The 70,315-nt window shown below is 35.0% G+C and overlaps 1 protein-coding gene and 1 pseudogene across 1 annotated transcript; both read right to left on the bottom strand.

The window, feature by feature from the left end:
* Positions 1–9,694: 9,694 nt before the first annotated feature.
* LOC145265558 (U6 spliceosomal RNA) lies at positions 9,695–9,779 on the bottom strand (annotated as a pseudogene).
* Positions 9,780–33,993: 24,214 nt separating this feature from the next.
* On the bottom strand, positions 33,994–34,407 carry LOC145263107 (uncharacterized). The gene has a single exon (XM_080120041.1). The coding sequence runs from the start codon at positions 34,405–34,407 to the stop codon at positions 33,994–33,996; it is 414 nt and encodes a 137-aa protein (XP_079976167.1).
* Positions 34,408–70,315: the final 35,908 nt, after the last annotated feature.

The following is a 70,315-nucleotide window of genomic DNA, read 5'->3' as shown; positions in this document are numbered from 1 at the left end:
GTTTTCAAAACTACTTATTTTTAACATAATGAATTTGTGATGTAAATCATTCACGTATGCGCATTCGTAAAACAGTTAACAAACAGATAAAAATCCGACAACCCCCACATAACAACTTTTTCAATTTTAACTCCTTAGCAACCCGTTCTTCTGGATGGAAACCGATTAACAAGTTTTTCACATTGTCTGAATATGCTATATACAAAATTTCAAGTCTGTAGATCAAAAATTCGTTGAGTATATAGGTTGAAAAGTATTCTCATTAACATATTCTCACTTATATATATATGTGTGTGTGTGTGTGTGTGTGTGTGTGTGTGTGTGTGTGTGTGTGTGTGTACTAGCTATACATACCTTGTGTTGTCCAAGACTGTTATTTTGCATTTTTGTTTGCCAACTTCGACTTGACGAAAAGATATAATTTTGCAAATTGAATCGTAAAACTCGCAAGCCACACAAAAAAAAGAAACAAAAAAGAAAAAAAAAACAGTTTCATTTAGTAAATACGGCAATTTTCTGATGGATGAAATACCAATGAAGATGGATGCACTCATGAGGAAGTAAAAAAATGTTTAACTAATCTGAAACTCTTTCTACTTTTAGTAATTTAGGTGACTAAAATAGGAATTAATCTGTAATATTTTAGTTTTAAAAATAATATGAAAAACTTCACATGTTTTTAATTCTAATGATTTCGGTTCATTGAAAATGCATTCTTTTGGTGCCATAACCGCACCACATCTTTTTGAATTCTAGCGACTGTTTCGTTTTAAAAGAATAAAAATAGACAAAACAAAAAAAAAACATTTTTACGTAAGAAACCCACGACATATTTTCAAATATTGTACTTTAGTGTTATTTGTTCGAATCAATCCTCTTTAGAAAGTTTTAAAATAAAGGCAAAAACATTGATGAATATATAGTTTTGTCTTTCTTCATATTTAAATTTTCCTTATACTCGCTTATTGAATTAGCTTGCTTAATTTAATCGTTTTGTTTTTGTTTTTTTTTGTATTTTAAATTAAAAAAAAATCTCCCATTGCCCTTTATTTTCACATTAATATTATTTTTCATTGGATGCTGATGAGATAGGAGTCGAAAGAGCTCTGGAGGTGTCCGCTAATATTCAAATGTGTTTATAAATTTTTGTACCTCCAATATATATATATATATATATATATATATATATATATATATATATATATATATATATATGAGAGTGAGAGATAAAAATGAATGAGTGAAGGGGGAAAAATGAATATTGAGAAAAGGGAACAGACCAAAACAATAGAATCAAACTGACTTATATTTCATCTTCATTGTGCAGAGAATTCCTCAATAATAATAGTTTGAGTTTTATCTGTATAACAACATACAGGATAAGAAAAAGACAAAAAGAAATGTAAAAGTGCAAGTTACTTTCAAACCAACAAGGTAATAAATATAGTTTTTTTTTTTGTTATTAATAATTATTATTATTAATAACAACAACAAAAACAACTATATTTATTACCTTGTTGGTTTGAAAAGAAAAAAGAAAAGAAAAAGGAGAAAGAAGAAAACAGAGGGAAAAAAGGGATAGAATTTTACGCACACAGGGATGGGCGAAGGAAGGGGATATATGGAAAGGTATCAGGCGGGCTATAAAAATCAAATCGTTACTTTTTATTTGCTAAGATAACCGGAAGTAATAAAGCAAGTGACACTAAAATAGATTTGTGTACATACATATCGATGTTTTCTAAAATAAAATTAAAAAGGTTTCCCTTGAATGTCTCCATAATAATTTCTTTCTTTTCTTTTCTTTTTTTTTTGTTTTTTTTTTGTTTGCCGGTCTCACTAATTTATTAACACAAATATATTTAATAAATTGTATTCTTGTTGTAAGGCTCAAACGAATGCCGAATTCCACTCGATAGATGCCACTTTCATACACGGTCTGTAATCGGCCTCGAAGAGGTTAGAGAGATTCGGAATAGAAAGCAAGTAGAATGCTGTTAATGTGAAGAATATTTATTATCGCTATGCCTAAGGATTTATATATCTATATATCTATAAAAGTGAAAGTGTCCGTGTGTGGGTCTGTCTGTCTGTCTGTGTATATTTCCGTACGCAATAACTGTCAATTTTCAGTCTACAGACTAGAAATGTTATATACAGGGTACTGAGATTTGGGAAAATCTTTGTAATTCATTTGCGGCCGGAAATTTGGCTGTTAAGGGTTCAAAGTTCAACGATTTGACCTTTGCGACCTCTACGAAACTCCTCCGAGAATTTTGGGTCTAAACACTTGAAATTTTAGATATAAGTTCCTTGGACATGAATCTAACTTAATAACTCGATTTGAGCCCAAAACAATAAATATTAAAGGGTCATAATAGGGGACAAAGTTTAAATAATTGACCGTTTTTTTTTTTTTATTTTGCTCAGCATACACCTCCAAACACCCGGGAAACTTTGGGCACCCATGCTAGTATATCTATAAAAGTGAACGTGTCTGTGCGTCTGTGTACATTTCCCTACACAATAACTCTGTAAATTTTTAGTCTACAGACTCGAAATTTGATATACAGGGTACGGAGATTTGGGAAAATCTATGTGATTGGTTTCAGCCAGAAATTTAACTGTTAATGGATCAAAGTTCAACGATTTGACCTTTGAGAACTCTACCAAACTCCTCCGACAATTTGGGGTCTAAACACTTGAAATTTTAGATATAGGTTCCTTGGACATGGATATAACCTAATAACTATATTTGAGCCCAAAACAATAAATGTTAAGGGGTCATAATAGAGGTTAAAGTTTAAAAAATTTACCGCTTTTTTTCTTTTTTTGCTCAGCATACACCTCAAAACACCCGGGCAAGGCCTGGCTGAAATGCTAGTATATATATATATATATATATATATATATATATATATATATATATATATAATGACACTGTATAAGTTCTAGTACTGAAAGATAGGAGAAAGGGAAATAGTTTGAATATGATTGTATCCCGTCCCTAACAATTTAGATGCCTGGAGCGACTGCATATCGCCCTCTAGACGCCACTGTTTTGAAAGTTCTAATGTAGTGTAGAGCTGTTAAGTAATTACCCTAAACAATTCCCTTTAACACTCTTACATGTTTTTTTTATCATTTCAACAAATAAGTTCTTGTTTTTCGCTATGGTTGGACTGCACCTCCCCTTTTCATTGTGATGTCAATACATCCTTGATCAAAACTTTCTTCTAGCTTTTGTAGGAATGTCATCATATTCCGAGAGTAGTCCAGCCAAAGTATCTTCTTTCTACATCATCAACAGATCAATGTCTGTGTTCCCTGGCAAATATGGAACATACCTGGATGGTTGCACAACCCGGGTTTGTATTACTGTACACATAGATTCGAAAAAGTTATCAAAAAACAAATATATAACAAATAAATGTTATCAAAGGCAAGATAAGTTACTTTTCTACCAAACTGGATATATTTTTCGTGTTTTTATTTATTGTAACATGTTTATTCAGCTCGAAAAACATGCAGTGTTTACCGATGTATTGGAAAATTAAAAATGGCGCCCAACTCTCACTTTAACACGGTAAGTTTGAGAAAAAGGTGATATAAATAATAAACTAGACAAAATACTGTTAGAAATTCGCTCAATATATGTTACCATGACATAAGTTGACATATATTCGGTGGGTTTTTAATAGTATTTTGTCTAGTTTATTATTTATAACACCTTTTCCCAAACTTGTTTTTCGAGCTGAATAAACATGTTACATTGAATAAAAACAAAAAAAATATATCCACTTAGGTAGAAAAATAACGTGTCTTGCCTTTGATAACATTTATTTGTTATATATTTGTTTTTTGACAACTTTTTCGAATCTATGTGTACAGTAATACAAACCCATAATGATTTTTTTACAGGCTATTCTTCCTTTTCAGCCTGTCGATCATTAGGTTATGACCATTGTGGGAGGCTTTCTCAGATACTCTTATACAAACGTTCATCTCTGTTGGAAATCAACCGTTATCTTTTTCTATACGTAATACTTTACATATTGAGGTGTCTAACATCTAATACGGCAAAATCACGTTGACATAACTGTTCTCGCCAGATCATCGAAGTTAAGCAACGTTGAGCCTGGCCAGTACTAGATGGGTGACCATTTAGGAAGGCAAGGTGCTGTATGTACCACAAGGTAAAATACCATGTTGAGAAATTCGTGCGGTCTATCCTTCTCTTGAAGATAGATGGGACTCTCTTAAGCCGTGGTAGGCACCATCGAAATCGGTAAAATCGCCCATATTTTAATCAGTTCGATTGAATGCCTGCTCTAGTTAGGGAACTCCCTCTCCGCCGCAGTGTACCGGAAGGAAGCTTCAAATCCCTCCCCACAATAACTTAGTCCACAATACACTGTAGTCTACATTGCACAGTAGAAAATGTACTGTTGATTTTCTAAAATTATCTGTGAATAATGGCTTAAAATTTAAAATGCAAAGTCAAGTGTCATAGTTTAATTGTGCTCTAAAAAGGAACATACATTCTGAACGCGCCCCATCTTATAAAAGAACCAACTGTTAATTGTATGAAATTATTTTTACATAATCACTTGAATTTAAGTTAAACGTATAAAACCAAGTATCATGGTTCAATTGTGCTAAAAAAAATATTCGTTTTGAATGCACCCAAGTTTGTAAAAGAATCTATAGTTGATTTTATATGCTGTATCTTTCTGTTTGTGCAATGATAAAACTTCTTAAATTGACTTGTGATGTTAGGTTGTAGAAAATTGTTAACTTTGGTCAAAATCGGACCTATTCCTTTAATCGGAATTTTTGATTATCGATTTTCGATACGCATTAGACACATTCAGATACAAAACATACGTAAGAACACTTACAAACACATCAAGTATCTTCGTGTAAAATTTGAAAAATTTCGACCCAGCCGTTTCCGTGTCCATAGGAAACGAACCAACACAGACACATAGAAAGATTTTTTTTCTATAATAGTTGAGATAGAGCTTACATTCCATGCAATTCTCTTTATTTTCTGACGCATTGACCTGAGTATATATTAATCAGGATTTGGTGATATTTCTGAATATTTTAGATGCGGATCGTAATTTATTATGAAATATGATAACGTTATGAAAATGACACTCAAGCTGAAAACAAGAGTCGAAATAATCCAAATAATATGAATCCCTCTCCAAAGTTTTACAATTAAGTAACTTCTGCTTCGGAAAATAACCAACAACGAATCGACATTAAAGATGGCTGCCATATCCACGTTTATTAATTGCTCTATACATCTTATGCAGCATCAGTAGTCGCTACATTTAGACTAAATGTCTACTGGCACTTTTGAGAAGGTCAAGTTATTTCACTTAAACCACTAGTTTAAACTTCCTGTCTTCAGAAGCATCAATTGCAGCAGGTGTTTGCTGTCTTATTCAGGAACCAAAGTGATTACTTGCGTGTGTCCCTGCAATTTTGGGAGTGGATGAATGTATTGGTTTTATGTATGCGTTCGCATCCTGCAGTCATGATAATAATTATGGGATGGTAAAGTGCGAGCAATACACCCAAAGCCAATTTATCTGTTATTGGAAATCAAACGACCTAGAATGTGTCAAATGATTGGCGGTCGTTTCCGCGTTCTTTACTTCCCATCTACGCAGAAATCTTGAAGAGTGCCGATGCGCTAATTAGTAAGCTTAACCGTCTAGCAATTCTAAATAAAAAAAAAAAAAAAAAAAACAGCACACCTGCCACTTCTGTTAGCAAATGATAAGGCCTTGAGCAAGTTCCTACTTCGTCGAATATATATATATATATATATATATATATATATATATATATATATATATATACAAAGACACACATATATACATGCATATATATATACACATACATACATATACACACACACATATATATATACAAAGACACACACATATATATACATGCATATATATACACATACATACATATATATATGCACATACACACATATATATATACACATACACACATATATATATACATAAACACATATACATATATATATACATAAACACATATACATATATATATACATAAACACATATACATATATATATACATACATATATATATATACATACACACACATATACATATATATACACATACACACATATACATACATACATATATAGATAGATAGATGAGAGAGAGATGACTGTGTGTACGTGAATAAACGACGAAACAAACATCTATAACTACTCTGGGAATCAACCATCTCACACTGTTATGTCATTTAAAAGATCACATTTATTATCTAAATATTAAGTTACTTGCCTGTACGTCCAGTGTCATAACCCCCATCAGCATCGCAAACATTAATTACTGAGAAACGAATTATCTCCCTTTATAGTTGCTCTTTATTAGTTAAAAAAAATTATTAAAACTATTTCCTCTCCCAAAGTTTTCAAAAAAGACAATAACCGTGGAATTTCCATGGGTTTGCTAGTTTTTATTATTTTTAACATTTTTCATTTTTGAGATGAGGATTGATGATCCATATTATCTGGATTATACGGACTACTGTTCTCATCTTGAGTGATTTTTGCACAACGTTTCAAATGATGTGACCTCCGACCTTTTTCAGGTGGATCTTGTTGAACTCGGAATCAAACAGAACACTTTATGTAATCGAAAGGGGTAGCATGCTCTTTATTTCTTCAATCATATCTGGAGAGAAGTCTTAAATAATTCGCAATTGTATTCTGAGAACCTTCAACCTCCTGACATGGTCCACTTTCAACTAAATTTCACCAAGTACTTTACCCGTTACGCCACGGTTCTCTGCAGACAATTTTAATTTTCGAAGCTTTAAATATATTCTTGTTTTAAATGTCCAATCATAATAGTGAAGAAGGTTGGAGGTTATACTGCCTGAAACGTTGCGAAAATAACACTCAAGATAAAAACGGTGATCCGAATAATCCAAATGAGACCATTTTTCCCCAGATTTTTTATTCACGGCTGTCATTCAATGAAAATACTATTTTGTATAAACATTAATTATTTCAATTCCATTTCCATTAATTTCAGATTAACTCTATAGAGACGTCTAACAATTATATTAGTTTCTATTAGAGCGCTTGAAATATATTTTCATTGTTACAAATACTTGACCGATATTTACAGACCTAACAAGTCATATCGCCACTTGGACGTAAGGGGCCACTATTTAGGACTATGCCTAGAAAAGATTACGTTATATTTAAACTTCGGCAGTTCATCAGAGCACATTCCATTCCACAATTTGAGTTTTTTGGTGTGCGTTAAAAATGTATACAATAAAAAATTTTCAGGAAATATGAACTGGAATAGATACATTGAGAGCATTGCCAAGGCTGCTGCAAGGAAGGTTGGCTCCCTCAACCGTGCTAGAAAACTACTTACGTCTGACAGTATCCTATACCTCTATAAGGCAACCATTCGCCCATGTATGGAGTACTGTTGTCACATCTGGGCTGGTGCATCTGCTGCTTGTCTCTCGCTCCTGGACAGGGTTCAAAAGAGAGTTGCCAACCTGATAGGTCCTGAACTGTCATCTAGGCTTCAGCCTCTGTCCCATCGACGACATGTTGCATCCCTCTGCCTGCTCTACAAATACTTTAATGGTGAATGCTCTGACGAACTGCAAACACTTGTACCCCCCCCGACAAACCCGACAAGCTACTAAGTCTCATCCCTTTACAGTAGAGATCCCTAGGTGCAAGAAAGCTTTTTTCTCCAATAGTTTCTTTCCCAGAACTGCGGGTCTTTGGAACTCCCTTCCAGGATTCTGCTTTCCCAACTGCACTGATATGCAGAAGTTCAAGTGTAATGTTAACAAACATCTTTATACTCATCTCCCTTCATAATGACCTCGCTAATTAAGTCCCTGATAGTAGTCCCCTGCTTCAAAGTGGCACTGTGCCTTGTTTGGGGTGAAAATTGAAAAAAAAAAAAAAAAAAAAAAAAAAAAAAAATCAAAATTTTTATTCTGTACATAGACACTTCCATCCTGTCACGCCTGTCACGCTCGTAATAAATATGTTTATGTAATCATATTCTACTTTTAATTTATGAAGCTCACTTCAGAGCATATATAAATAAATGACAAAAGTCTATATTCCAAATTTCAAGATGTTGCTCATCGTACCGTTTATTTCTTTAAGTATCTTGAAAGGTACAATTCTTGACTGCACCTGTTTCACAGTGCAGAATCGTTGATGTAATTATTATGCCAGATTTTTTAATTTATTCCCCCCTTAAGAAGAAAAATAACTCATCAACTTTAAAAGAAAAAGAAAAATTGGCATGATTACAAAATCCGAAAGTGAAAGATGAGTTGCAATTAAGACCATTCATTGATTTAATTGCTCTGTTTTTTTCTTTAATATTTTTTAAAACTCCCTTAACACTGTGACAATTATTGGTATTACAGTAAATTTCTAGTGCCATATATATATATATAGTAGAAATTTCCGGTGCCATATATAATATATAGTAGAAATCTCTTCAGACAAGGTATGAAGCCACTTGATATAAAGAGCTAACAAGAACAAAAGATGATCTTTGCAAAAAACATGAACTGCTTACCGATCTTAGCCTTGAAATATCGAAGCTCTGTGTAGGAGGAAAACAGTCAGTAAGAATACATTTTCACAGGTCTGCAGTTCGTGGAAAAAAGCTACCGGAATATACTGTATTACAATGATGAATGGGTGAAGACTACTAAATAAATGAATCAAACGAGCTGGAACAAAAGAAGCAAGGACTAGATCAAACAATTTTGAAGTACACATACCATAATGCCAAGTTACATTTATTTGCTTATTATTTATTTATTTTTGTTTGTTAATTTTTTGTTAATCTTTCACCCTGTGAACTGCTGGGATGGCCAAATCCACTTTATGGCATGATGTTCCTTTCTTACTGATTATAATCACCTCAGGTCTCCTTGCTGTACTTCTATGCCTCACATAATTCTTCACGCTTGGCTATTGTTTGTGTCTGCACCATTTTTTTCATAAATGCTGATGTTGAACGGTCCTATTCACGGAGTTGTGCCTGTTTTTTTCTTTTCTATCTAATTTTTGCATTCACTTATGTGATACGAGTTTACTGTTTTGTCTCTTTGTCCAGAGAGACTATATTTACTGCTTTCATTTATCTTAGTTTCTTCTGAACACATTTTTTGTGTGACCGTAACTTATGATTACATTTCTCTGTTCAAGTGTTCTTTTTATAGCTATGCATATGTGTGATTATTATTATTATACTCACTAAGAGTTCTTACACAGGCTAACATGAGAGATTACTCACTGACAACAACTATTAATGTTCTCTGGAATATGGATGACAACAAGTCTCCCCAAATTTCCATTAGTCTCTGTGTCTTGCAAATGACTTTGCATTGTTGCAAAACCCGTTTGCCATTGACTTCTTGCTGGTAACGATCATTGGTTTTTACTGAGATTTGGATAGCTAAGGTCTGTTTATTGATTTATGCTTTCGGTCCTTCCACCCTTCTTGGTCCTTCATGCCTATTTTGTGTAATATCAGCCGAGGTTGATGCCCTTTTTGCAAGGGAGGGGGTAGTTTATATGATTTTATGCAGTTTCAGTTGTCTTGGGTTTAAGTGATGTTCTTTAAAAATATGAAATGCTTCACAAATTTACACGTCATTCTTGCGCAGAGGTCATCTCTGTAGCATTCCAATTTAAGTATATATATATCATTCCGAAAGAACTTTGTAAAGAAAAACGTGTAATGTATTATTCTGTTAGATAGAAACGTTAAGTATGTATAAAGATCCGTTTACATAAAGTGGGAAATTGACCTTAAGTTTACTTTAACCAGCCTCGTAATTCTGACTTTCCTTGTTTTGTCCTTTAGTTCTCGCATTCTGTGAGCGATGCTTCTGACAAAAGAGGAAGAATTGATGTATCTAATCCTTACCATTGGCTAATTTTTTTACCTTGAAGTAGTATTTTCCTTTCCTTAATTCCTTACATCAAGTGGCTTCATACCATGCCGAGCAATTTTCATTAAAAAATTTTCTTTTAAAGAGTAATCCATAAATAAATTAATAAAATATAAAATATTTCAGACCAAATTATTTGGATTTCTTTTTTCTCACAAGTGTTCCCGCTACCATTCACATAAATTAATATCCAAAGAAGATTGCGTCATTGGCCTCAAAAAGTAATAATAAAGTACATAAGTACCAAATAAGTACATACGCAACCATAATAACCATTTGATTTAAATAGGTACAGATTAATCCGCCATAAAATACAGTTTACCAGCGCAAATTAATCATAATGGTCTACTTTGTTCTATACATTTTTATTCTAGCCATAAATATATTTCTATCCACCAATCTTGTCACACGTTTTTTTTTATGACTATACTAGCAGGGATACCCGACGTTGCTGGGGATTGAATGAAGATCAACGAACATTCCACACCGTGCTTTTATTGTCACTGAAATCGGTGAAATTATCCATTTTTCAATTAAATCGAGTATCGCATTATGATTGGGAACCCATTGCTTCGCACTAGGTAGAAACTTCCCATGCCTTCCCGCAGTGACTTAATCCATAATACATTGTACCCTACATTGCACTATAGGGAACATACGGTTGATTTTATTAAATCATTTGTATATAATGGCGTGAATTAAAGTTTAAAATGCAAAAGTTAAGTATCATAGGGCAATTGTGCTCTAAACAGAAACATTCATTTCGAACGCGCCCTTATCTTATCAAAGAACCGACTGTTGATTGGATACACCAACTCCCTCTGTTTGTACAGTGATAAAACTTTTCAAATGGACTTGGGATGTTCGGATGCATAAGGTGTTAACTTCGGTCAAAATCGAACAGTTCTTTCTTTAATCAGATTTTTTGGTTATCGATTAACGATTTTTCATATTTATCAGAGGCATTTTAATAGAAAAGCTATTTAAGAAGATGCCCACACACATAAACTATATTTGTGTTAAATTTCATAAAAATAAGCCGAACCGTTTCGGAGTTCACGGGAATGAACTCTCTTTCTCTCTCTCTCTCTCACACACACACACACACAGTCTTTTATATCCAAGTTGGGATATTTACATAAAAAAAAGGTTTATCCAAAGATATTCTGTTTCAGAATTTTTGTGATGAGGATGTTTATTTGGATAATTTTGAGTATCAGTCTCATCTTTGCTATTTTTCACAACGTTTCGGTCAGGGTAATTTTCAACCTATTTTTTAGGTGCAGGTTTTGAACTTGGGAATCTTTTTGTCAAATACAAAAGCCTACACGGAACCTTGAACTGAAATCTTCATGTCGTCAAAAGATGAGTATAGATTGTTTCATTCTGTCAGACATGAATGAACAGAAGCGCTGATCATATCTATAAAATAATCTCATTTCTCCCCTACACTACAGTTTCAATAGGAAACGCGAACAATTCAAAAACAAATCATTTTCTCTTACCACTTACAGCTCTTCGTGTTTTGCAAAACTATGCATACATTTTAGCCCTGCTTAAAAAATGATTACATTTGTTCTGAAAAAACTACATCTCTAGAGTACATATTCCCACTAGGACGATGGCAAACGCTTTTTCTCCCCATTAAATTATCACACTCGCCTCAGGTCACCGTCAGAATATTTGTAAGATATATAATGATTTGTAAAGCACTGTTTCTTCTCAGATTATGCCAACTATTCTGTACTGATCTCCTCAAAATCTCTTTTGCCAGCAAACACCAAGACACGTAAAGCATGTACAAAATGCTATTCTAAGGTGGCTGTCATAAGGATTTGACCTTAAACCTTTAGAAGACCGTAATTCAAAACTGATTGTTAATCAATACTTGTATCCATTGCACCATGTGTCCATGCAAACAACTCCAAACTGCAACACCACCATTCATTACTATACGAGCAAGATTCTGCTCCCTTACGTTGGATAATTTTTTTTTTTTTTTTTTTACACAGTGATCACCACTTATCAAGGCCCGGAAGCCACTCAGGGATAAGGGTTATTGCAAGTACATTACGTTAGTGTGGAGATTTGATTAAGTGTTTACTTAAGGGGGCGGTTCATTAGGAATTTCTTAACGTTGGACTTGAACACATCAAAGTTGTAGTCCGGTGGGAAGCAGGCAAACGGAACAGAGTTCCACAGGCGTGCAGTTCTAAGAAAGAAGCTTTGTTTATGGAATCCACGTTTTGATTTAGGCACAGATAAAGAGTGGGGGAAATTTTTCACAGTGGATTCAGCTAGACGGGTGTTTTTCGTGAAAGATTGGCGAGGGGGGACCAGAGATTGGAGTTCAGACGAGCACCTGCCATGGAAATAACGATAAAACAAGGATAGGCTCGCAACGTCTCTTCTCTGGGAGAGAGGTTGCAGGGTAGAGAAAAGGGCACCCCCCACTAAGCCACGAAGTCTATTTTGTACTCTGTCAAGGCAGGATAGGCTGTTTTTAGCAGCTCCTGCCCAGATATGGCAACAGTATTCCATCCTTGGACGTACTTGGCTTTTATATAGATAGAGAATTTCATCAGTAGTGAGATATCTTCTGGAGCGGTAGAAGGATCCCACCATCTTTCCAGTGACCTTGGCAACAGACTTGATGTACGTGTTCCATTTCAGATCAGGAGTAAAGGTCAAACCCAGAAGCTTGTCAAAACACAGGACCTCACCCAGACGAGAGCCATCCATCACAATTGATGCCAGATGGGGATCAGAGCGTTGATGATGTAAGGATAGGAGTTTGGTTTTGGATGCATTAAAGGTAACCAGCCACGTCTTCCCCCACTGAACCATGCACTCAAGATCAGAGGAGAGAGAATCAGAGAGAACTTTGTCATTTACAGCCTTTGATGTGTTGCCGTAGATGGTCGTGTCATTAGCATAGATGTCAACGAATGATTTAAGTATGTGTTTAGGGAGGTCATTGATGTAGATCAGGAAGAGAGTTGGGCCCAGGATTGACCCCTGAGGGACTCCAGCATTTACATTGCAGGCCTCCGATTTTTGTCCATCTACCACTACTCTTATGAGCCTATCAGAGAGAAATGATTTAATGATTGAGAAAACATTTCCAGTTATACCGTAGCTGGAAATCTTGTGAAGTAGACCCTTATGCCATACCTTGTCGAAGGCCTTTGATATGTCAAGAGCAATTGCTCTAGAAAGGTAGCCTTTGTCAAGAGATTCACTAATCCTGTGGGATATAACCGTCAGCACATCTGCGGTAAATCTTGCAGAGCGGAAACCATATTGTTTTTATTTTTGTTATATAAGTGTTGAGTTAAGTTATGGACAACCGATTGCGTCTGTATCTCGTTGACATATGCTACTTCCTCTAGGATTACGTTTGCAAGAATGGTCTTATGACTTCATAAGAGATACAACATTGCTCTCCTACAAAAAGGCGTAAACTTTAAGTATTTACTTCAACAGTGCTCTATACGTAGGTAGTGCTATATATATAGATATATATATATACACACATACACATATGATGAAAAAGATCCTTTGTCCAATTTAAATATCTGAAAAGATGTAAAAAACGAAATTGAAACTTCAGTATTTTGTTTTGTTTGCAATTGTTTGGCAAGAAAAAAAAACAATGTTGTGACCCTAGAGAAAATTGGGAAAATGCTTCGATTAAATTTATTTTCCCATTTTATTTTGAACATTTTATCCCACGCCCCATCATTATTGCAAATAAAAATATGCTTACAAAAAATAAAATAAAATAAAAAATGATAATAATGGTACAAATGCTCACAAAATAAATAAATAATAATGATAATATGAGAAAAAAATGATTCTAACAAGGATATCTTTATTTTCTAACAATTGTCTAGACAATCAAGCTTTTGAAACATGATTTGAATTTTTAAGGAGAATGATTCACCAGAAAACTATCCAAAGGATTCTCTTCGAATTTTACCTGTCCTGAGACGGGAATTCCTCTAATGTGTTTTTATGTGTGAGATCATATATATATATATATATATATATATATATATATATATATATACACACCAGACGGCCGCTTAAATAATAGAAAAAGGGCGCAACAGCAAAGATGTTAGGTTTTTTTCTTTCCCGTTTATTGCCTCCTTCACGTTATAGGTTCGAGCCTGCTTGCCTACTACCATTTTTTTCTTTCTTTCTTTTTTTTTTTTTTTTTTGTTCAACACACACACCTCCAAACACTTAGGAAACTCCGAGCACCCAGAATAGTATTATAATAAATACGAAATCTGTATTGATCAAAATATCATATTTAAGCATATTTTACGACCGGGTAATGCCGGGCGACCTGATAGTATATATATAATTCCAGGTTAATATTTTCTAGAGGTAAAATAACCAATGAAGTTTTAACGAGTTTGACAAGAATGCTCCATGTTGAAGTAGGTCAAGATGTACTTTTATTTGTTTTACATAAACATTAATATGTTGCTACACATTCATGATCATGTTTTGATCAGCCAGTCACTAGTAACTAGAGACCTCTTTAGGGGATATTGCTTATATAAAAGCTTAGTCTGTACCACCCATAGCAATGGCCAACGACTCTTTATCTGAGAGTCCATCTTTCAAACTCCTTGGCCTAACGTTCACAGGAAACATGAGTTGGAACAATTACATTGAAGGCATTGCCAGGGCCGCTGCAAGAAAGGTGGGCTCTCTCTACCGTGCTCGAAAACTACTAACACCCGAAAGTATCCTGTACCTCTATAAGGCCACCATTCGCCCATGTATAGAGTATTGCTGCCACATCTGGGCTGGTGCATCTGCTACTAGTCTCTCGCTCCTTGACAAGGTTCAAAAGAGAGTCGCAAACCTGATAGGTCCTGAACTGGCATCTAAGCTTCAGCCTCTGTCCCATCGACGAAATGTTGCATCCCTCTGCCTTTTCTACAAGTATTTTAGTGGTGAATGCTCTGACGAACTGCAATCACTTGTGCCTCCACGACGTGAGCATCCTCGACAAACCCGACAGGCTGCTAAATCCCACCCCCACACTGTAGAGATCCCTAGATGTAAAAGATCTTTTTACTCCAATAGTTTCTTCCCCAGAACCGCTAGACTCTGGAATTCCATTTCAGGTCCCTGCTTCCCCAACAGTACTGACGTGCAGAAGTTCAAGTGTATCGTGAACCGACACCTTGCTGCCCAAATCCCTACATAGTACCCCAGTAGTGTTGCCCCTGATAGTAGCCCCCTACACCAAAGTGGCAATTTGCCTTGTTTGGGGTGAAAATGTAATAAAAAAAAAAGAAAAGGTCGTAGTTTACGGACTAAGCTTTTGTATAAGCAATATCGTCTGAAGAATCTCAATAATTTTGTTAGGTCTACATAATAAAAAAATCTGTTTTGCTATCATAAAATGTTAAGAAAAGAATTAGCTCATTAGTTATGCGAAAGGATGTTACTAGCCACTATGGTTCAGTGAATACGTCTAGTTAAGAATAGCATGGTCAATAGATGACCAAAAGACCCGCATTCGTGGACTGATGCTTAATCAGTTTTCTTGATTTATATATATATATATATATATATATATATATATATATATATATATATATTACGTATATTGGCAGGATCACACCGAAATAATGAAAGTTGGTGAAATCCACTGTCAAAAACACCTGTCCATTTCTGAGGGTCGTCTTTTCAAAACTCTTTCATTCTCTTCAAGGTGACATTTCAAATGTTTATCGTTTTGCAAACTGACCACATGCCAATAACTAACATTTCTGTAATGCAAGAGCGAGTTACGAGAGTTTGTTAGAAAAAACAAATTTCGATAATATATAAGTTTAATAATAATAATAATAATAATAATAATAATAATAATAATAATAATAATACAATGGTTAATATGCTCGCTAAGGGGTTCAATACACGGTTGAGATCTACCAAGTCTAAAAAAAAACAATGTCTGTGTGCTAAGCATTCAACATTATAATGCAAGAAACAAAGCCAAGTAAAGAAATACTTGGAAAGATACTAAGAAATATATATTTATATATACACTAGCATGGGTGCAAGGCGTTGCCCGGGTGTTCAGAGGTGTATGTTAAGCAAAAAAAAAAAAAAAAAAAAAAGAGTGGTAGTAGGAAAGCAGGTTTGAAAAAGTGGTAGTAGGAAGGCAGGTTGAACCCGGCAGGTTTGAACCCGGCAAAGGAGGGAAAGAACAGAAAAAACCTGGCGTCTTTGCTGTTACGACCACCGCGAAACCGGAAGTGACGTAGGTTTTAATTAAGACTTGGCACTCGAAAGGAGGGAATGACTTTCGAAAATATCGGCGAAAAAATCGACCCCTCCTGTAGAAAAGTGCTCAGTTGCAGGTGAAGATATTAATGTTTTAACCAATTTTTCGATATTTGTCGTCTGAAAGGTCGAACTTCAAAACGCTACTGATCTTGTAAAAATCTCTCTCCTCTGTCGAAAGTTTTAGGCAGAATGCAAACATACATACATACACACATTTATATATTGGTAACTACAAATTTTCGACCCAAACCGATTAAAAAGCTTACCCTATATCTGAATACCCTTCATGTAAAATTTCAAATGTTTAGACCAGAAATTTTCTGAGTAATTTGGTAGAGACCGAAGCGGTCAATTTTTTTTTTAATTTTACCCCTATTATGACCCCTTAACATTTATTGTTTTGGGCTCGAATCAAGTTATTAAGTTAGATGCATGTCCAAGAAACCTATATTTAAAATTTCAAGTGTTTAGACAGAAAATTGTCGGAGGAGTTTGGTAGAGTTCTCAATGATCAAATCGTTGAACTGACTCTTTAAATGCCAAATTTCTGGCCGAAAACCGATCATATAGATTTTCCCAAATCTCAGTACCCTGTTTATCAAATTTCGAGTCTGTAGACTGAAAATTGACAGAGTTATTGTGTAGGGAAATGTACACAGACAGACAGACACTTTCCCTTTTATAGATATACTAGCATTTCAGCCCGGTGTTGCCCGGTTGTTTCGAGGTGTATGCTGAGCAAAAAAAACAGCGGTCAATTTTTTTAAACTTTGACCCCTATTACCCTATTAGGACCCCTTAACATTTATTGTTTTGGGCTCTAATCAAGTTATTAAGCTAGATCCATGTCCAAGGAACCTATATCTAAAATTTCAATTGCTTATACCCAAAATTGTCGGAGGAGTTTAGTAGAGTTCTCAAAGGTCAAATCGTTGAACTTTGACCCCTTAACAGCCAAATTTCTGGTCGAAAACCGATCACAAAGATCACAGTTATTGCGCAGGAAAATATACACACACAGACACGTTCACTTTTATAGATTAAGCAAAAATATATACGTATACATAAATATCTATGGAAACAATTTTGTGGTTACTGTAAACTTTTTATGCAAATATTATGCAAGTATAAATCATGTATGAATATAATTACATGTAATAGTTAACTAAAGATTATCATCCCATAAGAAAACCGAAAAAAACTAAAAGGGAATTAATTAAAATGAATGTTTAGAGAATATGCAAATTAGCTAGATCTTTTGCTAGTGATTGCAATTCCACAACCCATATATAAGAAAATTGTATTTTCTTTTTAAATAAATAGAAAGAGGGTTTTTAATATGAATATCAATACACACAAAAGAAAAACGGATTTATAGGAGTATAGATAGATACATTCGTAATCCAGTTTGTTTTTTTTTGTTTTGTTTTTTACACAGTGATCACCACTTATCAAGGCCCGGAAGCCACTCAGGGATAAGGGTTATTGCAAGTACATTACGTTAGTGTGGAGATCTGATGAAGTGTTTACTTAAGGGGGTTGTTTATTAGGAATTTGTTAACATTGGACTTGAAGACATCCAAGTTGTAGTCCGGAGGGAAGCAGGCAGACGGAACAGAGTTCCATAGGCGTGCAGTTCTAAGAAAGAAGATTTGTTCATGGAATCCGCATTTTGATTTAGGCACAGATATAGAGTGGGGGAAATTTTTCACAGTGGATTCAGCTAGACGGGTGTTTTTCGTGAAAGATTGGCGAGGGGGGACCAGAGATTGGAGTTTGTTTTTTGTTTGATTGTTCACAATTTGATTAATATATACAAAAGTTTCCTTACTTTACTCTTTCATTTATTTCTATATATAGTATGGTTCTTGCCAAATATACAATTAAGAGATCATGTCATTTGAATATTACATTAAGAAAAATCGATTTTATTAAATCTCGGTATCTTAATTAATGTTTCTAACGAGAGAATTATTTTAAGTGTTCTATTTAAAATTGTTATTTGAGAAATTTTAAACAATAATTATATTAATGACGTATTTAATTTAATTTATTTGGAATTATTCCAATATCGATTTTGTAAAAAAAATTTTTTGAGTTATTTGCCCTTAGAAATTTCCAAACATTTCATTTGTTTGTTTTTAATATTCTGTAAACGGTTATACAGAAATCGGTAAACTTTTACGATATGACCCACGTCGTTTAACACCTAAAAATAAAAATAAAATGAAGATTAACTGCCCCTAAATTCCACAATTTACACTTTTCTTTTTTCATGTTAATCTCATCGATTACAAACTTAAATTTCTAATTAAAAAAGGTACATTTTACGACATGACCCAGCATCGTTTAACTCCTTTTAGAATGGGGGATGACTTTTCTATATAAATTTTACATAAAATAAGCACCCACTTTTTGGCCACAAAGCGTTCAATAAAACATGTTATCTAGCATTTTTTTCAAGTTGTGCGATAGAGAGGGGGGGGGCAAAACATGACAAATGCAATTTGTTCTTTTTTTGAGTGGTGGGGATGGGAAGGGCGGGAATTACATTTGAAACATACAATAACAATAAATTTAATTTTTATGAGACCATTCTGTACTTTCACTTAACAATTTATAAAGAAAACTAACCCTAAAATAAGAGAAATTCAATATTTTTTGGAGGAGGGATAATTACATTAGAAACATGAAATGACGAAAAATTTCATTTAATTGTTTTTTTAATTAATTTTTGGCATATCTTCATTTCTTTTTAGGGTTCTGCCTACTTGGCTAATTTTTTTTTTTGCGATTGAACGGGCATTCGCTGCTATTTTTTTTATTGAAACAAAAGTTGTAATGATTTTTTTTTTTTTAATTAATTTTTGGAGGTGGGGGGGGGTCTTTCCAATGCTCAATATCTGGAGAATAGTTTCTTCTCTTTGTATCCCTTCTGCCAAAATATCTAAGGGAGAGGGTATCACGTACTTTTTTTTTGGGGGGGGGCGATTACATTTACATGATTTTATCTGTTCTTTTATTTTTGGAATTGTTGTGGGTGTATCCACATTGCCCATGATGAAAATGATTAGTATAGCAGGTGTGCCGTGCAAACAATCTCATGATTGTTTGATAGTGGAGGAGTTGTTGATTGCCCATTATTTACTACACTGTTGTAAATTTTCCAAAAACCACGGGCTCCTAATTTCTGTGCTTCAATACGTTTTCTGGTGGTTTCAGTATATTCTCTCTTAGCTGTCGCTATTTCTCACCTATGACGCACTAGAACTAGTAGATAATTTAATACAATATGGGAACCATTAATTCTAAATAGTATATAAAGTCCCCATATATAACTGTGCTTATATATAAAGGCACTTTGTGTGTGAGTTCTTTTCTTATAGACTCCAAAACAGTTTGGCCTACTATGTTTGAAAATTCACACAAATGTACTTCATGTGTCTGGAAGTGTATTGAGATAGGTTTTGTATCGAAATGCCTCTGATAACTATCAGAAACTGATACTTGAAAAAATCAGATGAAAGAAGGAACTGTTCGATTTTGACCAAGATTAATACTCTGATGCAGCCTAACATCACAAGTGCAATTTAGAAATTTTATCACTGTACAAGCGAAAGTGCCTGCCATATAAAATCTACAGTAGATTCTTTCATTCGAAATGAATGTTTCTGTTTAGGAGAAAACTGAACCCTGATATTTAACGTTTTGCATTTTAAACTTTAATTCAAGCCATTATATAAAAATAGTTTTATAAAATAAACCGTAGGTTATCTACAGTGCAATGTAGACTACAATATATTGTGGACTGTGGTGGAACAGGCAATCAATCGATTTGATTGATAAATTAGCGATTTCACCAATTTCGATGACAATAAAAGTATTGGAAGTGTGGAATATTTGTGGATCCTTATTTAATCTTGAGCAACGTTGGGTCTCTCTGCTAACGTGTGTGTGTGTGTGTGTGTGTGTGTGTGTGTGTGTGTGTGTGTGTGTGTGTGTGTGTGTGTGTGTGTGTGCACCAGTCTATATAAAAACATAAGATATTAACGGATATATACTCAAGAGTCAAAACAATGAAGAGAATATGCTGTTGTTACAGGCCTAGTTATGACAAACGGAGCAAGACCATGCTACCACCGTGCATTAAGGGTTTCATTCGAAATTGCTATATTTGAGTAATTTTGTTTTATCCTGGTCTCTATTCAAGGATAAAACGTTTTTCAGAGAAAGGAACATGAAGTCATTAGTTAGTAATAACTTACTGACCTACACATTGTTCTATATAGTGACCATATAAAATGTTTATTTAAATATAAATAAAAGTATATCTTGCTTCTTTTTTTATTGATTAATAACCTTGTTAAATTCATTGACTTTAATCTTTTAATATCTTTAACCTGGAATAATTATATTATATATAGGGTATTTTAAAGGCGGCAAAATTAACGACTATTTTCTTTAATTGCAGATTTGGAAACTATGGATTGTAAATGCCAAATATTAGTCATTGAAATAATAAAAATATTTTGCATAATAAATTATTTTTTCTATGATTTATGGAATTTAAAGTTCGCCATCTCTAAAAAAAAACATTATATATATATGTATATATATATATATATATATATATATATATATATACACACACACATATATTTGTAATCATCGACATACAGTCCTGTTTCGTTGTATCACAACTCATCAGTACCTCTCCCAAGCCAAGAATTGAACCTAGAACCATCGCGTTGACAGTCAGCAGTTCTACCGATCGACCCATATATATATATATGAGAGAAATAGATAAGTACAGTAGTCCAAATAATCCAAATTACCAATCGTCACATCAAAAATTCAAAAAGAAAATATAAAAACGCTTATCACTGTAAATAAACAATAAGTAGTGTAATATATAGGGAACAATTCGTAATATAATTGTGCTCTTTAGGATTCTACATGGGACAGTTCATTGTATAAGGAAAGTATAAGCAGTCGATGGGTTCATTTAATCGGAATCTTTGGAAATGGCATTTTTATCACTACTCAAAAACAAACATGATGGACCAACGAATATCTCATTTCAAACTTAAGCATGACTGACCTATGGAAATATTTTTTAAACTTGTCGAATTCGGGAATCTTTGCAGAGTTTTGTACGGAACCTTTTATTTCAGGAACGGGGTAGTATGCTCTTGTTCCAGTAGCCATACAAAGAATACAATTGCAAATACTATTTTCATAAAAGAATTACCACTTATCAAGGCTTGAAGGTCACTCGAGGATAAGGGTTAATGAATGTAAAGTGGTAGTGTAGTAATTGCTAATGGTATAAGTTGGGTAGAATTTGATTATTTAAGGGGACGGTTCAACAAGAACTTGTTTACATTGGACTTGAAGGCTACCATACTGTAGTCTGCCGGGAAGCAAGCCATCAGAACAGTGTTTCACATACGGGCAGAAGACTTCTATCCGATCATAGCTGACAAAACAAGTGCATACTACCTCTGCAGATTAAAGAAAAGATTCCATTCCAAATTCCGTGCAGATTCACCGAGTTCGACAAGATACTCTTTAAGAAGGTCATAGGTCAACGTGGCCAAAACATTAGAATAACACTTTTATATTTTTATGCTGGTCGTTTAAGTTAGAATTAATACTTTTCGATAAAATTCCAAAAACACCTTAATATCTACCTCTGTATTTGTTTAAAATAACGATTTATCCAACTCCGAACAGAAATCAGAAAAAGTACAACATAATTAACACTGGAGGACTCATAACTCCCCACTTATGAATGAATAACGTAGTAATCTATTATATAAAGGTCAGCTGTCTGTATGTACGTCTGTGCGTGCGTATGTGTCTTCAACTAAAACTATGGAACAAACAATTTTGGTATTTTTCCGACCATCGTTGTCTCAGAAATTGGAAAAAATATTTATTCTTTGATCCTAAACTGGCGAACATTTTGTCAGGATGGGATGGGGGGCTCTGTTTTTAAACCATTAACTATATGAAGGAACTAATTTTGTTTTTCAAGGAGTTATTACCTTTATACCTACTCATTCCTTGAGAAATCTACAAAAGTGTGTTTATGCGTGTGTTCAGAGAGAGGAATTGGTTGGATCGAGAATGAAGAACATGGAGAACACGATGGAGGCGGGGGGGGGGGGAGTTTTTATTGGAGTGTTGCACTTTTCGCCCGGACAACGCAGAGTAGCTCTGCTAGTTCATACATGAAATGCATGAAAATATAGATTCCTTCCCAATACGACAAAGTCTCCACATAAATGTTTAAAAGTACAGAATAGTTATCAGTTGAAAACACGCCAACCAAAAGAAACAATATAATTTATATTAAACGCATTAGAATGAAAATCTCTACTGATATTTTTAATCCGGAGAAAATCTTTCTAATCGTTTACAAACATTACAACTATGCTTGTTCGATAGAGGATTTCATTCTAATATGAATTATATACTCTTGTTTTTTTTTTTTTTTTTTTTTTTTTTTTAGAGTTTTGGATTATTAACTATTCTGTACTTTTACTTAAAATTCAAAGGATGAAAATTTGCTTTACACAAAGAGTTTTACAATGGAAAACTTGAAATACAAAATGGATGCCAAATATTAAATAAATAACGAGTTTTGAAAAACTTGTAAAAAATATTCATTTTCTCTAATATCAATTCTTCACTTCTCCAAGCAAGCAGAAACAGATTTGCAGGTTATTTTATTTTATTTTATTTTTATTCAATTTGTGGAGAAAATATTGTTGATTTTTTTTTTGTTACTTTAAAAAAAGAATAGATTTAAGTGAAAACAGAAGAAGGTGAAAAATCTTTTCAAAGCACTGTTCTTGAATGAGTTTTAAAAATTACATTGGACAAAGTTTGAAAATAAAATGCGGCTAAAAGATACGAAAACAAAATTAAAGAGACGAACAAAATCAACTGAACGGTCTCTAAGACATCAATTTTAATTTGAATTCAGGAAAGCGTGTATGAATTAATGCCGACATCAGGAGTTTTTGATTTACAGCACACATTTACGCTCCGAACAAATGAGAATGGCTCCCTTGATCAAAACTGCAGAAGTGCTGGAGGTGTGACTGAATATTGTGGGATGGGAGTGGCGGACATGAGTTAGGTAGAATCAAATTCGAAATTCAGAAATAAAATTATATATGGAGAGACAAGATCAGCGCATTAAAATAGTGCTTCCATTTTGTAAAAATAGATTTACTATAAACAACTGAGTGAGAAAATGATCGCTCAAGTTGAAGAATTGACGAAACAAATTTCCTGTTTGATTTGAAACGATCGAATTGGTTTGAAAATGTTAATAGAAAAAAAGAGAAAAATAAAATAATTAGGAAATATCCCCCACTTTATAAGAATGAACAATGCGTATCTATTTGTATATAAATAAATATATACCTGTACCGTCACATAGTTAACGAGTAGAAAAAAATTAAAGTTTTATGGCATATTAACCATTTTGAGTTATTTAAAGTGATTAGGGTAAAAATAATACACATATGCAAAATCAGACACGCAATATAATCGGTCGAAATTAAATTCAGAGAGAAATTCTTTACTCTATTTCTACATTGAGGCATTTCCTTATGTTCTTGTTTGCATCCCGTTTAATTTTTTTTTCTTTCTTTATTCATTTAAAATTTTCCCTATTAAAACGTTGTCTTTCTTTCTTATTTCATTTTTTACTTAATGTTAGAGGTTATTTTATATTAATATTAGTGAAAACACTAACGAAGTATAATTTTTCTTAGCATTTATGACGAAAGGTGTACACTTACATATATGAATTTTGTTATGACAAGATGTAGTGAACTAAGTATTAAGCTTACTAGAAAGTTCTTGTGGGATTTTTAATTTTGATTTTAAATGCTGTATTTTCACATAAGTCTTCGTTATGATACTTTTACTCATATATCATTTAAAAGAGCGTTGTTCGCTCCATCCAATCGTTTAAATTACAATCGCTTTAAAACAATTGTCTTCGCTTCAGAACATTGAATACAAAAAAAACAAAAAAAACAGACTCACACAATTTTCTTATTTTAATTCAAGCTAGGTCGAAAAGCTGCTGAAACAGCTCGCAATATCAACGAAACTTTTGGCCACGGAACCACTACTGACCGCACAGCATAATGGTGGTTTAAGAAATTTCGTGGCGGCGGCGAGTCTTGAAGATGATGAGCGTAGTGATCGGCCATCGGATGTTGATAACGATCAATTAAGAATCTTAGTCACGCACACCTGTTTGAGAACTTGCTTCTGAATTAGGCGTAACGTGTACAGTAATTCCCAACTACTTACGGGAGATTGGAAAGGCAACAAAAAAAACTTGATAAATGGATGCTTCACGACTTGAACGACAACCAAAGGAAACGTCATTATGAAATGGTATCTTTCCTTCTTTTACGCAACAAGAACGATCAGTTTCTCGACTGGATTGTGATTTACGATGAAAAGGGGGTTCTGTACGACGATTGGCAACGCACAGTTCAGTGGTTAAATGCTGACAAAGCTCCACGAGAATGACATAATTAGTGTGTAATTTGTCTTTTAAAGACAGGGTTATATCTGAGAGGTTCAGAGGAAGATGAAATTTGGAGTGTATATGGAGATGTATGCAGAACAGAGGACTTTGTTTAGTACAGTCATATTGAAAGAATGAATGAATTCTTGTGTTAACAGATGGAGAAGGGTTGCTGAAGAAGGCAAAGGAAAACAGAGTGGGTTTGAAAGAAAAGGGTATAAAAGCCTGTTCAAAGAGAGGTTAGTTTGAACGTTTGATTGTAAAAGCCGGGCAACACATGCCAGCATGTAAAATAGATGTTAACCTGATGAAAATGTTGTTAATTATGATCGTTGTTTCTTGTTTAACGGTATATCAACCCGTCTCGGATTATTTAATGCCGAATTCTGTAATTTGGGAAAAAGTTTTGATTCCAGTTCTTTATATCTCCCATTATTTATTTATGATCTTTGGGTTGTTTATTTTGCTTTACGGCATATCAATCATTTTGGGTTACTTAATGCTGGATCCAGTAAATTTTGTAAAAGATTTTATGTTTTAAATACTTTATATCTTCAAATATTTATTCATGGTGTTTAGTTTGACTGTTTTGTATAGAAAAATTGTTGTTTTTGATTTTGCGGAACATTTGAGTTTTGCAAAAGGAAAGGAAAAAATAACATCAATGTTTGATGCAGTTTAAGTTAGGAAGTTGGTATCTTAAGACAGCCTGATCTGGACGCCCCAGAGATAATTATGCTGATACATAGATACAATAGTAGTCAACAGCATAGTCGTTATAAGGACGACAATAATTGCATGTGAATGCCAGAAAAGCTTGTGCTAAAATACAGTTATATAACTACAGTTATAGCAGTGAGGTTGGCTAACAACACAAATTGTTCCAGACACAAGCAGATGTGAGATGTCTGGGTTAGTACTGTCAGCTGGTGTTACATCAGGTTCCTTTCTTCGGGATGAATGCATTTATAAGAGGTAAGGAGGCCCATTATTCACAGTGAGCTAAACACATGCATACGTAGACACTTGCGAATACAGGCAGATTGGTAGAGCAGAGAAATTGAATGACCGATTGAGAAAACAAAACTCGAAAGTAATGAAAACAGAGAAATTTGAGAATTAAAACTATTTTGATTAGCAGAGAAAATAAATCATTCATAAAAGAGAGAAATTGTTGCAGAGAAAGGCGAGTTACTGTCGGAGGTGGGGGGTCAGAAAAGAGAACAGAAAGTAAGGGATTGGGTGACGGAGAGCGAGAGAGAGAGAGAGAGAGAGAGAGAGACAGAGAGAGAGAGAAGCATTACAAACAAAATTGAAAAGAGAAGAAAAACAAAATGGCCAGGTGAATTAAGATCTCAAATGATGAATGGTTTAAAACGATAAAAAGCAAAAACTTACAAATTGAAAGCTTTAAAAGATTAAACAAATATTTACGTGGTTACGTCTACGTGTAGTTTATATATATATATATATATATATATATATATATATATATATATATACTAGAAGAACACTTGTCTCAGCACAGGTACAATTAATTCCCCAAGAAGCACATAATGAGTGCTTCTTGGGGAATTAATTGTACCCGTTATAAAGACATAATATTAAACCTTATGTCTAGAATCCGCATTTGGTAGACATCCATTAAATTAGTTTGATTAGAGAATTTAATAAAATTTAAGGGAAATTAAGAGAATCTTTCTTCATTAATGTTTAATTACTATAAGCAAAATTTCATGCAAATCTAAAATATTTTATGGGAGTTTCCCGAATTTCTATCAAGACCTCCACTTCTTTACATAAAACGCATTAGACTAAACATGGTTTGGATACCTTACGCCAAGCAGTGTGTTCCAAAATTAATAATGATTGGTTAATTAATTTAGTAATGAATCCTACACAGAATATACTTAACCTCTTCTATCCTCGGTCAATGGAGGGGAAATCCTTCATGACTGAGACAATTTTGGGGGGAGCTGTATTTTCCCACATTAAAAAATTGCCCTTGTGTCTAACTCTGCCCTCCTGAGGAGAGGCAAGTAAACAGTTAGTTAATGTTCACCATTTTACCTGATATTTGATAAGTAATATCTCGTAAAATTGTTGGAAAGAAAATTCAAAACTCCTGGTTGAATCCATTTTTTAATCAATGTTGAAAATTTATATGTGTAAAAGTATTAGATACATGACATTTTTTTTCAAATTTTCAATCGAAACTTTTTTATTTCCAAAAACTTTGAATATTCAAATTTTCCATAGTATTGAAATGTTATCTCTGACCAATCAAACAAGCACACAATTGTTTAGAAATTAGTGCTGCTAATTATATGACCCTTGTATGGGCATTCTTCAATTCAAAGATTAAAAAATGGCAAAAACTAAAGAATTATCTAGAGATATTCGAGATAGAATCATTGAACGCCACAGGGAGAACAAGGTTATTCGAAAATTAGCAAAACAACGAATCTAGCATTAAGTACATTACAACATATCACCAGAAAGTATAAGTATGGCGGCGGAGCAGCAAATCTTTCGAGAAAAATAAATGAGTACTTCAAGGTAGATATGTAGACACCCCTCCATTTCTACTTCTGAAATTAATACTGATGTTGTAGGTGCTGGATTCTAAGTAAGGATAACATTAACAGACTTCTATATCGTACAGGCTTTCATTCAAAATCACAAAGAAAAGTGCGTTTCCTGAAAATCAAACATCAAAGACCGATTAAATTAAACTTATGAAAAGAAAGATATGTAATTTTGTGGAAAGGTAATCTTGTCTGATGAAACGAAAGTATAACTATTTGGAAGGAACAAAGTGACAAAAGTTTGGAATTGTACTGTGAGGAGAAACAATTCTATGATACAAATTACAGAATGAATGTGGAATGCCACATAGTTTTTTTTTCTGTGAAGGGCAGCCGTTTTATTTACATGAGCATTGAAGATGATCTCACCAAGAGAAGATCACTATATCATATATTGTGAACGCGTTAAATATCTTAGTGGTAGGTTGAAACAATTGTATGCTTCGAATAAAAAATGACGCTTCTTAAGTTGCTCTGAATGTGTTCAGCCTTTTTTGCTTTAAGACACACACACACACACAATGATGGATACTACTGTTGATTTCGAGATATGAGGGTCATTAAGTTGTTTGGAAATTCATGTATATTATTTGTTTATAAGGTCGAAGGCTTTCTGTAAAACCAACCACATTTTTTATTACAACTGTTAATACCAGTCGATGCAATGACTGCCACAAGACAGAGAAGACAGTAGACCTTAGGTTTTAAGATGCATGTCTTAATAAAGGCATCCTTCCCAGTGGAATAAACGCGTCTCTAGATACCAACCTGGAAATTTCTACGCCCCGGTGTGGTGCATACATCATATGGGTAACCATTTGCGAATGCTTACCCATCTGGTACAGGTGATGTGTTTAACTTCGGTCATCTGGGAAAGACCAGTGTGTCGCCGGGATTACGTGTGTGTGTTTACATTTAGTTAGAATACTTTATAGTGGAGCAGAAAACGGAAACATGGAATAGACCTTGAATTATCTTCAGATTTTTTGTTTTATCATCTTTGTACTAATGCCCTTTACTAAAAGCATGGTCTTCACTATCACTCCACATCAGTGTAAAATAACTTCTATTAAGTATTCAATGCGGAAGCGTTTAATAGGAATTTATTGAGTTAAAATATTTGTTACATTTTCCTTTCTCATGTGATAAGAACAAATAAACCGCTATGTACATCATTGACGTAGAAAACGATCAAATTCTATGACGTAATCTGCAGTGTCACTTCACTTTGGTAAAATAAATTGCGGCATCGCATTGGAGTAAAACAGAAAATGGAAAACAAAAACGTTTTATGAAAATTTGAAGTTTCATTGGATCTGATGACACAGCTGCAGTAGGTGTTGTTCGTACCAATCGTGAATACGTCCTCGACTCGTATAACATCAAATAGGTTCTTTGATAAGACAGGGGTGCATTTGAAATTAATGTTTTTATTTGGAACACAACTGAACCATGATACTTGACTTGCGCATTTTAAACCTTAATTCAAGCTATTATATAAAAGTACTCCTATCAAATCAACAGTAGGTTTTTCGAAAGCGAATTGTAGACGACAATGACGTCGTTGCTATCGAGCAGAGGTATGAGTCTTTACAGTACTTAGAGGTTCAACTTTCCAGGCTTTACTATTCTTTTATATAGTTCAGATCAATTATTTGAGAATCTATAAGTGAAGTAAACTGATCTCCCCATTTCAGAATAATGGACTTGAACAGAGGTTAAAAACATAATTATATCTTATACGTTATTGAGTGCTGATTCGAGGCAGTTATGATCCCCACAATCATTTTGTAACATGTTTTGCCAAGCTACAACAGACTCGATTTTCAAAGCAAAATGAAACTTAATAGTCATTATTTAAACTTTTAAATAGTTATTTAAAAAAACTGCAATAGAGTTACAATATACTGTAATTTTATTGTCAACTAGCAGTTCAGCCGGCTTTGCTGGGGCACTATGCACTGTTAATTACTTTATGTGCACATGTATACATATATTAAAAAGTTTGATTCGTGTCCAGGTAACCTACATCTAAAATTTCAAGTGTTTAGACTCAAAATTAGCCGAGGATTTTGGTAGAGTCTGCAAAGGTCAAGTCTTTCAACTTTGACTTCTTGGAAGCCAAATTTCTGTCCGAAAACTGATTAAAAAGATTTTCCCAAATCTCAATACGCTTATGTCAAATCTTGAGTCTGTAGACTGAAAATTGACAGAGTAGTTCGGTAGAGAAATGTACACACAGAGACAATTTCACTTTAATAGATATACAGATTATACCTGAGGCGTCCCTACCGAAGAATACCGACGGGGCTGCTTACACGTTTTTATAGGCTGCAGTGCATTTAATCTAGTGCGTTGCCTTTTATCCCCTTCTCTCGCCTACCTGCCCTTGTGTCTCACCTCCTGCAGAAGATATTAATAAATATACAACGTCCAGGAAACAGAGATACTGTGCTGACGACAACGCATGCCTCTCGGTGGGAAATTGTATTTTTTCTTTTCTGTTCATTCATTTAAACGTTTTTTAAAAGTGTCTGATCTCATCCCATCACAGACAACAACAGAGAAGCAGGGTAGGTTGGCTTAAACTGATTGTACACAGATATTCTCTTAATCCTGCAATCCCACTTTATCACCCGTATCTGTACCCAGTGACACTCACCACAGGTGACAGCTACAACTTATCTTCTAAAGGTCACGAGTAATTCATTCAATGACATTTTACACACACACACACACACACACACACACACACACACACACACACACACACACACACACACACACACACACACACAATTGATTCACACGTAATTTCTGGTCCTTGAAACAGTCATTGACTTTGAAGGCAGTTACATGACATAAACCTACAGTAAAGCTACTTAAGAATATGTGTACGCATTCCCATTATATTTGTTTTCTGTCTGTTACTTGAATAATCAGATGACACACCGGTTCTCGTTAGATCACTCAAGTTAAGCAACGTTGAGCCTTATCAATACCGGATGAGTAATCATTTGGGAATACCAGGCGATTTATGTCGAAGGACGTCGACACCTCACTGCCGGAACTGCAAACACCTAACGTCGTCATCTCCCTTGACCGGGATATACATGCAGCTGGGTACCGCTTGGGAAGTAAATATTCCCTTAGCATTTGCTCCTTCGGAGGAAGCTAGTCCAACACGCCTATGGTGAATGTTGCTGGCATAAAATGGAAAAAGGAGAAAAGAGTAAGAGAGCGAAGGGGAAGAGAAAATAGATAAAGAGAGAGATAAGAGAGAGAGGAAGGAATCAAGAAAGAGAAGGGAGGAAGAAAAGAGGGGAAATAGAAAGGACAAGTTGGGAGAGAGGGTCTATTATGAGAATTTCATAAATAATATATTTGCTTAATTTCTTCCGAAATATAAGATTAGTCTGCCAATATTTTTATATAACATTACGCCATATATATATATATATATATATATATATATATATATATATATATATATATATATATGTGTTTCTTTTCGGTATTTCTTACTTGGAAACATCCATGAATCTCTTCTAAAGTTAGTTTAGATTTAAAAGATGGAAAAGATTATTCCGAAGTAACACAAGGCTCTCTCTCTATGTGCGTGCGCGCGCGCGCGTGTGTGTGTGTGTGTGTGTGTGTGTGTGCGTGTAGGTTGGCTGTTGATAAATAAACAAGCAGCTTAATGGTGGCGAGCGTTTATTTCAATGGACATTCGTTGAGGTCATTTGCGAGTATCGATTCCATGGGCTGATGGGTAGAACTGCCAACTATCAACGCAATGGTTGTAGGTTCAATCACCGGCTAGGGAGAGGTGCTAGTTTAGCCGCAGTGATGAGTTGTGATGCAACGAAATAGTACTCTATGTGGTTGACTATATGTGTGTGTGTGTGTGTAAATAAATGATTGTATATTTAGGTTTCCTAGATTTAGATCCACTGAAACGTATGTTTTTGGTTCTTCCCACTCCCGCCCCACCCCCACCCGATAAAAGCAGGGTGGACCTGTAAATTCACCATTGTCCGTTCGTCTGTCCGCACTTTTTTCAATTGGAATTTTTTGAAATTATGCACAAACATTAAACATGATATGAGTAAAAAAAGTAACAGAAGAGATTTTCCGGGAAAACTCTCTTCCCCCTCCGACCAGGGGTGCCTTTCGGGTTAAAATGGCTAAAATTGACACTTTTGTGCTTATTAAAAAAAAAATAGATGCCTCGGATTTTCATAAAACTTTCTGAAATGTTTTAACTAACTGATTTCCATATAATTTTGTTTGTCTATACTTTGCGATAACTCTTGCGTATGTCCCAGGGGCTCTTTTAGGGCTAATAAAAACACTCCATTTTTGAGACTATTTTACCGTTTTTGTACAAAATTTTCTGTGTATGTCTATTTAGCAGTTTTGAATCGTGCTGAACTCAAATTGAATTGTGTTAAGGCCTTGGGGACTTTTGGGACTAAATGGAGGGGGAGCAAATGATGGACTTAGTTATTTCTTTTTTTGCATGATGCAGAACTAAAATTTACATATGTTAAGGCCTAAAACTACACTGTTTGTTCATTTTCACCAGGATTTGACGTCCTCTGGGGACTTTGGGGGCTAAATGAGGGGGGATGCTGAACTTAGTCATTTTTTTATGCCTCGTTCACTGTGCACGCATGAGGGACCATGCATGCTTCACTTGTTTTAAATGTGCTCAATGGAGGACAGAGCCGGTATATAGTATGTTTATTATACAAATATTATTGGTTACATATGTGCATACATGTTTCAGTGGAATCACAGTTTAGAAAGACTTACCTCATCAGATGGAAGAAAAGAGCAATATACATATGTGACCAATAATGTTTGTATGATAAGAATACTAATATATGTTTTTGTGAAAAATGTTTATGGGAAAATACTTATGGGAAAATATACTTATGGGATATATACTTATGGGAAATATGTTTGTGGGAAAAATATGCTTTTCAATTATATTTCACCCTTTAATCTATACCAATCATTTATGTATGCACGTTAAATTTAAGAGCATATACAAATAGATGACAAAACAGCTATAATCCAACATGTTAGTCATCTTGCCATTTATATCTTTCAATATGCCAAAATATCCTCTTTTTGACAGCACCTGTTTCGCAGCGCGGAAACAATCATGATTATTATGTCAAAATTGAACATTTTCCACACTAGAAAAGTACGAAGGTTTTAACTTTTAAAAGAAATGGACATGATCACATAAATCCGAGGAATATTTACATCGTATTATATCTTCAAACCTTTATACTGACTAATATTCCAAGTACATTTGAGAAGTTTTATCACCGCACAAGCAGAAGGGCCCAGCGTATAAAATCAAATAGGTTCTTTGATAAGACAGGAGTGCATTTTAAATTAATGTTTTTATTTGGAACACAACTGAACCATGATACTTGACTTGCGCATTTTAAACCTTAATTCAAGCTATTATATAAAAGTACTCCTATCAAATCAACAGTAGGTTTTTCAAAAGTGAATTGTAAACGACATTATATTATGGACTAGATCACTGCATGGGATATGTGAACCTCCATCCCAGTGCACTGCAATGGATCTCCAATTAAAGCAGACAATCGATTTGATAAATTTAAAAATTTTCAATTTCACAAATTTTAATGAGAATAAATGCATCGTTGGAACATTCGTTAACCCACATTTTATCGCAGGCAACGTCGGGTCTCTCTGCTAGTCTTTTATATAAAGAAGAGTTGCGCGCGTATGCTCATCTAAAAGAAAATGGGCTGAGCAGAAGAGAAAGAGGGGTTTAAGGAGAGAAGGATAAATAAGATAGTGATAGAAGTTTTAATAGAAATAGGTTACTTTAGCCCCAGGCGACACCGGGTAGCCCTGCTATATATCTTCCAGAGTATTTAGTAAAGAAAGATTATCCTCGATTTTGTGACCACTTATGTCGTGTTCGTCCTTCAAAGTCGAAGATGACCATGACATCAGTGAATAAAAGTAGTGTTTTTGTGCTTCCGGAGATAACTTGTAAGGCCGATCCGGGCATGGAAGGCTCTCCCACAGGTTGGACAGTGGTGAGGGACAGAGCTTGTTGCTCTGGCTTTGCGGGTTACATGCTTCTGTACTGCTTTGAAGGATCTTCTCTCTTCAGCTCCTTTGTTGATGAGGTGACGCCAGTGAGGTCTGTCTGATGCAAGCGATTCCCAGGACTCGGTACTGATGTTGAAGTCTTTGAGGGAGACTTTGAGGTTGTCCTTAAAGTGTTTTCTTGGTGCTCGAACTGAACGCTTGCCTTAGCACAGCTCGCCATACAGGAGTTGTTTTGGGATTCTTTCATCTGGCATGCGGGAAACGTGACCTGCTCATCTCAGTTAGGTCTTTCGAATGGTAGTAGTTATGCTGGGAAGATTAGCACTTTTCAGGACCTCTGTATCAGGGACTTTGTCTTGCCATCTGATATGGAAGAGATTTCAGAGACATTTCAGGTTGAAGTGGTTCAACGTCTTTTCGTGCCTTCTGTAGGTAGTCCAGGTTTCTGAGCCATAGAGCAATGTGGTGAGGACAACTGCTCTGTAAACCTTCAGCTTGGTGTCAATGCTGATTCCTCTCCTTTCCCAGACTTTGCTTATGAGTCTCCCGAATGCGCTACTTGCCTTGGCGATTCTGTTGTTGATTTCCAGATTGATTGTGGCTGTCCAAGATAGAGTGCTGCCCAGATAGGTGAATGTCTCAACCGCTTGAAGGTTCTGTCCCTTGACTGAGATACTTGGCTCATGATACTGATTTCTGGGAGCTGGTTGGAACATAACTTCGGTCTTCTTGGCGCTAATTGTGAGGCCGAAGTTGTCACAGGCTGCGGAGAATTTGTTCATCTGGTCTTGCATTTCTCGCTCATTGCTGGCATTGAGGGCACAGTCATCAGCAAAAAGAAAATCACTCAGCACTGCTTCCTTCACCTTTGTCACAGCCTGCAGTCTCCTTTGGGTTAAACAGCTTTCCATCTGTTCTGAATTTAATGTTTACTTATGTAAAAATACATTAATCACCCATTTCAGGTACCTAGGTTTCATGTCCCTGGATTTACTGGAGATTTTATAAAAATATGCAACTTACAAAGACTGAGGCGGTTGTCAGGCTTTAATAGTTCCCCCAAAAATCATATGAATAATTATGATTGTACAACATTCTATTTGTCTTTACTAAAAAAAAAGAAATTTTCCTGTTGATAAATTGAAATGGATCTATGATAGAGGAATATTGAGAAATAGGCTCTAGTCCAGCACCTTACAGATGCTAAACTTCTGACCGACCATCAATATGGATTTAGACAAGCCCGTTCCACGGCAGACATCCTCACTGTAATCTCTGAACGCATATACCATTCACTGGACAAAGCGGGAGAGGGCAGAGCGGTAGCTCTAGATATATCTAAGGCTTTTGACAGGGTATGGCATGAGGGTCTCCTCAGGAAGATTAGATCTTACGGTATCACTGGTAGAATACTTAACATAATTAAATCCTTCTTAGATAAGAGAAAAATCCAGGTTGTCCTCGACGGTCGTACGTCTAAACAATATAATATAAATGCGGGAGTGCCCCAGGGATCTATCCTTGGTCCTCTGCTGTTCCTGATATTCATAAATGACCTCCCCGACAAAATTGCCTCTGAGATGGGTATATATGCTGATGACACCACACTCTATAGCAGGCACGACAGGAAAACAAATGAACATATATCTAAAGTAATGGCAGAAACACTAGAGGATGACCTCAAATCAGTAGTGGAATGGGGACAAAAATGGATGGTAACGTTCAATGCCACCAAGACAAAACTGGTTTCATTCAATAATTACAAGAAACCTTCTCTACCACCTATAGCAATGGCCAACAACTCTTTAGCTGAGAGTACGTCTTTCAAGCTCCTTGGCCTAACGTTCACAGGAAACATGAGCTGGAACAATTACATCGAGGGCATTGCCAGGGCCGCTGCGAGGAAGGTGGGCTCTCTCTACCGTGCTAGAAAACTTCTAACACCCGAAAGTATCCTGTACCTCTATAAGGCCACTATTCGCCCATGTATGGAGTATTGCTGTCACATTTGGGCCGGTGCATCGGCTACTAGTCTCTCGCTCCTTGACAGGGTTCAAAAGAGAGTCACAAATCTGATAGGCCCTAAACTGGCATCAAAACTTCAGCCTCTGTCCCATCGTCGAAACGTTGCATCCCTCTGCCTGTTCTACAAGTATTATAATGGTGAATGCTCTGAAGAACTGCAAGCACTTGTGTCCCCACGACGTGAACACCCTCGACAGACCTGACAAGCTACAAAATCCCACCCCCACACTGTAGAGATCCCTAGATGTAAAAGATCTTTCTACTCCAGTAGTTTCTTCCCCAGAACTGCTAGACTTTGGAATTCCATTCCAGGTCACTGCTTCCCCAACTGTACTGACATGCATAAGTTCAAGTGCAACGTGAACCAACATCTCGCTGCCCTAATCCCTACATAGTACCCCAGTAGATGTTTCCCCTGATAGTAGCCCCCTACATTAAAGTGGCAATGTGCCTTGTTTGGGGTGAAAATGTAATAAAAAAAAAAGAAAAAAAGGCTGCTCTGATCTTTGTTAGCTTTTTACATATAAGAGGGACATCACAAAAGTAATGCCTTCTATTTTTTTTTTTTATTCTGCCCGAATGGATTAGAGGAATTGCAAATTGACATTCTTATGATGTCTAAACTTATGCATTCATAAACCGAAAGTTTCTTCTCTCTGCATCAGATATTAATGGAGTGAGACTCTTAAAAACAAAGCACCCCCCTCATGAATGTGCTTCAGAAGCAAAGATGCGCCATTGAAATTCTGGCAAAAGTGCTTTGAAAATGGTGGTGATTATGTAGAAAAATAAATTCTGGAGCACAAAAAAAATCGCTCGTTTTAATGGAACCACTCTCGTCTACGTAGCTCTTATGTTGAAAGAATAGGAGGCTTTAATTTTGGAATAAACCTCATATATAATCTCCATCAAATCTTGATATTTGACATGTGGGTACCAAACCAGAAACTTGAGGGTATAGTATGGAAATAAAAATCGCATTTTTTGCTCTTGTCTTTATGCTTAAGCATGTTGGTTGATTTTTTTCTGCTGGCACAAGGTAGGTATTTACTTTTTACCCACCACAGAAAGATGTGACACAAGGTCAGAAGGTGGGAAGAGTTAAGTCAGCAGCCCTAAAGATGGAACATTCTGGCCTAATAAAAATTGCCTGGGCAGCCCCACTCGCATTTCCCAGCAATAAGCGATAAACTTTCCTGACCTGAAAAACGAGAGGCAACAACCTGGGAGGGCAGATCTCTTAGGACTACCCAGAACCATACTTCAGCCTGACAGATGCAAGGTCATTCCCAACTCAAAAATGGCCAAGACTATGTCGAGGACGTACGTATCTTCGAGTGGTGTGAATACCCATCCCAGGGAAAATACAATTCCCTGAACAGTTTTGCACCACTTTTATGTTTACTTTACGAAGATTAAAATCAAGATATCGTAATACTAAACCTTATGTCCAGAATCCGTATTCTAATTAAATTTTTTCACATCCTGTTAATCTTGCTCCATTGGTGCCTAGGGATGAACATTAGTGCAAATCTGTAATATTTTAATTTTAAAATTGGGAGGGGGTACCATGTTATACTAAAATATTCTTTAAAATATTCCAAAGAAAGTGAAATTTTGTGAATATTTATTAAATGATATCTAATAGTTATGAAAATTTACAAAAATTTTGAAATATCTGAATTTTTACAGTTTCCATCAATTCTTTTTATACCTTGCATAGAAAGAAATCAAATTAAATATAGCCCACATTTTGACCCCTTGCACTTAGTAGCTGCATTCAAAAATATAAAATGATCGGTTAATTCGTTTAGTGCATATGAATATATAAACATACTTCATTTCATAAAGATAGATACAAATACTTTTTTGTTGTAAATGCAAATATATGTGTATCCATGGATATCCACAAGTAAAATTATAGTCTTTGGTTGACTGGGCTGCTCTTCAGAGACATTCAAATAAAATAATAAAGTAGACATAATATATAGCATAAAACAGGCACAATGTAACAGTCTTTTTATCAATATTTGATTGTCTCTGGAAAGCAGCCGAATAAGCCAAAGTCAACCCTTTTCATTATAGGTTAAGAAACGTGCATAAAACAGCATATATATATATATATATATATATATATATATATATATATATAGGCACTCGTCGAAAAAAAATAAAAATATACCAAAATTATGATTGCAGACTGATTCATTCCTTTGGTGATTAGCATGCAAATAACTAGTATATATGCTCTGAAGCCGGTAACAATTTCATTGAGTCTGTTATTTAAAGCAATTTGGACGATATTATAACGAATAGATGCCTTAATGTGTGTGTGTAAATACTGGAATAATAATAATAATAATAATAATAATAATATGTATGACTACATGAATAGAAAATGTTTTTAACCTGCTAGATAGATGTGAATACAGCTGAAATGGAAACGCATGAAAAAATTGCATGGATGAGTTTTCTTTTTCCAAGTGAAAAAGCAGTAAATAATGTGTGTGAAAAAAAAGACATACAGACGGCAGGTGAATAAAATGATTTCTTTCACAAACAAAAGAAACCAAACTAAAAAGACGACCAATTAAATAATAAACAATACAATGAACAAAAAAAGAAGTAAAATACGGATGTTCAAAAGTGAAACAATCTCAGAATGCATTAACTCGGATAACTAAAACTCACTTTATCATCATTTGCAACAAAGCACTAAAGAAAAAGAAATTCAGTTAAACTTTTGTATACTAAATAAAACTGGCTGAGGATAGTCGATATATAACTTTACTGTTTCTTTCTGCTAAGATCCACGACCGATTCCATGTCATGCATGAATTTTACAAGACCTCTTTAATCATAATCAGGATATTTTTTTTTCCTTCGGTTCCATTATTGCGCTTTTGGCCTTCTTTACTTTGGAGAGCAAATTAATCATAGAAAGGATGTATAGAAGAAAACATTCTGAAAGAATAAAGTGGTTCTTCATTTCTTCCTCCATTTTGAATATTTTACTTTTCCTGGTGAATGCTGCTCCATTTCAACAAAATAGAATTACAAATGAAATAATTAAATGGAAATTTAAAAGTAAAACAAATCCGTGTTTCCATTTTCTTTTTTGTACTTTCGACTTGCAAATATGTTTTTGGAAGTGAATTATTGGAAGTCAGCTCTTAAAGGAAACACACATTTCAGAGCATCAGACCATTTCACACTTGCTTTTTCAGCAATGGTATTTGATAGTATAAAACTTAGGAGATGCAGAAAGCTCTGATTGGTTGAGTAGGACCACGTGTTGTGAGAGAAGGTATATTTGAAATAGTCAGGGTAAAGTTAATCAATGTACTCAGTCAAGGTTGTGTATAGACGCCCTGCACAGACATGTTCGCATCAAGGTATTTAATTCTCTCCTATTGCAGGAAAATGTGACACAAGCTCGAAGGTGGGTAGAGCTAATACAGCACCCCAAAAGGAGAAACACTCTGGTATTTTAAAAATTGCCTGGGCAGCCCTGTCAGTATTCCTGGATCAGGGCACCTTAAACAGTAAGCAATAAACTTACTCCACTCCACTAAGAGGAGGCAAAGCCTGGGAAGATGGAACTTTGAGTACTGAGAAAAAATGACAACCTAACAGATAAAAAGCCACAGATTTAGCCCAGTTTCTTCTAGAGAGATTGTCGAGATCAGATCATCGACCAGCCTATCCGCCAACTAAATACATGGCCAGAGAAATTTGTTTGCAAGAACTGTTTTACAATCGGATCACCACTTATAAAGGCAAAGAGCTATTCGAGGATAAGGGATGAAATTACTGCCAGCTGAAAACAAGGGACAATCAATGGAATGAACCAATTTTCATTACTTATGAGGCAGTATTTGTTGATATTAAATTTGAAGAAGACTAAGTTGTCATCTGCAGGGAAGCAGTCCAGTGTTAATGATTTATAGATGTGAAAAGCATTTGTAAAGTGCTTTGTCCATTAAAATTAAAAGATTGTAATGTTGATTGTATTGTTCAACAGCTTTGCATTATGAATACAAAATGGCCGATTGCCTATGAATAGAAGCTTTGGTTCCTTAAAGGAAATAACTTTTGTGAGAAATGCAGGAAAAGGGTTTTTGGAGTGTTTTTTTTTTTTTTTTTGAGAATTTTCTTCAGAAACGATCGGATGGTCTTCTTGTGACTTGCATGAATGAAAACTCCAGGGAATTACACATTTATTCTGAATTGTTTGTGCATTAAACAATTGTCAAGTTAGATTAGCTTATTTTGAAATTTGGAAAACAAGATGAATAAAGACTTGGTCATTGGAATTTAAAATTGTTTTTCTTTTTTATTGCTTCCATCTATGTGTGACTGTCTGATTTTTGTTTGTCTCTAATGAGTTGTATTATGGCAACATCAGCTATATGTGCAACAAAACATGTATAAGATACTTGGAGGTAAAAAGAAAATATAGACATTCGCCTGTATTTAAAAATAATAAATAAAAATCATAATTATAGACCAATTCTTTTTGGTTGTGGGAATGAAGCTTTTTTTTTTTTTTTTTTTTTATTCAATTTTCACCCCAAACAAGGCACAGTGCCACTTTGAAGCAGGGGGCTACTATTAGGGAATTAATTAGCGGGGTCATTATGAAGGGAGAAGAGTAGAAAGATGTTTGTTAACATTACACTTGAACTTCTGCATATCATTGCAGTTGGGAAAGCAGAATCCCGGAAGGGAGTTCCAAAGACCCGCAGTTCTGGGGAAGAAACTATTGGAGTAAAAGGCTTTCTTGCACCTAGGGATCTCCACTGTAAAGGGATGAGACTTAGTAGCTTGTCGGGTTTGTCGGGGGTAGTTACGTCGGGGAGGTACAAGTGTTTGCAGTTCGTCAGAGCATTCACCATTAAAGTATTTGTAGAACAGGCAGAGGGATGCAACATCTCGTCGATGGGACAGAGGTTGAAGCCCAGATGACAGTTCAGGACCTATCAGGTTTGCGACTCTTTTTTGAACCCTGTCCAGGAGCGAGAGACAAGCAGCAGATGCACCAGCCCAGATGTGACAACAGTACTCCATACATGGGCGAATGGTTGCCTTATAGAGGTATAGGATACTGGCAGGCGTAAGTAGTTTTCTAGCACGGTAGAGGGAGCCAACCTTCCTTGCAGCAGCCTTGGCAATGCTCTCAATGTATCTATTCCAGTTCATATTCCCTGTAAACGTTAGGCCGAGGAGTTTAAAAGAAGTACTTTCAGGCAATGTGTTCTTGGCCATTGCTATTGGTGGTAGAGAAGGTTTCTTGTAGTTATTGAAGGAAACAAGCTTAGTCTTAGCAGCATTGAATGAGACCAACCATTTTTGTCCCCATTCCACTACGGATTGGAGGTCATCCTCTAGTGTTTCTGCCATTTTCTTGGATATGTGTTCATTTGTTTTCCCCTCATATCTGTTATAGAGAGTGGTGTCATCGGCAAATATACCCATCTCCGAAACAATATTATCAGGGAGGTCGTTTATAAATATCAGGAACAATAGAGGTCCAAGGATAGACCCCTGAGGCACTCCCGCATTTATGTCATATTGTTTGGATGTACGTCCGTCGAGGACAACTTTGATTTTTCTATTACTTAAGAAGGATTTAATTACGTTATGAATTCTTCCAGTGATTCCATATGATCTAATTTTCCTTAGAAGACCATCGTGCCATACCCTGTCAAAAGCCTTAGATATATCAAGGGCCACCGCTCTACCCTCCCCTGTTTTATCCAATGAACGGTATATACGTTCAGAAACTACAGTTAAGATATCTGCTGTTGAACGGGCTTGCCTGAATCCATATTGTTTGTCAGTCAAGAGTTTAGCAGCTGTTAGGTGCTGGACTAGGGCTTTATTAACTAAGGACTCAAATATTTTGGCGAAAAGCGGGAGGAGGCTAATGGGGCGATAATTTAGTGGGTCAGTTCTTTCACCAGAATTCTTGAAGACTGGTACCACAGAGGCGGTTTTCCAGCAGTCGGGAAAACAAGATTCGTTAAGGCATTTATTGTAAAGTTTGGACAGAACTGGAGCAACCTCGGCAGAGCATTTTTATTAGTAGCACAGCCGGGATGAGATCTGGTCCACATGCTTTAGAGGTGTCTAGGTTACAATAAATGTAAGCTCAGCAGTATATATAACTATTCAGACAAATATGGGGTGGAACGATAAAATTATCGCCATAGAAAAGACATGATTCAATTACCGTTTTATGAAAACTGGTTTTCTTTTTTTGTTGCAGATCATCTACTAGTTGGTCAGTTCTGTACAAATCCCAAGAGCGATAGGGGCACTTCTTTCATGTCTGAAAATGACACAATGAGCGAGATTGGAAATGCGCTACTGTACAACTTATGCTTGCTACCGATCTGTTATGACAATAGGACCATTGCCAGCACCCTCAAAATGCAAATCCAGATGGTTAAATGCTTGAAGGCACAGCTCAACAATGTGTCTGGCCATGATTATGAAATTTGGTGTGGTTTCAAGTAAGGGTTACATCACGCCACCTCACATCTTTAAAGTCGGCTTGAAAGTCAACACCAAAGTGTACTTAGATATACTGACGAGTATGATGATCCCCAAGTGCAATCAGGTGGCTGCTTGCAGACCGTGAGTGTGGCAGCAGGACTTGGCACTGGGCCACAAATCCAAAGAGACCCAGGTTTGGCTTCAGAAAGAGTGCTACGACTTTGTACCCTTCTCTCACGGACCTCCTCGTTCCCCGATCAGAAGCTGCTGAATTACTATGCGTTTGATATAGGTCGAGAACATCACCAACATGACCTTCCACAGCACCAAAGTCAGCCTGATATCCGCTATCTGCTGAGTATTCGCCTAACTCCCACCGGCGCTTGTGAGAAAAGCATACTTTCAATTCCGAACCCGTATCAAAGCTGTGATTGAGGCTGAAGGCGGCTACATGGAATAGATGTCTGCTTTACTACATAATCAAGTTACCTGGATTGATGTTTTTAATAAAAGTTTTAAAATAAAGCTGTAGTATTGTTTTCCGTTGGGGGCGACAAATTTATCGTTCCACCCTGTACATAGATTCTGTGTTTCAAATCTCATAAGGATCAGTTTCATGTGGGTATGCATACACACATGATCATTGTTGACTCATATTCGAGGATAATCATAAACTCGACAGAACTAGCCCTGTGATATCTCGTTATACCTATGTGTGAAAATATATAGGTTAATGAGATGCTGTACTCCATCAAAGCGGCTCTCTGATGCAAATCAATATTGATCCCCAAAAAAGAATAAATCAACATGATTGGATACACGCACGCATGATAGATCTTCACTTCATTTTTGGGGGGATAAAGATAAGACAGAATCAGACACTTAATCAATGTCTCTGCGAAAAGAGTGATAAGACAAACAGGTAAACAAGTCTACATTGAAGAGGTTTACGGGTTGAGAGCCTTAAATTTGTTTTTCTGATCTCAACTATAACAGTTAATGATTAAACATAAACCGAGATCAGAGTACATAATAGTTAAGAATCGAGAAATCACAAACTAGAAATACAACACGATTTATATAAAATAAATCAGAATAAAATTCTCTATCAAACTCATACAGTTTAAATATGAGTAAAAGACTTTGTAAAACGTTTTAAAATAGTATACATCTCCTACAAAATGTTCCCACATGTTAAAACTATGCTAGTCTTAGATGGAACTTTAATGCTAACGCGTTTTATTGTATTTTATGTATTGCATTATTGTAATGTGTTGTTTTTTATGAGATTACAAATATTGACTAGTAGCAGGGGTGCCCGGCGTTGCTCGGGTGTTTGGAGGTGTATGCTGTGCAAAAAAAGCAAAAAAAACAAAAAAAATGGTTAATTTTTTAAAACTTTGACCCCTATTATGACCCCTTAAAATTTATTGTTTCGGGCTCAAATCACTTTATTAAGTTAGATCCATGTTCAAGGAACCTATATCTAAAATTTCAAGTGTCTAGACCCAAAATTGTCGGAGGAGTTTGGTAGAGTTCTTAAAGGTCAAATCGTTGAAATTTGACCCCTTAACAGCCAAATTTCTGGCTGACACCCGTCACATCGATTTTCCCAAATCTCAGTACCCGGTATTTCAAATTTCGAGTCTATAGACTAAAAATTGACAGAGTTATTGCGTAGGGAAATGTACACAGACAGACAGACACACAGACAGACAGACACGTTCACTTTTATAGATATATAGATAGTCAGATTTTACCTAAACTGACTTTATACACTTTTCAAACATTACAATGTTTCTGCTGTTTTATACCCTGGTTTCCTTCACGTGTTGGACTGATGATTCTTTATGCCACTTTCAAATCTCACCATCACCTGGTATCAAATTACATACACAAGAGAGTATGCTATATCTTGACAAAGCTACAATTTGTTCATGCAGAAAGTATTTTTGAGTTGTAAGCTATTTTAGGTTTAGAAGAGATGAGAAATGTTCCTATTTACTTGCCTCCCCACGAGATATGTAGAAAATCCAACTCCCTAAAACGGGGCACACTGGATAGAAACAAAAGTAAAAATTATCTCAGTCATGAAATATTTCTCCTCCACTGAGGACAGAAGAGGTGACGTTTGGTATTAGAACAGATACTACACTTTGTTCCTAGTCAAAAGGTCAAGTACGAGAGAAATTTTGTTCCAAACAAAATGCCAGTATCAATCAAGTTAGCTTTGAATGGGAAAAGCTTGCAGACTAAGACGAAGTGCAGAGCTTCCGGCAGGTAGCCAACCCGAAGTAGTCTTGAATTGAAAAGTTTACGAAGATAAAAGGTGAACAGCAGAGTTCATTCTCGTATGAAGACGAAAAGTTATGTACAGAAATTTTAAAAGATTCAATATATTTTATGGAGTGAATATTTATTTGCCTCCCCATGAAAACAAAATGTGACAAAAGGTCGTTTTAATGTGGGAGAAAATCCGCTCCCTTCAAAAAGGGCACTCTGCCAGTTTTAAAAAAATAAATTACCTTAGTATAGAAGGGTTTCCCTCTCCATTAACTGAGGATAATTAATTTGAGTGTAGCATCTGTGCAGATACCACATTTCAGTGACCAGCCCAGTACAAGTTTATGAAGTGATTCCGGTTTCTGATAGGTTGGTAGTAGTGTTCCCTCTGCTTAGCCAGTTCTTATCACTCATAGAACCTTCCAATTTTTTGTAACTATATCCAAATTATAGCAAGAATATTACAACTTATATATTAGAATATTACAACTATTACATTAAAGCTGGTGCATCTTTTAAATAGTGTCTTAAATCTAATAGTTCCATCGAAAGGATGATCAGAAAAATTAGGTAAAAAACTCTAGATTGAAGTTTTCATCTCAACAGATCCAGTTGTTTAAGGACAATAAATTTGATTTTTTTTTTAAATTTGAGCCTTACACAAATATTAACACTTATGAATTCATAAACTAGAAAATAAAAACCCATTTATATTAAATGTATCAGAATGAAATTCTCAGTTTCATCTGCATATTTTAAATTTGCAAACGAATTTGTAAGAATTTTTATACATAGTATAAATCTCTTACAAAAGATGGCATAACAGCAATCTAATAAATAATATGAGAAATATATTAAAGATATGAACAGTGCCAGCTCAAAAATAAACACACAAGAAAATAAACTTTATGCTAACTTATAAGAGTTTGCTGTGAAATTCAGTTTTTCATGATGAAAAGTTAATAAGGAGCATACTAGTCTAACAGCGCGGACGCGCGTATGCAAATGCATACGAAATGCAAAATGACGTCACTGTAAGGGAAAAGACTATAAAAAGGAAATAGAGCACGTTAGAGAAGGCGATCACATGAGTAACATCACAACCGTGGCAGAAGAATGAGGCAATAAATGTCGTTAGTACAAAAAAAAAAAAAAAGGAATCGAGTTATTACTTGTCCTATGTTCCTTGCGATGTACACTGCTACAACGTGTTGGGTCTACGTGTGTAAATGTGTGAAACATTATACTAGCAGGGAAATATGGTACTACAATGTACTAATTTAGGAGAGAAAGCGCTTAGTACTTATGCAGTCCTGTCGAATATTATTGCATCACAGTAAAATGTATTTTGCATCTTGAAAGCATAGTGTATGCTGTATGGACAAAATGATAAAAAAAAGTATCAAATCAAATTGAATTCCACTAAATAATACTACAAAATGTGCAAAGGTTTTTGGGAAATAAGTACATATACCAAGTTGTATATCTGCATCTCTCTGGATATAACGATAACCTGTGCATATATTTTAGTGTTGGGATGATTAATCGGAATTAGGAATAGGAAAAATTAGAACTTTTGGGAGTATTGGAATCGGAAAAATTTGTGCATATGTTCCGATGCCAAAACGATTCTTTTAATTATCTTTTTTATATTAGATTTTGTATAAAAAAAAAATCTATTGCTGGTAGTAATAATAAAATAAATAATTGTTGATTTTAAGTTGCCAGTTATTAAAAATTAAAATCTTTAGATCGCCCCCCCCCCACATATGTGTTTTTATTTTTGAGGAAATATATGTACATTTAACATGTGTTTTTAAGTAATCGAAAAAAAGAAATAACTCTATAGTTAAATATTCAGAGATTTATAAAGAATCTGAATCAGAATAGGGAATTTAGTACAGAATCGGTAAAACTATTTGAATCTGCTCATCACTAATATATTCATATATTTACTAGGTTGGTGCAAAAATAAGGTCGTTTTTATATATATAGTTGAACGTTAAAAAAGGACATTATTTTTGTACCAACCTAATATATCTACATGATAATCTCCTAAACTAACGAATGGGTGATTATGAATCTTGTAATATATATCCTTGGCAATACGACGAGTAATGTGGGCACATTACTGTGTTTTTGTAAACTTTATGATTTAGGAAATACTAACTTCAAACTTGCCCCTGCTTTAAAAACTTTTAAAAAATAGGATGCAAAAACATAAAAGAGAAAAGGTTTTCTCAAATCAAGCTTTCAGTTATATTACATTAAACATTTTTAAAAGGATGGTGCGCATGCATGAGCATTAATAATATGTGTGTGCTTGGTAAAATCCTTAACTATTGAACCAATCATTATGAATTATGGAATACGTACCCTAGGCAACATGGTGAGTAACATGGGCACATTATTTACTTTTCTGTAAACTACCATTTAAAAAGGTGCCACTGAAACTGTACCATAACCCCACCTTCAAGGAAAGAAAAAATATAATTTAAAACTACTGCTATATTTATTATATCCATTCTGCGACAAGTATTCTGTTAATATAGTCATCCACATACAGTGCTGTTTCGCTGTATCACAGCTCATCAGTACGGCTAAACAGGCAACTACTTCAATATATAAAATAGTGAACTTATCTGTATGTGCTTGCGGAATGGTCTCTACCAAACTACTTTGTCAACCTTTGGTCTACAGACTGGTAACTTGATACTTGGGATGTTCGGCCCTGTAGAACAAATTCAATTTGTTTTTTAGCCAATAAAAATAGCTGATTAGTCAAAATTGCAAAAAATTGGAACTTGGCAGGCGTAAGTCGACTTAAGGTGCTTCTCTACACATGCGTAAATATACATTTATATGTTAAAATGTGTTAATTTGTGAAGTTGTGCTATGCAGGTGGACTTAACTCAGAGTGTAATACTACATATTTTGATTTCGATTCTATCTGATGGACAGCAAGTCATATTTTTTTATAACTTTTGAAAATAATCAATGAGGAATTGGTTCTAATTGGAAATAAATACGAAATTGCTGCTAAAGAATGAAAAGTGAAAAAACAGTTGACTTTGGCAGGAGAAAATCGACTAAATTATATATATACACTAGCCGACCGCCCGGCATTGCCCAGTTGTAAAATACGCGAAAATTTGATACTTTGATTAATGCAAATTTCATATTTATTATCATATTATATTGGACCCAATATATAGTAATGATTTAAAAAGTTAAAAAAAGAAAAAGTATGGCTCCTGCGCCACTACTGAGAATCAGAACCAAAACGTTTAGCTTACGTTTTTTTTTTTTTGTTTTGTTCCTTTAATTTTCATACTTTTGCACCGAGTTTTCCCGGCTAAAACCCAAATATAAAGTTCTGCATGGGTTCGAATATGATCATCCCATAAGAAAACCGATAAAACTAATGGGAATAAATTAAAATTAATGTATAAAGAATATGCAAATTAGCTAAATCTTTTGCAGATGAATGCAATTCCACAATCCATATATTAGAAAGTTGTATTTTATTCTTAAATAAATAGAAAAAAAAGGTTTTTATATGAATATCAATAAACACACACAAAAGAAAAATTATAAAAGCATAGATAGCCTGTAGTCACTAAATTTTTAACCTTTTTTAAATCCATCTGGCAATCGTTTAGAGCACTAAATAACGACTAAGCCTGGAACCCTGAATGTTTTGATTTCAATTCTAGCTGATGGCACCCAAAGCCATTTTTTTAATCTTGGAAATCATTTTTATAGATATTGGGACAATTTAATAATCAATCAAAAATTTACTCTATAATAATAAATACGAAATCTGCATGAATTAAAATATCTTTAAACGTATTTTACGACCGGGCAACGCTGGACGGCATGCTATGATATATATAAAAGTGACCTGATCAGTATGTGTGCGAAAACTCCTCTCTGAATATTCGGTCCACAGACTTGAAATTTGATATAGTGTATATGGCCATGTAGTACACTTTCAATTTGGTTTTTAGCCGGCAAAAATTGCTGCTAAGAAGATCAAAATTGAAAACATAACAGTTGACCTTGGCAGGGTAAATCGAATAAAACATTACTCCTGTTGTTATTTTTGTGCATGTCAACATTAAATATTCATATATATATATATATTCATATATATATATATATATATATATATATATATATATACACACACACACACACACACACACACACACACAAGAAGACTCGACGTTGTCTAGGATTGAGTGATGATCAACGAATGTTTCACACTCCCATATTTTTATCGTCATCGAAATAAGTGAAATCCCTCATTTTTCAATCAAATCCATTGATTGCCTGCGTTAATTGGGGACCCATCGCAGTGCACTGAGAGGGAGATTCACTTGCATCCCCACAGTGACTTAGTCCACAATATATTGTAGTCTATATTTCACTGTAGAGAACCTACTGTCGTGTGAAACATTTGTTGATCACCATTTCAACCCGGGCAACATCTTATACACACACATCTATTATAATATAAAAGAAACTGTGTGTGGGAGTTCATTTACTATAGACTCTTAAACGACTGGGCAGATGTTTTTGAAATTCCACACAAATGTACTTTATGTGCCTGGCAGTGTTCATAGAAAGGTTTCGTATTGGAATGTCTTTGATGAGTATCAATAATCGAAAAAAAAATCCGATAAAATAATGAACAAGCGATTTTGACAAAAGTTCATACCTTATACAGCCTAACATCACAAGTAAATTTGAGAAGTTTTATGATTGGACAAGCAGAATGGCCCAGCATATAAAATCAACAGTGGGTTCTTTGATTTTACAGGGACGCATTTGAAATGAGTGCTTCTGTTTTAAGCACAATTGAATGATGATAGTTGACTTTTGCATTCTGAATTTTCATTCAAGCCATTATCACCGGACAAGTCAAAAGGTTTGGCTTATAAAATCAACAGTAATTTGATATTATATAAAATAATTTTATAAAATCAGCAGTAGATTCTCTACAGTCTAATGTAAAGAAGAATGTAATGTGGATTAAGTCACTACGGGGACGTATGGTGCTGGTGCATCGCCGTGACTTCCCTACTAGAGCAGGAAATTAATCGATTTGTTTGAAAAATGGGCGATTTCCTCGATTTCGATCACAAAATATGGGAGTGTGAAATCATTCATTGATCATTATTCAAGCCCAGCAACGCCGAGTCTCCCTGCTAGTATATATCTCCGAAACAGCTACACGGTAAGAAGCTGATGATCCCCGTTTTCTATTTACAAAATTTTAGTTGAGGGTTTCTCTTTTCATCCTTATGTAGTTAAATTCTGTTTTAAAATTTAAGACTTTTGCGAAATAGGCTTATGTAAGTGCTAAGTCTATTTCTATTTAACAATTTTAGTTAAGGCCTTTTTTTTTCATCCATATATACATGAATTCTCTTTTGTCATTATAACCTTTCTAGAAGTCGGATTATGTAGGTGCTTAGTTTGCGATAGGTTAAAATTAATTTTTTTCCTTCCGGGAATTTAAACTGCATTCTTTATTTTTATTTTTGCATTTTTCTATTCAAAGCTTTTTTAAACTATAGCTGACCAAGGTTCGAAACTGGTTGGCTAGCCTCTTTAACTCCTTTTCATTTTTATTGTGTTAAAAATAAATACTGTCATATATATATAATACGATAATAATCAAACTCAATGGAAAATGAAAAAAGAAAATTATTTAAATATTCCTCAACATTTGCATCTTTATTTAAAGACTTTCTCAAAATAAGTTATTTTAATATTTAAAATATCTGGTGTATTTCTGACTTGAAAAGAATGTTTTATTTCTTTTTGTTGCGAACTGAGCGGATCTCCTCCCTCCAAAGTCTATGCTAGGCCGAATCTGTCAAGTTTTAATTTAAAAAATAATTTTCATCAGTTTATCAGGCATCATTTTTACGTCACAGATTTTTAATAACATTTTCATATCACGCATGCATGTATATCTGAAGAATATATATTTTTCTCTCTCTCTCTCTTTTAATGTGCTTAATTCTTTGTTTTAAATTGAGATTTATGAAACCTTTTTTTGCTTCATTTCTGAACAAAGACGCGGAAATTTGTCTGAGCAGACAATGAGATTTATTCTTATTTTCTTTGCTGGCAGATTTATTGTTTGCTATGGAAATTATCCATTTTTCTATAAATCTTATAAATGGAATAAACACATTTAGAAACAGATAATGTAAAGGCAGTCATAAAAACAGACAATATGTACATATACACATAAACAGTTTTCATCTTATATATATATATATGTACCATACACGTATACGATAAATAATATGAAAACTGCACACACACACACACACACACACACACACACACACACACACACACACACACACACACATATATATATAGGGAGAGAAAGACAGAGAGAAAATAAAGTAAACGCATTATAATACACAAGTTTGGATATTGAAACGTTTTATTTCAATTATGCGTATGAGTACACATATCAGATAGACAAAATCTGAGTAAAAACAGGACACATTATTCTCTACTCTAGAAACCAATTATTATATCGTACATATTTGCGTCCGTTCTCTCTCTCTCTCTCTCTTTCTTGTTCTATCTCTCTCTCTCTCTTTTCTTCCATTGGCTGCATGTTGACATAGACCTGAGGGTTTCGAATCCTATAACCGAAAGATCACTTATCTTCCACACTGATGATTCCCGAAAAATGGTGAAACACGTATGTAAGTGGATAAAAATTTAATAGCTGTCATAATATTATAAACTTTATTAAATTTTTATCTACATGCATATGGGTGTTACATATGTAAACATAGTTGCATGTTTACTTTTATGTATACAAACATTATTGGCTACATATGTGCATACATGTTCCAGGTTACATTCCTTTCAAACCAACACGTCAGTATTTCAAGATAGCACACAAAGCCAAGAGGTAGGTTCTTTACCCGATCCGGGGGTCCTGTCTAAGCCTAAACAAGATGCTTCTCGACTCCTATATCTGGTAACGCTAATTTTTGTGTATGTCATTCAAGCAACAAATCTCTATCTTAAAAAAAACAAAACATATTGTACACTGCGAGCGTGTTCAACATTTGGTAACCAGGATGGTGCTAGGAATCTCCACAGGTGCCTACAGAAAATGACTTTAAAAACTAAGATTGAGCAACAGCACATGTGAGAAGACCTGATTCTGGCATACTGCATCATCTATGAAAATTGAAAATCTAATTTGAAAGTAGTTTTTCATCCACTGTTTATTCATGGTCTCCGCAGACGCACACAAGAGATAGACTATCGTCACTACTTTTGTCTCAGTAGAAGAAAAGCAGTTCATATTTCTGCTACCTGAAAGAGCCTGTCAGAGAAGGTCAAGATGATGCGCAAAGGTTTGAAGTCGTCTTGGATAAACATTCAGATGGTATATAGATGCAATATTTTCTGTTTTTTTACATGACTTACTGCATTATGCTATTTTTCCACAAACATTTACTGATTGAACTGTTCTGCCATTTTTAGCATTTCCTTTCTAAGCAAATACTCTGTATTTTTTCGATATCAATAAGAAAAATAAACATGAAAGTTAAGATCGGCTTTTTAATTAAATCGCAGTACGCATTTAACCTATTTTTAATGTATTTGTTTTAGACCTTTGAACTAATTTAGATCCATACAGAGTCTGTATCTCTACACTGAACTCATAAGCAGTTAAAGTAGATTACGAAGACAAAATAGTTTCGTTTGTCTGCGTTGATAAAGTGTTTACCTTCTGTTGCAACATTTCATACACTTAGTTTTATTTAATTAACTTGCGATTTAAATAAAAAAAAAACTTTAGCTAATCTATATAGATGTAAAAGTGACATTGTGTTTTTGTCTAATGAACGGTCTCTACCAAACTCTTCATATCGTTTTGATGTACAGACTTGAAACTTAGTATATAAAGGAATTTGGACCTGTGGAAAACTTGGATTTCATCTTTAGCGGGTAAAAATAGCTGCTGAGAAGTAAAATTTTAAGAAAATTCGAACTTGAAAAGCATACATTGAATTAAAGTGCTCTTGTACACATACGCAAATATACACTTATAGGTTAAGCCATGTTAATTTAGGCAGTTTTTGTATATGTATTGATTTAGGTCCGTCGGTCTCAGAAAAGGCTGCAATGCTGTGTTTTGGTTTCGATTCTAGCTGGTGGCACCCAAGTCAAATTTTTTATATTTTTGAAAGCATTACTATATATTGGGTACAATATAATATTTAATACATTGGCTCTATAGTAATAGATACGAAATCTGCATAAATTAAAATATATTTAAATGTATTTTATGACCTCGCAACACCGGGCGGCTTGCCAGTATATATATAATTCCATATATCCTTATGTGAATAAATTATGTTATGTTATAAGGATTTATGTATTGATTTTCAGTATTTACTTTAACATTGTCCAATAATAAGTAGAGCTAGGAAATATGTTCATTTTCTAGATGAATCTAAAGAGTTTTGCTTTCTTATGTCATTTTTTTAAACAATGAATAAATATTTACTAATTTGATATTTTTTTTGTTGCATTCAATCATCAAATGTTTTACGTTTTGTTTCACCACATACGAGTGAATAGAAAAATGGCAGTCGATTTTGTTATGGTCGCTTATTTTAGATGTAAAAAAAAAAGACTTCTCTTCACACTGAAGATTCCACAAGGATAAAACGTACACATATCTGGATAAGTTTAATTGCTAGAAATGTATTTTTCAGAACATACTATATACTGGCTTGTGTAGCTGCATTGATGAGCTGTGATACATCGAAACAGTGCTGTATGTGGATCACTCTAATGCTCGCTTCTTGGGCTGGGCATATTGGGAAATGATTAACAAACTGCCATTAGCGTATTAAGCGATGCTCATTGGGTAAACAAATGGACGTTAGGCGTTTAGACAATGTTTCAACATTGTTAATTCACATGCCTGCCATAGTAGCAGCCGAATAGCTTAACAGTTAGAAGCGTTGACTGTCGTCAAGGTGGGCAAGTTTCAATATGAAGATACTGGATTTCTGACTTAAAATATTTCCATTTTAATAAGAAAAAAAAATCAAGAAATTAGCATTTTACTTTTGAAAAACAAAAATTCAAGAAATTAACAACATTTTACTTTTGAAAAGAATAATAAAAAGACGAGGATAAAATATTGTTCTAAACAAGATTCCCTATAAAATAATGTTTAAGATCAAATGCGTTTAAAAAACAGAAGTTTCTGGTCTGAAATGTCCCTTATAAATAGGCCGTTAAACTCCACCAACCGTCTTTTTGACCCTATTGGCACATTTTTTCAATTATTTTACTGTTGTAAAATCTTTTGTAAAATAAACATTTAAAAATACTTAAAAAGTAAAATGTGCGTGAGTATTCAACCGGTCGATTAGAAGGTCATTAACTTTTGCCTTTTATTTATTGGCTCACAAATAAAACGATTACAGATGCATCAATACAAATCGCCACTTAAAAAAACATTGTTTTAACTTTTTTTCAGATGAGAAATGGAGGAGGATGTTTACTAATCTAATAGCATCTACACGAGCAAAATAAGTTTGGCTTTGATATTAATGGACAAAATATTTTAACGTGTTCCTGTCATCTCAAGGAACAAAGTTACAAACAAATTTTGGTATTATTCTAATCCTATTCCCTTGTCTGATTCAGCAAAAAGGAATAATTTGGATGTTTGTTAATTATGGCTTAACTGAAAGAAAAAAAGAAATGAAAGTTTTTGGTATAGTAGATGTAGAACAGTTGAGGTAGCAGGATCATTGGCGGTGGTCACTAAGGAAAACACAAAAAGAATTGATAAGAATGAACTTGATATAATAAATACCTGACCGGAGATTGGTTAGTTTTAAAGTTAATCTCTAAAAGCCGCCCACCAGATACTAGCATGTAAAAGGCGAGGTAAAGCCGATGATGATGATGTTATAAGCTTTCAGTGATAAAGTAAGATCACGAAAGAAGCCAAGACATTGAGGCAACAATTAATTCAGCATCTTTATTCATACTATTAGTGCTTTTGCATTTATCAATCCGCGTTTTCTACGAAGTTGGCTAAGGCTCACTCAGCAGCTATCGGAAATAACTAAAAAAGGTCGGCCGAACGTTCTTCAATTTATTACGAATACACTGTTTTTAGCTAATACGAATCTATGAAGGCTTCTTTATATAAATTGGAAAAAATAAAGAATTCATTTTAATCGCATAAGTTAGGGTCTATGGTTAGCGTTAGGGTTTATGGTTGGGTTAGCTACGTTTCTAATTTTATTTATTGTATTTCCATGTTTTTTCTGTTTATTATTATAATTTTCTCGTGGCGGTTTAACGTTTCAGGATCCATTATTCCCATCAGCAGCCGAGCACGTTCAAGAAACTTCGTAGAAACAACAGGTCGGCAAACGCAGAGTTACTATATTATTTATACAATATAACAAAGTTGAGGTAGTAGAATCAATTAGTAAACATCACTCAGAAAACATGAAACGCCATTATAAAGATAGACATGAAAGAAAAGGAGATAAATAAAGATCTACCCAGGGATAGGTTACATTTCTGAATTTTTGAGATGAGGATTGGCTATTCATATGGTTGGGATTGTTCGGACTACTGTTCTCATCTTGAATGTCATTTTTACAAAGTTTCCATCAATGCAATCTCCGACTTTCTTCAGGTGTATTTTGTCGAACTCGGGAATATAATTCATAGTAGAACTGTCCACAAGGACCTGTGGCGCAGTGGTCAGAATATTTGGAATAAATCAACTGTAAAAGCGATAACCTTCTGGAGATTGAAGGTTCAATTCGCAATGTGGGCGGCCGAAAAATACAATCACAAATTACTTAGGATCTCTATCCAATGATATCTGACAGGACGAGAGCAATGGGTTCTGTTTGAAATTCCATTCAGATTGCCGGGTTCGACAGAAAGATTCCCAAGTTCAACAAGATACATCTAAGAAAGGTCAGATTACATCGACTGAAGTGTTGTGAAAAAGACACTTAAGATGAGAACAGTAGTCCGAGGAATCCAATTAATACAAAGAGATAGGTCAGTTTAAAAGTTGATTTCTAGAAGCTGTCCACCACATGCCCGTATACAAAAAGAGGAGCTTAAACCAATCAAGGTAATTAAGACAATAAGCTTTTAGTGATGAAGTTAAAAAAATTAGTTATAACATTGAACCATCATCAGTTAGGCATCTTTATTGATATTGATTCCCAGTATGATACAGATATATACATAATAGTGGGACAGAATAGACGATGATGGTGATGATGAAGGGACGATTCTCAGGATGAAAATAACAGACCCAATAAGTATTTGAATATTTAGCCGTACCTTGGCGTTCCGAGTGTATATAAACAAATAAGAGATTAACAATAGCATCATAAATTTTCCAAGCTGAAGGTTCCAATGTAATAACAATATCCACAAGTGGCCACTTAAATATGGGTTTATTTTTACAACGTCAAGTCAGAAAATCCAGATGTTTCTTATTTTTTATTTATTCATTTTTTTTTTTTTTAAATCCGTCTTTAAAAAATATATATATATAGTGTTGAACTTTGTTTGTTTTTTTTTTGTTTTTTGATTTTTTATGCTTAACCCATTTTTGTCTGCTGGATCGTCAAAATACTTACAGCTGACAAAGGGACATAACTCCTATCAACAGGCTACATCAACAATTACACTAAGCGTTGGCGATAAATGCCAGGTGGTTTAGTAGATAGCGTAATCTGAGTTTAACAATGCAAGAAAATGTCACGTTGAAAAAGAGTTCTTAAGTGTGGCTAGGCCATTATTTTTCATCGTTTCATTTACACTTTCAGAACCCGTGAAATAATGTCGATGTCTCAGTAGTAACACATTTTTTAATTTTTTTTATTTTACTTTGGTTCACTCCAAACAAGGCATGTTGCCAATGAAGCCTGCGAGGCTACTGTAATAGTGGGCAGATTTATAAGGGTGCAACTAGCGGAAAGAGTTGGACTGTTTTTTTCACATTACATTTAAATTGCTGCATCGATCGGGAAAACAGGGAGGTAAATTCAATGGTACATTGTACAAGGAAAGTTATTGGAGAACAAAATCTCCCATCATTTAGTGAAGAGGGTGACATTTTGATGATAGTCTGGCAGATGTCGAAGGTACTTATGTTGACATATGTATGTGTATATATATATATATATATATATATATATATATATATATATATCTTTTGGCTTCCTTCAGTTTTGCCAGACTATGGATACCCACTATGAGGGTGCCTGCGCATGAACCTTTTTATAGCAAGAGTTGCACTATCTCAACCACACTTCTCCTGGGTCGACATTGTTAAATACCAGTGGCAAGTGGAGGTTCAGGACGACTGGAAACAAATACCGAGATAAGCGGAAAAGCACATAGAGCACGTAGACTCCCCAAATGTTCATCCATCTGGTATTAAACAGGCTAAATGTAACTTAACTTTGGTCATCTGACGAGAACCGGTGTGTCAACTTGATTATGCCGTACATTATGTATATTTTTTTTTCAGTCATGTATTGCTGTTTTACTATATTAAGGCTCTTCAGTATTGTTAGAAATGGCAAGTACTTAAAACTAAGATTTAAAACTCAATACCTTTATCATCATTCGAGATTCATCAATAATAATTCACCAATCACCGCTAGGTGCAAGAAAATATATAAATGCTTGCATATTTGCAATTCTTGGCAATACAAACTGCTCTATATTTTTTATATAAAGAGCCATACATTGACGCTAAAAGGGAGACCGAAAAAAAATGTATATTCTCCTATGAATTCTGGTGAAGGAAACGATGGATTCCACTTAGCATAAAATGAATTACCTTTCTGTAAAAATAATTGAATTTGTTCGGTTATCAGTATCATAAAAAATGAAAACAAATGAATAATTTCATTTCAATATGATAAAATATTTTCTATCTCTAGGATCAGTTTGGCCGAATAACTAAGTGGAGCATGGTTTTGAGTTTTGCTACATTGATGAGCTGTAAATGACGGACCAACTATGTATCTCTACTATTATATAAAAGTAACTTTGTGTGTGTGTGTGTGTGTGTGTGTGTGTGTGTGTGTATGTGTGAGTTCCTTCCTCATACGTTCCGAAACGGCTGAGCCTATCTTTTGCAAATTTCATACAAAGGTAATTTATATGTCTGGCAGTGTTCTTAGATATGTTTTGTACAGAAGTTCGTCCGATTTTAAAAATAATCTTTCTTTCTTATAGATAAAAAAGAATTTTTACAAGGGAATATTTTAGGTTGCAGCGGCAAGGAGGATAATACAATCTGGAAACATAGCTGAGTGGTAGAGAATTCGACTACAAATTGGATGATCTCGTGTTCAAGCCCGAGTGTACCACACCATTTTATTTTTTCTTATTAATATTTTTTTATGATAAAAGAAGATCGCCGCAAATCATTTCTTTGTTTGCATATTTTAAAAATAAACATTAATAAGAAGTGTGTTTCCAGACAATTCATCATCAAGTCCAAATATCAGATAGATAAAAAAAAAAAAAGTGGTAGTGGGCAGGCATGCTCGAATCTGTACCGCGAACAAGAAAAAGAATGTGGAGAAAAAAATGACGTCTTTGCCATTGCATCCATCGCCAAACTGGAAGTGACGAAGGTTTAAATTAAGGCTAGTTAATCGTAAAGAGGAGATGACTTTCGAAAATATGGGCGAAACAAGCGACCCCTCTCTGTAGAAAAGTGCCCAGTTGAGGGTGGAGGAATTAATGTTCTTAGCAAATTCTTCGATATTTGGCGTCTGAAGAGTCGAGCTTAAAAACAATATTGATCTCAGGAAAATCCGTCATCTCTGTCAAATGTCTAAGGCAAACATACATACATACATACATACATACATTTAAACAGACAGGTGAGATTTATATTTATCGATGATACTTAATATCTGAATTTCAATCTGACTGACGGCAGAACTTTATTTAAGTATGCTTACTAATCATCCGAGGGTGTTAATAAACCTAATCTGAAACCCCAGATATAAGAGAGAAAAAAGCATAAAATATTGCAACAAAACATGTTGAAATCCTAAGCATTGCAAACATTTCTGTTTTTCTTTGGTCTCAATTGAATTTCGTTACCACTCCTCTCAAAAAAACAAAATACCCTAACCTCATCTTTTGAACCCTAATGTACATTAACTACTTTATTTTATCTTTAGCACGAGCTATTTCTTCTAAGTCAATTAATATAAGGAAAAAAATCTGCTAATAATGATTACGCAAAATACATTTTTAAATTTAATGAAACGAAAATTTATCTTTAAATGTTAGAGAGCAGAAAACTTAATATCTACAACTTGATATATACTATAAATATGTCCAGAATACTGTTAAATCCAAGGTAGCTGATCAGCGGCTTGGATCCCACCAGTTTTGGCAAATAACAAATAGGATCCTGAACAGAAGTGTGCGTTCTATCCCAACCATTATCAATGGACCAGAGGTCATCTCGTCAGCGTCAGACACGGCCAAACTATTTGCAAAGAACTTTGCAGCTAATTCGATCCTATGCGACGAAGGCCATCAACTCCCCATATTTCCTCCTATAACACAGAATACGCTAGGTAACATACAAATATCCGTGCATGAGGTCGCCAAGCTAATCAAGAACCTAGATTCCAGTAAAGCAACTGGCCCTGATGGCATCCCAATTATAGTGTTAAAAAAGCTTCAACCAGAACTTGCTCCCATACTTACGAAACTATTTAAGCGCTGCCTTAAGGAGAAGTGCTTTCCGACTCCCTGGAAGACCTCATCAGTTTGCCCTGTATTTAAAAATTCAGGTGATAAGTCATCTCCCTCTCAGTACAGACCAATAAGTCTCCTGTGTGTTATGAGTAAGTTGCTGGAATCCATATTAAATAGAGAAATATTCAACCACCTCAGCAGGAATAAACTTCTTAGTGACACACAATATGGTTTCCGCTCTGCAAGATCTACCGCAGATGTGCTGACGGTTATATCCCACAGGATTAGTGAATCTCTTGACAAAGGCTTCCTTTCTAGGGCAATTGCTCTTGACATATCAAAGGCCTTCGACAAGGTATGGCATAAGGGTCTACTTCACAAGATTTCCAGCTACGGTATAACTGGAAATGTTTTCCCAATCATTAAATCATTTCTCTCCGATAGGCTCATAAGAGTAGTGGTAGATGGACAAAAATCGGAGGCCTGCAATATAAATGCTGGAGTCCCTCAGGGGTCAATCCTGGGCCCAACTCTCTTCCTGATCTACATCAATGACCTCCCTAAATATACTTAAATCATTCGTTGACATCTATGCTGATGACATGACCATCTACGGCAACACATCAAAGGCTGTAAACGACAAAGTTCTCTCTGATTCTCTCTCCTCTGATCTCGAGCGCGTGTTTCAGTGGGGGAAGATGTGGCTGGTTACCTTTAATGCATCCAAAACCAAACTCCTATCCTTGCATCATCAACGCTCTGATCCCCATCTGGCATAAATTGTGATGGATGGCTCTCGTCTGGGTGAGGCTCAGTGTTTTGACAAGCTTCTGGGTTTGACATTTCTGATCTGAAATGGAACACGTACATCAAGTCTGTTGCCAAGGTCGCTGGAAAGATGGTGGGATCCTTCTACCGCTCCAGAAGATATCTCACTACTGATGCAATTCTCTATCTATATAAAAGCCAAGTACGTCCAAGGATGGAATACTGTTGCCATATCTGGGCAGGAGCTGCTAAAAACAGCCTATCCTGCCTTGACAGAGTACAAAATAGACTTCGTGGCTTAGTGGGGGATACCCTTTTCTCTACCCTGCAACCTCTCTCCCACAGAAGAGACGTTGCGAGTCTGTCCTTGTTTTATCGTTATTTCCATGGCAGATGCTCGTCTGAACTCCAATCTCTGGTCCCCCCTCGCCAATCTTTCACGAAAAACACCCGTCTAGCTGAATCCACTGTGAAAAATTTCCCCCACTCTATATCTGTGCCTAAATCAAAATGCGGATTCCATGAACAAATCTTCTTTCTTAGAACTGCACGCCTGTGGAACTCTGTTCCGTCTGCCTGCTTCCCTCCGGACTACAACTTGGATGTGTTCAAGTCCAATGTTAAAAAATTTCTAATGAACCGCCCCCTTAAGTAAACACTTCAGCAAATCTCCACACTAACGTAATGTACTTGCAATAACCCTTATGCCTGAGTGGCTTCTGGGCCTTGATAAGTGGTGATCACTGTGTAAAAAAAAAAAAAAAATACAATTTCGAATTTTAGACAAAAAGCGAAGTTATCTTTCTTTGTATCTACTGTAAATATGTCCATATTACTATTTATACTAAATATACATACTGAATATGCCATAGCTTATACTTTACTTCCAGATATATATGTACTGAATTTGGACAGCTAACAGAATATACCAAAAATACCAGAAAACGCATGGAAGCACAAAAATTAGGTACTCGTGATTTCTGGAAAATCTACAACAGTGTAGTAAATAATGGGTAATCAACAATTTCCCCACTATCCAACAATCATGGGGTTGTTTGCACAGCAACCGAGAAGGCTAACATGCTTGCCAGTCAGTTTGCACATTGGATTCAGCAAAGCACTCCCTCCCTAACTTTCTTTTGCAGACTCATGTCACACTGGATGATCTGAAAATTACCAGATGCATGATATTATAAAAAACCTAGACAGCACAAAAGCATGTAAACCTGATCTCATCCTGGCTGTGCTATTAAATCAATGTTCTGCTGAGGTTACTCCAGTCCTCTCCAAACTTTACAACAAATGCCTCAATGAATCTTGCATTCCTGACTGTGGGAAAACTGCTTCAGTGGTACCAGTTTACAAGAATTCTGGCGAAAGAAGTGACCCATTAAATTATTGCCCCATTAGCTTCCTCCCGATTTTTGCCAAAATATTTGAGTCCATAATTAACCAAGCTCTAATCCATCACCTTACAGCTGCTACACTTTGAACCGACCAACAAAATTTAGGCAAGCCCATTCAACAGCAGATACTCTAACTGTAATATATACAGTGGACAAAGTAGGGGAAGGTAGAGCGGTATCCCTAGATATATCTAAAGCTTTCGACAGGTTAAGGCATGATAGACTTCTCATGAAAATCAGATCATATGGTATCACCGGACGAATACTTAACATAATTAAATACTTCTTAAATAAGAGAAGAATCAAGGTTGTCCTCGACAGTCGTATATCCAAACAATATAAATACAAGTGTATCACAGGGTTCTATTCTGGGACCTTTATTATTCCTAATAATATTCATAAATGACCTCCCTGATAAAATTGTCTCTGAGATGGGTATATTTGCTGATGAAACCACGCTCTATAAAAGGCATGAGGGGAAAACAAATAAACACATATCTAAGGAAGTGGCAGAAACTCGAAAGGAAGACCTCTAATCTGTAGTGGAATGGAGACAAAAATGGATGGTCACATTCAATGCTGTCAAGACTAAGCTTGTTTCCTACAATAATTACAAGAAATCTTCTCAACCACCAATAGTTATGATTAAAGATACATTACCTGAATGTACTTCTTTCAAACTCCTCGGCTTAACGTTTACGGAGAACATGAGTTCGAACAGATATATTAAGAGCATTGCCAGGGCCGCTGCAAGGAAGGCGGGCTCTCTCTACCATGCTAGAAAGTTACTTACTCCTGAGAATATCTTATACCTCTAAAAGGCCACGATTTGCCCATGTATGGAGTATTGTTGTCACATTTGGGCTGCTGCTACTAGTCTCTCGCTCCTGGACCGGGTTCAAAAGAGAATAACCAATCTGATAGGTCCTGCACTATTAGCTAGGTTTAAGCCACTGTCCCATCGACGAAATGTTGCATTCCTCTGCCTGTTTTATAAGTATTTTAATGATGGATGCTTTGACGAACTACAATCCCTTGTGCACCCTCGATGTAAATACCCACGGCAAACTCGACAATCAGCAAAATCCCACCCCTACACAGTAGAGATCTTTAGATATAAGAAGGTCTGCTAGACTCTGGAACTCCCTTCTGGGTTCCTGTTTCCCCAAGTGTACTGACATACAGAAGTTCAAATGTAATGTAAACAGACATATTGCTGCTCAACTCCCTACATGGTATCCCTGCAACTTATGTCCCCGATAGCAGCCCTTATATCAAAATGGCGCTGTGCCTTGTTTGGGGTGAAAATGGAATTAAAAAAAAAAGTAAAAGATCACAGAAATAATGATGAAATAAAACAAGAAAACCAAAACTTCTACATGAAAACTTGTGAGCATTTACGATAGAGCTGGACTTAAGGAAAGGGTGAGGCTTAATTGGCATTAGAAAACAAATTTTGGATCAGCCAGAGTAAGAAATAGACCAATTATCTCAGCATATTGTTCCAAAACTAATGCATTAATTCTTCAGAAATGGCCAAGCGCTTCCTGATCTTATCTGCAGCATGCAATCAGGATGCCAAATTATCGTAGCTCTCACCTGATTCCTCGGCAAACCTACTTTTTGGCGTAATTCCATTGCTGGTTACTCGAGTCTTAACACAATCCAAGTCATGGTCCATCAGAAATCTTGAGACCGTTTCCGGTCAAATTTTCTGGCACCATTCCCCAATCTGCTTTTGGGTATTAAATATATTTGTTGAAGTGGGTGATTACCTGTGATTACCATTTTGGCATCAGCTGTAGCAGTGGCATTAGAAGATGGGCTATTGCCAAATGAGAATTAATTGAAGATCATTGACTCCAGCTAACAATGATGCTGACATTTGAACTCGAAGGGGAAATAAGATACAGGGAGTCCAAATAAAGAGTGACGAATAACATGGATTATGACTGCTTTTTTTTTTTTTTCAGACGAAAAGCATAAAATGTCATGGATTAATTCGAGGTAGAGGGAAAAATATGAAAAGATGCAAAGAAAAGAAAATGAGGTGATACAGCCATGTCACACAATCATCAGGTCTCGTGAAGACAAGGACTTGTACAGGAAGCAAGAAGGCGGGACAGACAAAGAAAATGGTAGGAGGATACCATCTAAAAGAAAATAGTTGGCCATGAGTAACATGCTCAGAAAGGCGAAAAAATCAAGAGGTCATCTTTGGTGGCCCAATGGTCATCTAGACCATGGAACAAATAATAATAAAAAAAACTTCTATATACAAACTTGTGAGCATTTGCAATAAATCTGGGTGAGCACCAGAAAACAAATTTTGGATCAAATTCAAGTTAGAGTGAAGAATATAAAAAAAAATATGCAGCAGAAAACTGGTAATGTCTCAAATTTGATTCTCATTTCTTGTCATATTTACATAAAATAAAGTTCTTTTTCTATTGCATTTTCACTTCAAACAAGGCACATTGCCACTTTGATGTAGGGGGCTACTATCTAGGATATAATTTGTAGGGGTACTATGTAAGAAATTGAGCAGCAAGATGTCTGTTTACATTACACTTGAACTTCTGCATGTCAGTACAGTCAAGGAAGCAGGGACCCGCAAGGAAATTTCAAAGTCTAGCAGTTCTACAGAAAAAACTGTTAGAGTAAAAGGCTTTTTTATATCTAGGGATTTATATTGTGTAGGGGTGGGATTTTGCTGCTTGCCAGGTTTGTCAGGTGTATTTCCGTCGAGAGCGCACAAAGGCTTGTAGTTCCTCAGAACATCCACTATAAAAATACTTGTAAAACAGGCAGAGGGATACAACATTTTGTCGATGTACAATAGCTGAAGGCGACTATCATTTGAACTTTGTCTAAGAGGGAGAGACTAGTAGCAGATATTCCAGCACAAATGTGGCAACAATACTCCATACGTAGGCGAACGGTGGCCTTATAGAGGTACAGGATACTCTCAGGCATAAGTAACTTTCTAGCACGGTAGAGAGAGCTCACTTTCTTCACAGCAGCCCTGGCAATGCCTTCAATGTATGTTTCAACTCATGTTCCCTGTGAATGTAAAGCTGTTTGAACAGGAGCTTGAACGATGACAAAAGGTTGAATTGCAGTCGTCATTAGGCAAAAATCTAATATGGCGTTTGACATGATGCATTTGGGTTTCAATTAATGAGAAGGAGCTAAACGATCATGAAGGGAGAACAATTAAAAAGTAAGTCTTAACATAGTTATTCAAAGTTGATAAACACTTTAAACTGAAGAGAAAGTTCATATTCTTTTCAAAATTAAAAAAAAAAAATTAGATGGTTGTTCCAAAAGTAAAGCCTCCTATCTTTTTTTTACTAAATTGAAGAGTTACAAAAATTAGAGTGCTACTATTAAAAAGAGCAACTTTTTATATTTCAGAATTTATTTTTCTACATAGTCATTATTATTTTCAATGCACTTTTATGAGTAATGAACGACGGCTGTGCATGGGCGTCCGGAACACTCTTTCTTATGTGATGGTCGTTCCTAAAATAAAGCCTTTTATTTTCTTAATTAAAATATTTGAAGAGCCACACTGACGGGAGTGGTACCTTTAAAACAAGCAACCTTTTGTGTCCCAAGAATTTATATCCCTACATAGTTGTCACCATTCTCAATGCACTTTTGCCAGGAATTCAATGACACATCACTGCTTCTGACACACATCCATGACAGAGGATGATTTCTGAGTGTCTCACACTCAGAATATTTGCAATTGAGAGATGAACATAAGTTCATAATACTTATGCATAAGTTCAGTCATTATAACAATGCAATTTACAATCCCTCTCTCATCCAATCGGGCAGAATAAATATAGGAGGCATTTTTTTTGGAGCTCTCCTTGTTTATTATTTTATTATATTTTTCAAGTTAAATTCATCTCTTTCTCTATATATATATATATATATATATATATATATATATCTATATATATATATATATATATACACACATATATATCCGATTTAATAATTATTATAGTAAATAATTTTATATATATATATGTGTGTGTGTGTGTGTGTGTGTGTGTGTGTGTGTGTGTGTGTGTGTGTATGACAGCTGGTATCATTTTTCACTTGGATAAAATCATCACTAATAATCAAAATAATTATTTTGTTGTGTCTAAAAACAAATATTAGCGATTAGAGCCACTTAAAAATGATTCAGAACATGTTATTACAACAGCCATTACACTTGTGTGCTGCCTCAAACCGAGCATCTGGCAGAACTGCGTGCCACCCCGAAATGTCTATTCAGAACTCCTGCTAACCTGCACTGCTTCTAACAAAGACGATAGACACCATTGCCAGAAATTGCCCCTCCATCGCTAACAGATGGTTCATACACATACAGATATAGACTAGGATGAAGATCCTGCTTTGCTCAGGATTGAGTGAAGAATCTTATGTTTTGCATTCAGTCCATAACGCTAGATTAGTGACCTACATATTTTTCTCTTTTTTGCCTTTTTTTTTTTTACGTTCACCCAAAACAAGACATATCGGCACTTTGACGTAAGGGGCTAATATTTGAGACGATGCCACAGAAAGATTAACAATATGTTACATATTAGTAGCAGAAAAAGATTCCAAAGTCTAACTGTTCAAAGGAAGAAACTGTCAAAGCAGAACGCTTTCTAGCATTTAGGGGCCTCACCGGTGAAGGGGTGTGATTTTATCATTAAGCGGGAATATGTACACTAAGGGGCACAAATGCCATGAGTTCATCACAGTGCTTTCCATTAAAATACTGATAAAACAGACACAAGGATGCCACATGACAATAGGACAGAGGGTGAAGCTTCGTTGGCAAAGCAGAACCTATTAGATTGAAGACTCTTTTTGAGCCAATCTAATATAAAGAGACTAGTGGTAAATGTACTAGCTCAAATGTGGCAACAATAATCCAGGCATGGGCGAATAGTGGATTGGAAGAGGTAGAGGATACGCTCAGGTGTGAGTAGTCTTCTAGCACAACGGAGAAAACTCACTTTCTTCACAGCAGCTTTTGCAATGTCCTCAAAGTATTTGTTCCAGTTCGTATTTCCGGTGAATGTTAAGCCGAGGAGCTTTAGGTTTTGCGATTAATTTTTTGATTAAATAAAATCTTTTTAAAATAAATTTAGGATCAGCTAAGTAAGAGGGAATGTGATATTTTGGAAAAAGTGGATGACCATCGACACCCCTTTCCCGCCACAAAAAAAAAAGAAAGATTCGGGCTTCATGCTTAAGCCACAGCAATGCTTGTTATTTTTGTTTAAAAAAACCTGATGCTTTTTCGTTATTAGATGAAAGTCAAAAAATTTAATTTTCATTAAAAATCTACTAAAATTTGTTCATGTCAATTTCAACTAAAAGCAATCTTATTTACATGTCATGTCGTAATTAGTTACATACTAGCAGGAAGACCCGACGTTGCTCAGGCTTGAATGATGATCAATGAATGTTTCACAGTCTCATATTTTTATTGTCACCAAAAGCAGTGAAATTGCCTATTTTTCAATCAAATCGATCGATTACCTACTCGAGTTGAGGACCCATTGCAGTGTATTGAGAGGAAGCTTCACATGCCTCCCCACAATGATTTAGTCTACAATACATTGTCATCTACATTGCACTGTAGAGATGATTTCTTAAATTATTTTTATATATAATGGCTTGAATTAAATTTTAAAATGCAAAAGTTAAGTATCATGGTTGAATTGTGCTCTAAACAAAAACATTCATTTCGAATGCATTCCTGTCTTATCAAAAAACCTATTGGTGATTTTATATGCCTGACCTTTCAGCTTGTGCATGAATAATGGCTTGAATATACTAAAGTAAAGTCTCATGATTCAATTCTGCTTTAAACAGAAAAAATTATTTCGAACATAACAGTGTAATATCAAAGAACCTACTGTTGATTTTATATGCCTGGGATTTTCGGCTTGTGTGGTTATAAAACTTCTCAAATGAACTTGTGATGTTAAACTGTGTAAGGTGTTAACTTTGGTAAAAATCCGCAGTTCCGTCTTTCATTAGATTTTTTCGATTATCGATACTTATCGAAAACATTCCGATATAAAACCTATCTAAGAACACTGCCGGACACATGAAATACATTTGTGTAAAATTATATAAAAATTGGCCCAACCGTTTCAGAGTCCATAGGGAACGAACATATAATAGTAGAGCCAGAGATATGAATTACTGTATCGTTACATAAAATATATTCATAATTTCATGATACAAGGATAGACCACATTTGTTTTCGACATGTAACATAAACAAACAGAACGGAAGTAACTCATCATTCACATTTCCCTTTCATAGAAAGGCAATCAAAATATTGAATTTTAATAGAAACCAAATCTGCTGAATTGCCATTTCGAAACTAGTACAATATCCAAAAAAAATTACAAAAAAAAACAAACTAAATTAATCGCCAATGAAATGAGTTTTCAAAGAGTTTTCAGAAACTGAAATCAGACAGACCAGAGTTATCTCTCCTGCTACCATGCAAACTGTTTATTATTTAAGTAAACTTTCAATTTCTTCAAAAACTATTTCCATTATTAATTAATTTTTCTACCGTATCATTTTTCGTAATTTTTGGATATCTTATTACTTTCGATATGACAATTAAATAGATACCATTCTTTTTAATTGAAATTAAATATTTCGATTTTCGTTCTAATACTGAGGCAGTGCCAAAATGTTGTGAATGCATATTTTTGCTTAAATAAAATAATACTACATTGCTAGTTTTATTGATTATTAATGAAACAAGTTTTATTCTTATAGCTGAGACTTTTTTTTTTTACATGGGAGTCAGTACTTATCAAGGCCCGGAAGCCACTCGGAGGTAAGGGTTATTGCATGTACAGTAATCAAGCGGATAATATCGATAGTAATGGAGATTTGATAAAGTGTCTTAAGGAGGCGGTTTATCAGGAATTTGTTTATGTTGGACTTGAAGATATCCAAGTTGTAATCAGGTGGGAAACAGGCAAATGGAAGAGAGTTCCACAGGCGTGCACTTCTAAGAAAGAAGCTTTGTTCATGGAATCTACGTTTTGATTTCAGCACAGATAAAGAATGGAGAAAATTATTAACAGTGGTTTCAGCTAGATGGGTATTTTTCGTGAAAGACTGGCGAGGGAGGGATCAGAGATTAGAGCTCAGACTAAAGCTCAGATTAAATAATATTCAAATTTTAGGGTGAGATCAGAGGGTGAGATTATTAATCAAGTTGAACGAAGTGTAAGAAAAACAACATTAATTGAATCATATTTTCATAATTGAATGTCTTCAGCGCACATCAAGCATTTCCGAAGAATCAATTAGGACTCCAGTACATTCTTGTTCGAAGATCTCGCCTTTAGAATTTAACACACAAATTAAACCAACGTGTTTCATTTCAACAAGTTTCGGGTATGCTGGTGTTGCCTCGTTCTCTATTTTTTGAGGTATGGTGTGGTACAGTTCTAGGAGGTCCACTCTTCCAGACTTTACATTCTAACTCTTTGGGAAGGTATTAGTTTATTTTTAATAGCCAGAGGCTCAAAGTATCAATACTGACGTACCTTAATGATCCATCCTGAGCCTTTCTCTCTTTATTTCATCAATGATCTCCCAAATCACATTCTAAGTTCATTTGTTGACAAATATGGAGATGACACTACTAACTATGGCAATATTTCAAAGGCCAACAATGACCAAAACCTCTCTGACACCCTCTCCTTCGATATATGTTAGTGATACTGAACATGAACTTAGAAAAAGACTTGAAGCTGAGATCGAAAAACGACCGTCTAAATGACAGTTGGCATTTCTAATCATTTGAGTATCATCTCTGTTGAGTAAGCGAATTTGCAATAATAAACATCGTCAAATGCTGAAAACTCCCTTCGTTTACATAATTTTATGCTAGTGACACTTAGTGATTTCATTTACCGAAAAGCTTGAGTCAAGAGGGGATCATATTAAGATTTCAGACAATATATCTTTTTGAGAATACAGAATTTTATGATAACTAAATATAGACCAAATTTTAACATAATGAATTTAAAAAGTAAAGTGTGAAAGAGCTAGCTGACCAGTTTTGTACCACGCTCAACAGAGCTAATTCGGGTCATAATTATTATAAAAAAATAGATGAAATGTAAATATGGGGGGAATACAAAATAAGCAAGGAGGAAAAATAAAAGGCAGAATCAAATAGAAAATACAGTATGTTCTAAAAGATTTTACTTCAAAAACTTAACATAAATGGTTTCGAAATTTTTCCAATGAAATAAAAAATGTAACTTGCTCAAAATTATGAACAAATCAACACTGAATTTGGAGGCACAAACATGGCTATTTACAAGATGTTCATGATGGCCAAACCTTATGAATTATTCCAAACGTCTGATGTTGAATATATATATATATGTGTGTGTGTGTGTGTGTGTGTGTGTGTGTGTGTGTGTGTGTGTGTGTGTGTGTGTTTGTGCGTTACAGAAGATCAGAACAACATCTATTTATATCTGTCTCAAATTATGTCTTTTTTTTTCATTACATTTTCACCCCAAACAAGGCATACTGCTACAGGGGTAGGGAGTTGGGCAGAAAGATATCGGTTCACATTACACATGTCTTGCGTGACATATCAATCGAAACTGTAGAAAGTTAAACATAGGCGAACAGATATTGGTTTTCTTTGTTTGGGATTTGAAACTGACGGCACCATAATTGTTTTCATTTTCTGTAACATATTTATGAATAAATATTACACTCTTATTTTGGAAGTTTTCTTAATAATCAAGCACTCTGTTAGGGTTCTCTTCCACTAACCTTACATTATATGCATTATGAAAACAAGAGATCAAAAGGAACAAACCAA

This window comes from Euprymna scolopes, chromosome 3 (assembly GCF_053919585.1).
Source record: "Euprymna scolopes isolate OS-2025 chromosome 3, ASM5391958v1, whole genome shotgun sequence".
NCBI classification, from domain to species: Eukaryota; Metazoa; Mollusca; class Cephalopoda; order Sepiida; family Sepiolidae; genus Euprymna; species Euprymna scolopes.
This window is presented reverse-complemented; position numbering and strand designations above follow the sequence as displayed.

Excerpts from the sequence above, each read along its gene's own strand:
- LOC145263107 (XM_080120041.1), bottom strand. The coding sequence starts at position 34,407 with ATGCAAGACCAGATGAACAAATTCTCCGCAGCCTGTGACAACTTCGGC.